We start from the raw sequence: 54,736 nt of genomic DNA on the forward strand, positions 1-54,736 counted from the left end.
CACGCCTCTGCAGTTCAGAAGGAAGATGCCTTTTATTGCAGGCTGTTTCCTTTCTAAAGATATGTACTGTCTTCTTCACACAATAAATTCTTGCTGACAGTCTCTGTTTACCATGCAGCCTTGGTTTCAGGCATTTATCAATGTTCAGCTCTCTTTAGACAGCATAATGCAAGTCCCTCAAAGGTGAAAATTGCATTTCTAGCATCTCAGAAAGATTTCCAGGCTCTGTATAGATGGAGAGGGGGCCTGGTTTGTGGGAGTGTTCTTCCAACAAGCTGTCCTTGCCATTATCCTGTGGCTTGTAGCTAACATAACGCTGACCAGCACCCAGAGCCACTCAAGCGCAGTGATTGTCTTTGCTTTCTGTTCCTGGTGAGGGCCATGAAAGCATGGCTGGGACTTCAGATAAAACCTGTGAGGCGAAATTTCCTCAAAGAGAGTGGGTGGAGGAGGAGCAGAGAGCCCTCTGTTTTGAAAACATCTCAGAAAAATCTTGGAAGGAGATCATACATCCCGTTTGTGTCTTCCTCTCCAAAGAGGAAGACTTTAATCTGCATAAATTAAAACATAAATTGGATAAATAGGCTCCTTATTTGTATTACTCCCTTTCCTGCGTGTTCCTTATTTACAGGCCTCATGATGCCCACTGACAGACAGAGAAGATGGATGTTCTTGTCTCAAGGCTTTGCTGAAGGTCATGGCAACCAGGGATTAATCGCCCGCAACACTGAGCCTCCCTGCACGTCACATGCCAGTTTTTGTGTGTCGTCTGCACCCGGTAAAGTGAATCATTGGAGCTCAGGGGCAGCTGAGGAGAAAGGTGAGCTGTTGCATTTCACAGCAAACAAGGTCTGGTGTTCCAAGAATGGGAGTAGGGATTGGGTGTGGGCTCTGGGACAACGCACCAGGGAAGAAACCAGACAAGTCACACCCCGTGTCCTCTCAGTGCCTTGTCTTTCTCATGCGTGTAGTGCATGCACATGGCTTTAAAAGTGATGCCAGATCGTCTGTAGCTTGGTTGTGTGATGGAGTTCTCGCTTCCATTTCATGGGTACAGGTTTTCCTCCTGTAGTTTCAGGCAAAACTCCTGTTTCTTGGTGTACTAGCAGCTGAAGGACACAGATAACTGCTGTTCCATCCCGCTAAGGTAAAAGTGTATGTTGACCAAGGGTTACTGCACAGAACTAAGGCTCTCAGCTCGTGGACCTTATTTCCTGTTTTGAAACCAATGTGGTCATGTCACAGGCAGGGTCAGAGAACCGCTGAGCACTGATGATTCCCACTGAAGCCCGAGAGCTGCAGGTTATGGCCATTTCCCAAACTACAAGCTCAGTCTCATGAAGCTTCTCTACAACAACCACTGGAAACCAGCGGTCATTAAAAGTTCAGCCCGAGTTTACTCATGACAAATATCAAAACAAGCACAAGGTGGACATTCAGATATGGAAATATGTTTAATTTAAAAAAGGGAAGAACTGAAAAGTGTGCAGAAGGTGAAATCTAGGTAAGCATCAATCAAAAGCTTTTCAACAGCAAGGTACGGCCAGTGTTTAAAGGGAGATACTGGAGATTAGATTCAGTTCACTCTGTACCAGGCTTCTGGGTGATCTTAAGCAAATAATGTGATTGTTCTTTTCCCACTTAGAAAATGCAGATAAAGCTCTTTCCCCACAGGAGTGTTGTGAGTGTAAGTACAAGACTGCAGATTTCCCAGAGCAGGGGAGTGTGAGAATATCCTTGAATCGAGATTGCTGCACGTGCAGGGCTGGCTGTGTCGCAGCCCTCAGTCTCACACAGTGTTTTCAATTCAAGCTACTTCCCATCTGGTTTTGAGGGCACAAACTTTATTACAGAGGGTCTGAATACACAAATCAGGGTTTTTTTTTTTTGTACTAGAGCATGCTAACAACTCAGTTTCCACAATAATAATGTCTCCTTTAATCTAGCAACATTCTGCTAATTTTTTTTTCCAATTATATTAGGGAAATAAGATTACAAAGCTTCTGTGAAGAGCTACTTATGCTGCTTGATAGTATCTTTAATTACATTCTGATCATTTCACCCTCAAACACCAAATTTTCCAATTAGAGAAATTTCAAGTAGTGTTTTCAGGAATATCTCGGAGCCCAAGTTTACCTGGTAACTAGGATGTTTCTGAAGATGTTTGACCCTGTGGATAGTCTGCTGCTCACAGAGCCATGGAAAACACCATCGGCAGAGATCAGGGGCACAAGTCTGGTGTCCTCTGCTGCTCCCAACTGATGTTCAGTGGGGCTGTGTGTTACCTGCTGACATACTCACTGTTATTAAAAGGACTTGCTGACTCGTGGTGCTGGCACTGAGAAGGTGACAGAAATAAGAGAGCCCTTGTTCAGCAGGAACCTCACACCAGAGGTGTGGTTGACAAGTCGGCATGCAGTTCATTACAGGATGCACAAAGGATGGTTTCTCTGTGACACTTCCGAGAAGAATATTTCATAGGGTATTGATACATCAGCAGACCTTAATCCATTTTCCTTCCTTATACCTGGATAATCATGCTTTGCATTTCTCTCTGACCATCTGAAATACCTTTTACATCTTTGCATAGAATATTTTAAGTATATAACTGCGTACTGCTAACTGTGCCCTAGCCTAAATTTATGTTCATACACTAAAATAGGAAAAAGAATTTGTTTAAAGCCAAACATTTTAGCACGAATTCCCTGTTACATGTGGCAGAGCTGCTCTACAGTTCACAGATTTACAGTTTTACAGTTGGAATTGCTACTCTGATGATTGAATGTTGAAAGTGGCCAGCCCATAAACTCAGCTGAGCCTCTGTTGCAATATCATGGTATGAAATCATTAGTGATGCAATTTAACCCTCTGTTAGGGCACCAGTAAAAAGAAGAACGAACTGAGAATGACTTTGTCAGTAACGTGGCTCTACAGGATGACTTTGCTAAAGGGAAGCTTGCCAAAGCTACCGGCTCGGATGCAGGAAGATGCTGAGGAGCAGCCAGAGCACGCTGGAGACATCTCCTTGGACGTGGGGAGACACGGAGGCCACCCACCCGCAGCCTTAGCAAATAAACCAGCCGCTTCTGCGTAGAGAAACCATCCGCGGTGCTGTCCCGTTGACACGGTGGGGCAGTGCCCACCGAACAGCTCGGTTCAGGTCCCCTACACCCCCGCAGCTTGCTCCGGCAGTGCCCTCTGCTGACAGCGTGGGATGGATCTCCAGAGGGCACCTTCCCCTCGAGCCTCCGGGATCTTAAACCCACCTCTCGAAATCGTTTCCCTTCAAAAAAAATGACACAGAAAAGAAAGACAGATCGAGCTGACGTTGGTTTATTAATGTACGAGTTTCACGTTGACTTTTAACGAGCAAACACAGAATGTCCCTTAACGAGGGTATGAGGAGAGAGGGGTTTGTTTGCTGGCCCTGTTCTCATCCAAGAATTACTGTGGATAAAAATGGCATTTTCAGAGCTGCTTCAGCATCTCGAGTCTCCAGTACAATTAATCTACTAAAGGGCTAAGCCATTCTCCTTCATGTCCTTGTCTGAAAATTAGTTTGGCAACTCTCTAAATCCTTTTTTGTTTTTTAGCTTATAAAGCATCAGAACCTCTGATTTACACAAGGGGAAGAAAGACCACACAATGTCAGGTGTATTCTGACAACTTCTGAGTACCCCAGTACTCAGTCCTGAGATATTTCTGTGGAGACAAAGGCTCTTACCTTTATGGGGCTCCTTTGAAATGCTGCAGGTCATTGTATGGTTTTGCTTACAAGCTTGGGGTTCGTGCTGTAGATATGGCCTGATTGTGCTTGGAAAAGCAGTTGCTCTTGGCTGCACCAATGTGTAACCGTAAGCAAGAGACAGTGACCAGCTGGGTTCTGTTGTCCCTTCCTCAACCTCGAGCACTTCCCAAGTTCTGTGGTGTCACTGGAGTTGATCTGAAACTGGGCTTCACATCCTCACTGAACCGGGGTCTGGGTTAGTGACCCAACAGTGATGTTGCTCTTTGATTTCCATCAGTTGCATCCTCCTCCCCTCCAAAACCAATAAGAAAATACCACTCTCCATTTTCTGACGCTCCAATCTTTGATCTCTCTGACCTGCTTGTGAATTAAAGCTGAATTCACACTCATTCCATTTTAGAATAGCCTCAAAGACTTTAAAAATACTGATGTGATCGTTCGTCTGCAGAAGAGCTGGCCCGAGTTTGCTCTTGGTAAAGGTTGCTTTAAGCAGCTCATCTGGATAGTAGTAAATACGTTTTCCGCTTTTGGTTATCCTAGCAACTTAAAGGTAATTGGCTCTGCTCTGAGTTGGTAACCCAAATATTTAAAAACAGGAATGGTTAAAGTTTAATCCACTGTCATCAGGATGATGTGGCAATAGAAGCTGTGCACCGGGATTCATTCTGCGTCTGGCGAACAAGGTGGAAGCCCCACGCCTGTGGTGTGGTGTCTTATGGAGTACGGGATGTGCAAAGCAGACCTTGTTAACAAGTGAAAGGAGGATTTTTTTTTTCCCCACCATGAACCCAAACTGCTCTGCTAACCACACTAACATTTGGAGTCGTTATTTGGTACTTGCGCTGGGCATCCCTCAACTGACCATCAACATAGCATCTGTGATCTTCAACTGCACTGTCATCTTCACCAGGATCGCAACGAAGGACCTGCACAAGCCTATCTCTATTCTCTTTTGCAATTTGGCCTTCTCTGACCTCTTCACCAGCTTTTCTGGCTTTTGGATTTCGATGCTATTCATCACCAATCCTGACATTACAATCTTTGGATCCAAGGATATGCTTGCACCTTACGCCTTGTATACTACGTCCATTTTATCCACCATCTATAACTTGGTAAGCATTGGAATTGAACGCTATCTGGCCGTGGCTGAAAGCATGAGGGCGAGATTCAGGGTTGCTAGAAACCACTCTATAGCTATAGTTTTAATTAACTGGGTCCTTGCTTTCTTTTTGGGCTGCTTGCCACTGATGGGGTGGAACTGCTTGAGCATGGAAAAAACCCTCTCTGTCCTCTACAGCCCATTTTGCGTTGACTACCTCATCTTCATCACCATTCCCAATGTTGTGGTGGCTTTTATTATACCTCTGTTCACCTACCTTAGCATCATTATCATCCTGAGGAAAAGAAAGCTGAGGATGAAAGCGTGTGGACAAGCTACCGGCGCCTACAAATCCGCTGAAATCCAGGTTGCCAGAACCAGTATCTTTATTTGGCTCCTGGCGTTGATCTCCTACGCTCCTTTCTTCGCAGGAGTTCTATTTGATGCAACTAACCACCAGTGCCACATCGACCTCTACCCGGGCGTCTACATCTTTCGAAACTGCACGGCTATGCTGATAACCATCAACTGTTTGGGGAACCCCATCATATACACCCTGAAAGGCAAAGCTCTGGGGGCGAAACTCAAGGCTCTGAAATGCCTCTCCACCGGCCGGCTGCGAGCCTGCACCATCGAGAACATCTGAGCGGGACCGCCCCGCAGCCGGGACCGCTCCGGGGATGCTTCAGCACCTAGTGAGAGGACAGCTCCGGGGCGCGGAAACCACCGCGGGGCGCGGAGAGAGGGACGGAGCGGGCGCGGAAAGGGGTTGGGGTGGGGGGGCAAAGGTGGGTGGCTGGAGCTTCTTCATGGCTTCTCTCGGCAGCTTACAGAGTCTTTGGTGGGTGGGCGCGGGTGCGGAGGGGGACAGCATCCCCTCCCGTGGACCTGCAGGCTGCACAGGGTTAAAAATAACCCTGTCAAGCCGTGTTGGCTTCGTGTTTGGGAACAGGCTGCTGCCACACTCACTTTACACCCGGGATCCGTGTCCTTTTTGTGCTGTTTGGATGGCTTTGAAGACACTTGTACCGGCTAGAGAACTGTCAGTGTGGGGGAAAGGTGACGTCGCTTCCTTGTCTGGTCAATCCAATCTTTGAGTAGTTGATTAATCTCTTTAGTAATGGGGTGCTCAGCACTGTTTGACTGCTGTCACTTTAATGGCAGTACGTAGCTGGACAACGTGGCTTCTGCAAGACCTTTCTGACTGCTGCTCATAAATGGAGGCACGCTCATGCCTGTGGCTTTTGAAATGTGAAGTGCTTTAGGAGCCAACCTCACCTGAATTCTTCAGTATCAGAACTGCTGTGAAGTTTCCTGTACAAAGCAAAACCAAATAAAAATGTCCGAGTATTGAATAGTTGGTCTGTTGGATCCTAGGGGAAACTAAGGCTGTCTCGTAGTGATAAGGGGATATTGTCTAGAGGAATCTTGATACTTAAATTTCTTCTCTTGCACAGTAACCAATCTAGAAACTTTGATGGAAAATATCCTGGTGACACTAGCTCATCTTTCTGGGTTTAAAGCATGTTCAAACGCTGCTCAGTGATATCACATCTATGTGATAATCCATACCCCTGGTAATGGTAATTAATCCATACCCTGACCAAAACCAGCCCTTCCAGTACAGGTTGGGGTTTTCAGGGGTTCATTTCCAGTGTGTTTGCTTTGTTGTCATTGTTTCAGCCTTTCAAAAAGCTTGGGAGAACCAAGAACAAAATCCCTCTGATCTGTTCCTGAGTGGGTACAAGAAAAAAGCATGTTTGGTGTAAGAAATGAGCTCACCCACTAATGTAATGAAAGGGCCTTTGCCATCTGATGAACAAAGCCGATAGCAGTTCATGTTTATGGCCATCAACCCCCTCTGCCACCCTCCTTCACACCCACGGGCTCCGGGAGTGTTTCTTCTATCTCAAGTAAACTTCTGGTGTTTAAGGGAACGGGTGGCACTGAGTGATACGTAACTGGAATGAGTTACTTAATTGGATAATGTAACTTGGGCAAGATGAGTCTGGCTCCATTTCTGCTTCCAAACACTTCTGTTTCCCAGCATCTCCCACCACCAGCCTCAGCAGCAACCTGACCCCTCTCTCCTCCCCAATGTACTTCAGTCGAAACTTCCTCACAGGAGGTCCAACCCAACCTTCCCCAAGGGCGGCTGGCAAGGGCCAGCCTGGGGGTGTGTGTGTGTGTGTGAGTGTGTGTGTGTCTGTGTGCTTTTATCTTTCAATACTCGCTGTGCTGTGATGTGACATGGTATGATATGATGTGATGTGATGTGACATGGTATGTATGGCGTGGTGCGATGTGCTATGGTGGGATATACAATGTGATATGTATGATCTGATCTCTGTTCACCTCCAGCCTGGCACTGAAGGCGGCAGGGAACAGCCAGAGTATTTAACACATCACTCTCTGTCGTCGTTTTACAATCAAGGTGGCAGCGGGAATGCGGCTGGAATCCTCTCAAGAGGACAGGCGTGTACATAAAACAGAACCACACACACCCCCATCCACCCCCCGTCCCAAACCCCGGCCCTGAGGCAGACGCGACTCCTCCCCCGCCCGCGCTCGGCGCTGGACTAGCGAGCCTGGGTGGAGGCGCTCGGCGCTCCGCTGGCCAGGAGTGACGCAGTTGACAGCGCCATGCGGGCACCGCAGTCGTGCGGGGTGTGCGGAGCCGCCGGGGCGGCCAAATACCGCTGTCCGCGCTGCGCTGCTGCATAGTGAGGGGCCGGGCCGGGGAGCGGGGGCTGTGGGGGGTCGGGGGTGGGGTTGGGGGTGGGGGTGGGGGCTGCAGGCGGGTGGGGGGCGGCGCGGCCTAGCCTGCCCGGTGAGGCGAGCGGCGGGGCCCGCCTACCTCCCGCCCTTACCGGCACCTCTCGCCCCACAGCTGCTCCGTGCCGTGCTGCAGGACTCACAGAGGTGAGCGCCCGGCGGGACGGGGAGGGGGCCAGCCGGGTCGTGCCGCCGCTAACGCCGTCTCCTCCCACAGAGCGATGCACGCCGGAGCCGAAGCGGGCGGCGGCCGAACAGGCCTTCCCCGGCGGGCCGAACCGCGCCGGGCAGCACGCAGGTAGGTGGGATGGACGGGCGGGCGGGGAGGGCGCGGGGACCCCCGGCCGCCTGCAGCGCTCTGTCCTCGCCCGCAGACAGCCCCTGGTCGGTGGATGACATCCTGACAGAAGATGATGAGCAGGACCGCGTCCCGCTGCAGAGACTGAAACTTTTAGGTAATCTCGGGATGTCAGGGCTCAGCCGGGTGGCTGGGTGGTGGCAGGGTGAGCAGAGGTGTTCACAGGGGGACCTTATTAATGTTTGTAAATATCTTCAGTATGGGATGCAGGGGGAATTGGCCAGCCCCTTTTCAGTGTCTGTGGGGACAGGACAAGGGGCAATGGCTGCAAGTTGGAACACAGGAATTTCCACACCAACATGGGGAAGAACTTTTCCCCAGTGAGGGTGAGGGAGCCCTGGGACAGGCTGCCCAGGGGGGTTGTGGAGTCTCCATCTCTGCAGATATTCAAGACTCGTCTGGACGCTGACCTGTGCAATGTGAGCTGGGGAGCTGCTTTGGCACGGGGGTTGGACCCAATGATCTCTCGAGGTCCCTTCCAACCCCTGTGATTCTATGAATCCTTCCTGGAGCATGGCAGCGTCTCCCAGTCATGCACTTCATTGCAAGGCCTCAAAGACTGGAGTGTCAGGGACCCAGCCTTTCACTACATCCTGCAGAAAGTTTCCCTGCAGGATAAGGGGGCTCTGAACTGCGTTTGGAACTGCTTGGGACTAGTTGTGTTTATCTTTTATTTTTCAAGGGGAATCGGAAGAACTGAGAGGTTTGCTGCTGAATCCACATCTCAGGCAGCTACTGCTGACTGTCGATCAAGCAGAAGATAAAAGCTCCCTCATGAAAAAGTACATGCAGGAGCCCTTATTTGTTGAGTTTGCAGACTGTTGTTTGAGAATCGTTGAACCTCCAGAGAAGGAGAACATTCTTCCAGAGTGAGCTACATTGGGAACTGTTTTCTTGCCTTGAAGTTCATTTCTTTCCTCTGACAGAAGAGATTTGGCAGCAGCCCGTGCTGCACTGGTGTGCTGTGCTGTGTATTTCCCCAAGGTTCAGTCACACTATGGATGTCAGTGCTCTAGTTTTCAACTTTAAGAGTTGGTAAGCAGTGACACAACCGATACTGGACAGATTATCATGTACTAGATATTAAACCTGATGTTCTGGGGACTTGTTTTCTGTTGGTACAAAAATCCTGTCAGCCATGGAAAACGTTGCTTCTCAGTAACAGTTAATATTAAATATATTTACATTTATTTTAATCCTCCAAGTAATCTGAAATGGTTTTTTGTTGACTAAACCTCATGGTGGATGGTCAGATGCCTTTACAAGGTATCGAAGGGTTTATTTAAAAGTGGCATACACAGAAGAGCTGAACAATTTCAAGACCCATGTGAGCAACAAAGGGCTGGCACAGAAACCTTTAGTCCCTTGGCAGAGGTGGTGGGACTGCCTGGGTCATGCTGGAAACGCAGGGCAGTTGTGGCAGCATCGTTGTTTTGGTCATGGAGATAAAAAGCAAGAGTCTGGTCTGGCTTTCCCTGAGACATCTGTCCTTAGTGTTGCAGTTGATGGCTTGCTTCTTGGGTCAGAAGTGTTAAGGTGTTACAGAACTCAGAGTAGTCATACTTCCCAGCGAGAATCCCGCGGGCATTGGAAGCGTGTGCCTTGTTTGCTCTCTCATTACCAGCCTCTTGCTTCTCCCAGGCAGTGCCAGAAGTGTTCTGTTCAAGCACATATTGCTTAGAGCACTTGATCTATTTTAATTGCGCTGAGTGTTCCCAGAGTGCTGATACATCCTGTATGACATGCGTGTGTGTGCGTGAGCGGAGAGGAATGCCCCCCACGTGTTCTCCATCTGAAGCAGTTCTGTTTTATTGTATTACACATACAATGCATCAATAGAGAAAGCTCTGAGGTAGCAGCAGATACAGATGTTGAGTAATTTGAAAGCAGCAGCAGCAGCTTGCGGACGGTCCTTCCCTGAAGGAAAAAGTACAGTATATGCTGAGAGCTAAAACCTATGTTGGGAGGAGTTTTTTTCTGTCCAATAAAATCTGGTTGAATCCAGAGAAGGAATATGTAGCTGAGTGGGGACTGACATCTGCGTAATGCAGGGGAGACTTCTTACAGTGGAACTTGATTGAGCCCTGGAAGAGAGAAAGGTGGAGAGGTTGGATGATGTTTTTGCTGGATTTTGAGCTAGTTTTGCTGTTCAAACTACGTCGTGCTTTAGTGTATAAGCAGCTTGTGAATATGAGTAAGGAGAGAGGCAAACCCCCAAAGGATTCCTGTTGCAAACAGGTTTAAGAGAAATTACTGCTATGAAGAGTACCAGAAATTAGCTTAACTTGTGAATATTTGAGTATTTAGTCAGTATTCAGTCAATCAGTACTACTTCTTACTCCTTGTAGTAACTGTGACCAGCACAGGCTGTGTTCTTGCACACACAATTTTACACCACCTCAAAAATTCTATCAACATAGAAAGCCACACCCCAGCACAGTGATGTGTAATGAGTGTGCTCCTGAGAGAAGCCAGTGTGGGCTGTGGCTTCGTTGTAGTAAATGGTATCTAAGACACGTAGTGTGTAACAGCAGAGCTCACGTTGGAATCCTCTGCTCTCTGGTTCTGAAGCAGAGCTGTGATCAGTTTGTTCCTCTTGCAAAGATTAACAAGAGTTTCAATGTGTCATTTAAAGTCTGAACTCATCCCTGTGTCTGCCTCAACCTACTGAGTCATCCGTGCTTACCTAAGCTTGTGCTAAGAGGAAGACTGTAGCTCAAGAGCAGCTTATAGTTGCTCCACTCAGAAGTGGAATTCAGGTTCCTGAACTTGTGGCAGTTCAACTGTGTGGCCGACCAAGTGTGGGAGGTTTGTTACCTGTGGGAGAGCTCGGATGGAGGTGATGCCACAGCCCAAGGAACAGCTCTCCACCTTGTAGCAGTGGCTCTCCTGAAGTACTCGGAGGCATGCCAGCAGGGACAGGTCTCTCCGCAGCCCCAGTATGGTCACAGGTGCAGCAGCCAGGACAAGGCTAAGGGGCCAGAACTGAACTATTGCCTGCAGAGGCCAAGTTGTTTCCAAAGAGCAAGGTGGTTTGGCCGAGATGACTGTAGGTCCAGGAACTGAGAAGAGCCCCTTTTCTCCACCCTCGTCCAATTCTGCTGCTGCCAACGCAGCCATTTTTGCCTGGTGAAGAGTAAAGAATATTCTTGAGCAAAAGTCTCAAACATCTTGAATAAAATAAAAACCTGCAAAACCAAGAGTCTAAAGAAGAGGGCATCTTAAAGGACAGGACAGCCTTTGGGACATCCTCCCATTTTATGGAGGTAAGGAACAAGTTTGTTCTGTGGTTGGTCTCTGTGCTGCCACTCTAGGAGCGGCTGTACCGGACTGGCATCCCAGCTCGAGACTAAGTTTTCTGGAGAACTGGCAGTATTGGTTTTGTACAGCTACGTGACAGAGGTACACTCCTCAAACACTAAAATGCCTCAGTCACTCAAAGAGTGCTCTCCTGTACCAGTACACTTACTTTCCATTTCCTCCAGCTGTGCTTTATAGTATCAGCAGCCCTGCGCATCCTCTGGAAGCGATTCCTTGCTAACCAGGAACGGATAGCTGAAGATTTAATTAAAAGAAATCTGAGTACAAAGAATCTCAGGACCTCTTGCACACAATGTAAGAGAGATGGCACTTAAGCTTTCCTCCATCTTCAATTAACATAACCATTCCTGCCAGTCAAAACATCCAGTGTAACTGGAAGTGTTGCTCCTTATGTTCAACCACACCCTTACCCAATTACCTGCTTGGATGACAGTTGCAGACCATCTCTGTTTTGCTATTTTCTTCTGTTTAAACCTTCTCCAGCAACACTGAATGCAAAATGCTTTCTCATTTAACACCTCTGCTCTTCTAGCTTCCAGCTGCTCCAGCTGCATTGGGGATACAAGCCTCCAGTTAGTAGTCCAGGATGGAGTTGTGTTCACAACTCTTCTGCAGCCTCTGGGTGTGTGTCAGACTCACACATTTCAGTGTCCTAAGACTGTGGATTAGCTTCTACCAGCAAGAGCATTTTAATAATGCTTATTAGGTGATGTGTGAAAGTTGAAGTAACTGAAGGGTAAAAAGAAGAGCTGTGGGGGCAAAAAGTGGATGCACCCAAAGTCCCAGAAGCAGCTAGTTTACAACTGGCTGCACTGGAGGGGGGTTCTTTACAGCTGAGTCCTCTAGTGTGCAAGCTTTGCAGAAGTGCCTTTGTCACCTTCATCTCCTTTGCAAAGTGGCTGCTGTCAGGACAGCCAGGTCTGTCAGGTGAAGTTAGGGAGGGCTGTTGTGTTTACCCAAACCGGGAGGATGGTGACAACATGTGTTGTAAATGCAGCTCCTTGCCTGTCAACAAGGATGCTTTGAAACCATGAGCTTCTGATAGTTGGGTTCTGAAGGATGGTTTAGTTTAATGATTTGAAGGAAAATGCCTGGTTCTAGTCTCACTGGCATTAGCAGAAGTATCACCTAACCACAATGATAATCTGTGCCAGAATCCCAGTTAGGCCAGTACACCCCAGTACTGTTAGCCAAGGAAATGGTGGTCTTACCACAGAATTAGCCAGAAATACTTTGGTTTTGCCACAGTACACTGAAGTATTTTCTACTCCATTCCCTGTTTGCTCAGCAATAGTTTGTCCTGTGACAACATTCTGAAGGATCTCACAGACAACAGAAAGGGATGCTTTGCTATCATCCACCACTGGAATCACACCTGGAAATGAAGCATTGAAGAGAAGGTATCATAACACTTGGAAATCAGGACCAAATAATTGTCTTTACACTGAGACTTCTTGGTCATTTAGGGGGTGTATGCCTATGGTGAGAGGGGAGGAGTTGATGGTTGAGACATTACTACATCTAGCTGTGTTGAAGGGAAAAATGTAACAACATAGATTTTCCCATGTGCTAGCAAGTGGAAAAAACAGCTTGGTGTGTCTTAACTAGGCTGTAGTTCGGGTGCTGTCTTATCACCTCTACTGCAGCCCATCCATAGGTAAGGGATGTTGATTTGGGTAGATCTAGGCAATGAAAAGGGGGTTCAACTCACATTGTTTAAAGCATCCTACATGGAAACATTAGAAAGCACCAGCAATGCAATTAAGAATGGATTTGAGTAGCTCAGTTCTAAGAAAATCTGATTAAAAACTGAAAGCTGTTGGGAACAGAGAGCAAAAAGCAAGAAATAGGACTTGTGGCCTTAATGTACTGAAAGATGCAGGAATAGAAACTGTATGGGCAATTCTACAGCTTTCACGGGGCATCGGAAGCAACTACAGGGACATGGACTAAGCAGTTTATTGCAGCAGTAAGAGGTTATTAAAACCATTTCTGGGAGACAGTACACAATTCTTTACATTATGAGACAAAGAGCCAGATAATTCTATTTGGAAATAGAGGTAGACTTAATTCAGACCTGTCCTTGAAAGAGATTGTGCTGTTCAAGGCAATGCTGCATGAGTTTCTGCATGCCCAATGACGGAACTTGATGGTCTTTGTATCTTTCCATCCTGGATACTGTTTGCTTTTCTGCTATAAATATTTCTAAGGAGATGAGAGCATTTTAAGGTACTTAAAACAAATACAAGCAATTCTTGCTCACAGGAAGACACCTGGTAACTATGATGGTGTTCATGGGGCTGGGCTGATAAGGGAACCAAAAGCTTATCCCCCTGTTTAGGAAATTGTTTTGCTTTGTTTGCAGCTTATTACCTGCTAAAGATAAAAAGGACCAGTAACCTATCACAATGGGGCATTTCAGCTAATGGGTTTATAATTGAGGGAGAAAGATAATGGCGTGTAAGTAATTCCCCAGCCTGTATTTCATCACTTCCATTTCTGCAAGGGTGAATAGATTTCTAGCTGTTCTGCTTATCTGCCACAGGCTGGTACTTACTGGTCCTGTTTCCCACATCTACTGGTTGCTGAACAGACCCACTGGGTGAAGATGGGCTCAGTCTGCGAGACAGTATTTCACTATTAAACCTAACCACTTGGTGAGCTCCTTCTTTCAGGGGTTTATACAAAAGATTGTTACCTTGTAGATCAGATTGTGTTTTTAAATCCATCCTCCCTCTTGCTTAGAAAAAAGAATCGCATACAGAAGTTTGCAAAAGGTAGAAGCAGCAGAATCCAGGTAAGCTAAAGGGTCAGTGTGTTCGGTGAGAAAACGAAGAGGGGGGAAAAAAAGGAAGGAGAAGGAATATAAGCAAAAAGGTAAGTGGTTTTCAACTCAAGAACCAAATCAAATTATATCAAGGGAAACCCCAAACACCATCCTCACTGAAAACGTTCTACCCAAGAGGAACACAGAAAAAGAGCATGAAGATGAAAGATTTGCACTTCTGCTGTAAGCATTAGGCAAGTTAGAAACTCAAGTTAGTGACAGATTAGAAACATATTTTGAGAACAGCAGTGTCCCTAGTGCTGAATACACTCATTGTATCTGATCCAGGTGGTACCACATTGGGGCAGTGATCAGGTCTCTTGACAGCACAGGGATTATCTGGACAGATGTACCTTTTTTCTCTGCAGTGCCATAGTTGCCTTTATCACACACTCTGCTTTTATTGGACCCACATGATTTTCTCAGTATTTCATAGCGCTCGGTGAAACTTTGGAAAGGGATCCTGGTGGGCAAACAGACAGTTAATCCTAGGCAAGTATGGTTTGCCATATGCAAATAACTTATCCTTTGAGGGGGAAAATTACAGAATGGCTTCAAAGACCCAGTGGACAGGATGAAAAACAGATGGCTATGTAGTCACCCATGTGCAGGCAAGTACAGACACGATGAGGGAACTCAAGAAACTGCTTATTGCCCAGTAACAGTGCCTTCTGCCTGTAGCAGGAGTTGTTTGTGATCACAGTGAGCTTCACCCTGTCAATGCTGAGCTGTCAAAAAGGTGCCTAGCTCAGGCCTCATTCGCTCTGTCATCTGAAGGCAGGCAAGAAAGCCCAGCAAGGTAACTGGCTGTGATGAGATGCTCAGCTTCAGGGCTACAAAGATAATTACAAATTGCTAATTGGTAACTGAATTGCAGCAAAGGTTACTGTGAAGCCACGTTCAATCAGAAAGCTTTAGTACATGAGAGTCCACATCAAAACATCTCCTCCCCAGCTTCTCAGGCCGGACAGGCACAGTGAGCCCTCAGGCCAGGGGTGTGTTACAGACACATCTCTTAGCATTTTGGTACAGTTTTACAACTCCTGTTGTCTGGATGGCAAGTTGTGCCAGCTCTCCTGGTTGTGCTGTTCCTGGGCTTTTGGACTCGCTGAATGAGCAGAGTTTCATTATCCAAAACACAGAACAGCAGTCAGGATTTGTGGTGGATATTTTTGTCTCCAAAACATGGAGAGGTGCTCAAATAATCATAAAAGGAAGCAGTGAGCAGTCCACTGATTCTTTTAAAGCTGAAACAGACACCAAAATATTTGTATTTCCTGCTTATAAACTCTTCTGAATAACTAAGATGCCACTAATTGCTACAGCAATGGATTATGGAAGACACTGCTCAAGAAACTCAGACTTACCTAATGGGGAAGCCTGCTGCACTGATGGTGATGGCTTCAACTATTCCACATGCCTGAAGCTGGCTGAGGACCTGAGGCATAAATTGAGGTGATTTAGGCAACCACTGTTATTCTTGTAGAAGCTGTGCTGTATCTAAAGACATGCTTGTCAGTTCATGCCATCTATTTTATCCTAGGCTAGACTCAACTCCAGGAGCATGCAATGTTTTGCTGTGGGCATTCACTGTGGAGATACCTGTGTGACCAGGACTGCTGAGCAGTCAGATCACCTTTCTCTCTTTTGAGGGCTGGGATGGTAGCACTCCAAATAACCCAGAGGCACTCTGGTAAGAGAGTTTCTCATACAGCAAGAAGTTATATCTGGAAGAGCTGCTGTGCTTACTATTAATTTCAGACAAGCATCATCAGGGATTCTGAAAGGATGTTTATCTTGGAAGCTCCAAAGGACAAAAAGCTATTCCCAAATGTGCTTTGAAATGAGCTTTGCAGGTGACTCAGGATCGTTAAGAGACCCGATGCAAAGCCCTGCACCATGTCTCTAGGAAGCTCCTCATTGACTCAGTAATGGCTTTTGAAAAGTTACCTCTTCTTTTTTAAAAGTCATGGCTTTGCAGTCAGCGTTAGGCTTGATGCAGCGGATGTAGTGTGGTGTGGTGCTATTCAAAATCTGCATCAGATGCTCAAGGGAACCCTGGAGAAAACAAGTACAGGTTTAAATAGGGACATGTTCTCCACAGGTAGCTTAGCTAATCAGTGGTCTTCTATAAAAACAATGAAGAAGTTTTTTGCAAGGGTGGCTCTACAGACTTGGCATTAGCAGAGCTCTTCTGTAAGGATGTGTTGAGCAAAATAATCCACTCTACGGGTGCTCTTGTAAAATTGCTGATGGCAGATTCAGAAAGTTTCCAAAATGATAGCAAGGCCATCAGCTGAACCCAACCCCTCCAGAGGAATGAGGAGGAAGAAGACTCTCATGGGCAGATGCACAAACATGAAAGGAAAAGGTAAACTCAGAGTGAGTTAAAACCCAGAGAATATCAGGAGTCTGAAGCTATTTCTGGCTTACAGCTGTTTCATTTTAATAATATTTACTGATCTTGGTCCAACTATACTGTTTTCTCATCTAATTATTAAGAACAGTAGAAAGCAGAGACTCGCAGAGGATGTACCTTGAACTTTGACACCACTGTAACAACAGCTGCTCTGTTCTGGGGTTTGATGTTATTTTGGCTCCTTTCTGTCACAGGAAATAATTTTTGAAGCAAAGGGTCCTTAGAATTCTGCAAAACATGGACCAGCTCGGGAGGAATGGGGTCCTGCAAACACAAACACAACTTGTTAGTACTTGGAACCTACTTTGGGACGAACTTGCCACCTCTGAAAATGGCTAGAAATTCCACGTGTATAGATGGAATGGTATTTCTGATGCCAATGTTGATTTAAGCAGGGCTGCAATTTCAAATCTGTCAGTCTGCAGCAGATACTAGTCAATTAGAAAGTCTTCCTTTTAATTGAACAAAGATGGCATTTTTATTGCATCACCGGTTTCACTCACTCCCTGTGGCACAACAAGGCCAAAACTTGAGTTTCCTGGTACTTTCAGAGCTTTCAGCAGTCAAATCCATGCTCTTGTTTCTCATAAACTTACATGAATTTTGGGGGGGAACGAAGCCCTATATTTATGGTTATATAAATGCCCTGATGCCAGTAACATTTCTGTGTTGTCCCAGGAATGAAAGAAGCTGTGATTCGGTGATGCGTGGTCCACTCTCCTCAACAGAAAGGTCTCCTGTCTCCGTTTGCTTGTGCCAGTGAGGCTTCACTAAATATTAGACCCTGGAACATTACCCAGTTTCACATGACCTGGAGGATTTATTTGGAGCAAAGTATGTATTTCCTGTACACATCACTGCCTATACATTAGTGGTGCTTTGATTTAAATCACTTTTGGTCTGAAAGAGTCGTGGGGTTTTGGTTTGGGGTTTTTTAACAGCTCTTTCTGCAAATACCCACCTTGTTTTTCTCCACCATCGCTGTGAGCTGATAGCAGACGTTGCCAGCATAATGTGAAATAATGAAATTAGGCTTCTTACTAAACCTGTCTCGACTCAAACATTGATTATTGGACAAGGCTTTCTCAATCCGAGTCTGAAACAGGTCAGTGTTGGAGGATCTGTTCAGACGGCACTCCTGTGTAACAAACAAGACAATACTGGTATCTCTTATCTGTCAGAAAGAGCTGTTTTCACAAGCTAAATCACTTTAAATGAAAACCATGCTTGTTTTGGAGTTGCTTTGAGTACTCAAGCTCTGAAATACTGGTTGGGGGGAGAAGCAGCAAAAAATGTAATTGAGGTTTCATGTTTGAATTGGAACATCCTGGATCAGAGGAAAAAAGACAACACAGAATAGGAAGAAGCAGCGGTGTGATTGTTCTGAAAAATAAGCTCTGCAGAAGCCTTACAGCTGATAAGTTTCCTACTAATTGAGTATTCATGTTTTCTTTGGAGGCACGAACAGAAGGCAGGTAACTAAGCCAAAAGCTTTAGGGGGTTAGGTCTGTACTTACCTCGTTCAGCAAAGAAAAAATGCTTAGAGGATTGCCCTCTATCAGATCCAGGCAGTTCTGGTTATCCTGGTAGTTTATGAAAGACCACTGGAGGCCTTCAGCTGCATACTCTTCCTGAAATAAGAGAAAAACGCGGTTGTTCTGCGGCAGAGGGCACCACAGCTCAAATAACTGTGTATGCCTGCCCACAGTTACTGTTTAACAACATAAACCCAGTCTCAGCCTGCTCATCTAGAGCTCAGCTCATGTTCAGCAGCAATCTTGAAGAGAAAAAAAACAACCAGATGAGGATGTTGTGCCCCAGATAGCTTTTGAGTATGTAGCACAGGTCATGCTGGAACAATTTGTTTAAGTATTTGGGAGCCTCACAGGTTTATCAGGGAGGCTGGGAGGCTGCTTTACAGAACAAACAGAGGTTACAGTCCCACTGAGCCTCTCCTGGCTGTGCTGGGGTTTGCCCTGAAGGGCAAGGAATGCGCCAGGCTCCTTTGTTAGATCAGGACACAGCCCTAAACCAACCTCTGTGTGCCAGACTTTGCTAGCAGGGCTCCATTTAACACCAAGTTTGATGAAAAAGGAAATAGAGATACTGTTTTCTTTCTAATTTGTACAATATTTGTGCTGAATTACAGAACAAACTATCAGGAGTGTTTAACGAGCACAGTCTCTGGCCAGTTGTTTTAAAAGTTTCCTGCCAAAAGCTTGCTCAGCACAGCCACTAATGGAGTTTAAGTGGGTTGGGACACAGCCAGATAAAGAGAGGTAAGAGGGCAGGCAGTAACTGGGAGGGGTACTATAAACAGAGGTCATGAATCAGTATCAAGGGAGGCAACTGTGCACTTGAACTTGGTTTCCATCTTTGCTGACCATTAACCCCTGGCACACTGATGAGGGCAGGCAGGCAAAAAAAAAAAAAAAGACTGGGCATATGAGAGAGAAATTATGGTCAGAGAGATACTTATCTCCTGAATAAATTGATAAAACTGTCGTGAGGCAGAAAGTGCCGTCGTGTTGGTGCCATAAAGAAAATACATTCCCAGATTCCAGTTAATGGCCAAGAGCACTGTGGAATTGTGTGTGTCATGTGGAGGAATTCAATGCAGACTTAAGTACATCTTGAGTAGTAGAGTAGCAGTCCAGGCCTGGCAGGAACTCTGTAGCTTTCAGAGCATTCAGATGAGAACAGGAATTAGCAGTGTGTGACCAGTTAGGCAGGTGACTGCAATGTATTTAGCATGGTGCACATGCCTTCTCTGCTGTGAAACAGCACAACTCATGTACTTGTGTACCTCCTCTTTCAAAAATAGAAGCTGGTGTGCAGTCTGGTCCTGTTTTTAAAGGTACCAGCATGACAGCTGGGCTTATGAAGCTGTGCCTGTGCCACAAGACCCTCACCAGGTACCATGTGCTGCTGATGGTCAGGATACCAGGCTCTGTTTGGCTCTCTGGCTTCGCACTAAGTTCAGGTCTAGAAGCTCCCCACTCATATAGCACCTTATACTTGGTGAGGAGAATTACCGTGGGTTTAAGCAGCAGCTTCCAAAAGAAACTCAATTTAGGCTATGCTTACCTCAAGAATTCAGTTTTAAGCATTCAGCTCTTTGAGGCATTTCAAACAGAGCCAATGGAGCTGTGTAACAGGGGACAGATTTCCAGTGCACTAGGAGAGAAAGCTGTCTGGTCCCACCAACTGCCCCATGCTCTCCTTTAAAAAAGCAACCTTTACTCACATCCCACTGATTTCTGTGGCATTGTTTGCTCAGCTGAAGGTTGCAGTAAGACTAGAGTCATGGAAATACAATTAGAGACAAAAGATGTTGTCTGACACTGATTTAGCACCTGATTGTAGAGGGCTATTACCTGTTGGGCCTTCAGGTAGTGTGCCACAAAGTGCTGCTGCAGTTTCTCATTGGCATAGTTAATACAAAGCTGTTCCAAGTTGTTTTCAGGGAAGGCTTCAAAACCATAAACATCCAACAAACCTAGCAGGAACATGGGAAGACAGTGCTCTTTGGTCTAGAAATAGCTCCAAGGACTTAGGGTTACTCAGTTACACCCTGATGAATAAACCATACCTATGAAGCTGGTCCACGCCGACGGCTCTGCATAGATGCTGTCATTTATGACCAAAACAAGCCATTCAAACAATCTGCAGACAAGGACAGCTGGATTAGTTGGGAAGTGCTTGCTTACAACCATCAGAGTAGTGTTCTTTTATTGCTGTTTTTACCAGTATTGCATGAAAGAAACAAAAAATGATGACATGCTGCTGGTGCCCTGAAACAGTCGCTCTCTGCAGATCTCTCTATTAGATACTGCAGCTTTATCAGTATCTACAACGGAATCCAGGGTGTGTTGGGAGGGTAAGGGAGGGTTACGCTGTGGTTGAGTCCAAGCAGAGAAAGCAAATCTCTCTAGCCTCCCTATTCCCTCACAAATGTTACATGATCAGCAGAGCAGCCTGGGCTACATGTCCTTACTTGGCATAGATCACTTTGGCGAGGCAGTCCCTCCTAGTCTCACATTCAGCTCTGGAGCATGGCTTCTTGAAGATCTGTTGTTGTTTTCCAGCAGTTATTGTTCGAATTCTTATTGCTTCCAGGAGCTCCTCAACAGGTATCTTCAGCAGATCTCCTGCAGTCTTCACAAAATCTGGTTCAGGAAAGAAACCACTGCAAGGTTATCTGGAGTGTGGGATGGATGCAGCCCCTTTAACATTACGGAAGGTCTAGAGATAGTATAGCTAAAAAATGACACTACCAACTTAAAAGTGGCTTTTGGATCTTTTTACCCAAACTTGGGAGAAAGTTTTGCAAGACCAGCCTCTTAATCTGGATGTACAGTACCCTGAGAATTGCAGGTACTCTGTTCCAAATGAAACAATATCCAAAGAGTCTGACATTTGTTGCTCTGAACTACCTGCTTTAAAGTACTCTCCATGTATGTCTTCGTTACTTTTACACCTTTTTTGAGCAGAGACCTCTAAATCCAGATAGAGAACCTCAAACAGCCATGGCCAGAAAAAAAACCATCGATTTTGGAGATATCAAGGAAATGTAATCCCTTCATTAGAAGAATGAGTATTTGCTAATGAAGCATTTAAGATCTTGCTAATCTGACTTGTATGCAAAACTATTTGAACATTACGTAGTGTGAATTCAGAGCCTGTAAAATAATAGTAGGAAACCTCACTGTTCAGGGCAGTGTCATAGCTCTGATGGAAAACTAGATGCATGAACCTCCTAAAGACACCCAGAACAACCTACGTTCTACGCTGCTACTTAATGGACTTGCTGGTACTAGGTGGAGTTTTAGTCTTTAGCATGAAAACATCAAAGCTTTAATTTTAAAGCCCTGCTTTCCACCCTGGGACACATTTCTGGAAGTCTGGTGACATCGGTGTAAGATTACAATCCAGAGTACCAGTTCTGCCAATAATCCTTCTGATATTACCGTCTAATGAGTTGCCTCGACCTGTAACAGAAGGATATTATCTCTCACACCAGGGGAGCATCAGGATTTTGTTTGTTCAGTACTTTGAAACCATGAATTAAGGACCAAAAATATGCTTAACTTTTGGTCTGTCCATGAGCTTTGCAGTCTCCTGTGAAGCAGAAGAGCGTAGTAACCCGTTCTATTAGGCAGCTGCACTACAGTAACAGGACTCTCTGGAGCACAGCATGCTCTTTGCCTCACCTTTGGCTTTGTCCTCTAGCTCACAAGGCTGAGATTCATCCAGTGGATTAGAGAAGCGGATGTTCCCAAGATGGAGAAGGCCAGACAGAACCTGAAATAGAATCAATTGTTGAGTTTTCAAAGTGAGAGCTGCCCCCAAGGCAGTGTCCTCAGCCTTCCCTTAGCCACAGAACAGGACAAGACAAAACATTTCTGCACATGAAAAAAAAGCAAGTAGATTCCAAGCCTCTGTGTTAATTCCTAATGTTGCAATTACTGAAGGAAAACTGAAGTTCCTGGGTGCAGGGTCTCAGGTAAGAACTAACATTTGGTTATGCAACCTCAAGCGTGGCCGCAGTCAGGAGTACCAAACAACCCACGCTCTGTACGCTGCTACAGATTTACATCTGCAGAAATCCCATACTAAAAACCACTCCAAACATCAGGAGGAGCCTCATGGTGACCACATGTTGTACCTGACCTTGAAAATATTGTTCTGCGTGGAGCGGTCAATGCCCAAGTGAAACATTGCATCTCTGGTCACCTCGAAGCAGTCCTCTGAAAAGCCAAACAGGTGCTGTTTAAAAGAAAGCCAGGCACACAAACACAGCAAGCAGAACCCTCTAGGCCACAACCAGTTTAGCTGGAATCCTCAAAAGAGATCAAGGAAGTCAGGTGCTCTTTTGGTAACTCCCCCAGTACTACGGGAACCGAGTTGTTGATGGAACGCTGGCTCTGCGGGGCTCTGAAGTTAGGCAGCAGGGTGCTGAAGCACATCCAAAGACAAGACGGTTTCTAAACACAGCCACGGAGATGCAAATTCACTCGGCCAGAAACCGCTGCCTTAAGCCAAGTGAAAACTCTGAACAGTGTGAACTGAAACTTAGAGAGTCACGTTAACACAGGTGGCTTTGCAAAGTATCTGCCGTTGGCTGGCCACGGTCATGAGCTTTAACAGGACAGACACATTTTTGCCTGCTTTCTTTTAATGTTACAGCCATTACTAATGGACAGTCTGTGAAACTAATCTTTACCATCTAAGTTTCGTTCAGAATTTGGCAGCCAGTGGTAGTCAGCCCCTTCTGGAAGGTTCCACTCCAGCCTCTCCTCTGCAGTGGCACCTTTTGTGATCTGGAGAGAGAAAACAAGGTCACTGCTGAATTCTGCCTTTAGTATCTACATCTCACAGACAATGGAGAAAAACACCCTGGGATCATGATTTAATTCGGAAGCACAGCAGACAGGGAAACTGTTAAATATTAGGAGTTGTAGCTGTGCTAAATCTGGTGATTTCATCCCCAGTGTTTGTCAGAAACATCTAGCAAAATTAACCCAAGGCAAACCTGATAAAAAATATGGAAGTTTCTTTCATTGGGGGCCTGATAGGCAACTCTGGTCTTCTCCAAGAGGAAAGTCTGAATGGAAGCGCTACTCAGATGGTGAAATCTAGAAGGGGGGAAAAAAAGGCAAAGATTTCAACAACAATTCTTCACAGAATCCAGTAGCTGTTGTGATGATACCAACTGGCTGCAAATGCTTTGCAGCTCACTTTTGGTTTTGTTATTAATGTAATACTTGATTCAGAGTTTGTAACTGCATTGGTGTTTCCCCACTGTTCTCTTCAGAGATCAGGGTGAGGGCTTGCTGGGGAAAAAAAAAAAAGATCTAATAATAATGTAAGCTGCTAGCAAGCCAAAATACCTTCTAAAGACAGATAAAATATTCTGTGGCAGACTTCAGGAACAGATTGGTAAAGACTCAAAGGAAGAGGACAATAGAGAAGGTTTTTAGCCAGTAATTATTACCTGTCTAACTGAAGCTGGATGTATTTTCCAAAGCGGCTGCTGTTGTTATTCCGCAGGGTACACGCGTTTCCTGTGAAATTGCCAGTGAGAGAGACAGTGTAATCAGAGTGGTTCCATTTTTCCAGGTAGGACACAAGGCATTAAGGGTGATTTGTATACAGCTCTGTGTTTGGAGAGTTTGGCTTTTAAGGAGAGAGCCGAGAGCCAGCTCTGGCTTGTGCCTTCACAAAGAACATGCCCACGGTGGCCACTACTTCTTTTTGCTCATTAGTTTTCCTATTCATTTACCAAATGCTTCCATGACAGGGTTGGAATCCAACACTCTCTTCTCTATCCTTTCCACAGTTTCACTGCCTTTTGGAGAGATAACTGAAGCAGCCACGGATGCATAGAATTTCATAAGGCAGCGAGATGTCCAGGTCTGCAAGAGAGAAGCTTGACAATAGACCTTTGTTTTTACCCCATTATTAGTTATGTCAGTTAGTGAAATAGGGCTTGCTTCTGCAAACACAGTATGCAGCTGGCGACGATGCTAAGGGGAGTAATTGTGTCAGGTTTATAGCTCCAGCTCAGCAGAAAGCTTTTTGTGCATATGCTTACACGCTGCAGACACAGGTTTAAATGCTGCTGGAGTGTGAGCGCTTTGCTGAGCGGCAGCCTTACCAAGATGTGCCCATCTGGAGGCTCAGCTAATATCTTAAGGGGAATTGAATAGAAACAGACTTTGAGTCATTAATACTCAGCAAATCATTTTGTTCTCAGGCTTTAAAATATCCTTGATATCTTGCTGAATAGGGATGGACCATTACAGAAGGGCCTGGGATAGGATCTGAACTCTCCCGCTTCGCCTGAGCCTCTGCACAGGTTTGCTGAGACCCAGCCTAGCTCCCTGACAGCCTAGGCTGAGCCCTGAGCTCGGGTGCAATTCCTGTTGAATGATTCAAATCCAGCCCTCCCAGAAATTACAGCTGTCACCTAAAGAGCAGCTATATTTAGTAGAGTCTGTCTGACTGCAGCAGTCACTTAATGCCTCACGCACGTTTCCAGAGCTGTGTGAGAGCAGACGGGGTACGTGCTCTGTCAGAATGGGTTTTTCTTCATCTTTGCTTGTTTTTACCCAAATACAATGTGCTATGAATCACTAGGGAATCTCAAAGCTTGAGAACAACATCAGGAAAAAAATCTCCTTACCTTCCCTGCACCACTTTCTCCACTGACAATTATAGACTGGTTTACGGGGTCTATCTGGCTTTGGACATTTCTGTAGGTTTGTTCAGCCACTGCAAAGATGTGAGGTTTTAAATCCTGGCAGTAAAGAGAATAATCATATTTAAAAGAACCATAATTACAAAGTGCAGCAGCAAAGGACAGAAAAGGTCTCCTCACATTTACCTGAAAGCAGCGTTGCTCTTCTAACAGACCTCACATTTCACTAGAAACGGGGTTCATCCTTTAGGATTATTTTGTTTATATAATTGTTGAAGAACTCAACATCTGGGCTCTGCAGAAGGACAGTTATTTCGAACACAAGGATTACCTGAGGACGAAGTGCAATGTGGTACTCTCTCATGAGCTCGGGTGAATAGAGGCAGGAGAAAGGCTGAAAGGGATTTAGAGCCACCAGGCTGCAGCCAGCATTCGTATAAAACAAGTTGACTGTGTATCTTGCTTGAAGACATTTCAGAACTGAAAGACACCTTCCATTAGCATCTTTTGAATGGTGTACTTGACCACTCCTGTTTGCAACAGAAATCTTCAGATACACCTTTAGGTTTAATGGGCATGAGGAGATCAAGAGTGATATAGGCCTAATGCACATAATAATGTCTTCAGGAGTTGCCCTTGATTTTAAACATCTTAAGGGATCTGCTAACTAGTCTGTTCAATAAATCCTCTGCTTTCATGAGGTTTCACGTAGTCCTAGAAGGCAAATCTGTCCACTTGCAGAACAACCAGCCAAGCATTCCCCCTCTGCACTGGGAACAGGCCTCAGTTTCTCTTGACAGGATCATTTTAAAAAGGCGAGTGAGGAATTTACGTTTCAAACCCAATTTCACAGATATATTTTGAATCAAAGTCCCAGCCCTGTTTTCTGATAACGTTCATGTAACACCAAACTGCAATCCCAAGTCCTTCAGTAGCGTGAAGTCTCAACCACACCCAGTGACCTGAACCAACAATAGGAATGTAAGCTCTGCATGCAGAGCCTGATAAGAGATCGGCGTGGCTATGATGAAAGCATTTTTATACTAAAGTATAAAAGTAGTAGTAAAAGTATTTCTTTGAAAAATGAACCGAGCCAAACATGACTCTCTAAGGCTTTGGATAGGCTTTGAATCGTTAACTACTGTGTTCATTATAGTAGTAATGTGATGAGAAGCCACCAGGGCAAGCAACTCCTCAGGAGATACTCCATTGTCTGGCTGCTTACCTGTTGTAGTTGTCACTGGATTAACTTTAGTGAGGTCATCAAAAAGATGCAGTTTCTCTTCATCACTGAGAAACGCTCTAACTTCTTCTTCAAATGATTCACTGAGGTCATCCTGTTCAATCTTCTTTTTGGCCATTTTCCTGCAGAGGACGTCAAATCAGCACCAAAGGCCAAGTATAGCTGGACTTTTACCTCATCCACTAGAGTTTATAGCTCTCCTGCTGCTTCCATGTAACTTACTACAATTGAGCTACCTTTCCTCCCAGTTGCCCTCCTCCAACACCAATGCTTCCCATGGGGTGCTCTGTTTTTAGAAGGGCGTTATCTAGCAGATGAGAGGTAGCAGGGTGGCAACACTGTAAACTGAATTCATCACTGGTCATTCTAGTTGCAAACAAAGGTGCTTGGAAAGGTGTCCTTAGACTCGCACTACCTGGTGCTTCTGTGGGGCGTTCAGTGCAGACATACAATGTTCTTAACTGGTGTATTTCTAAGCCCACAAACATCGTGAATTCGGTGCAAACCCAGCCTTGTGCAGAGGGAAGCTGGAAGGACTGGCTGCAGAGCCCAAGGCAGAGTTGAAAGATGCTCTGGTCCTACTCTAATGCAGTTTTCCTAGCAGAGATTTTCATTTTCAGAGCAGAGATTGAGGGTCTCAGGAGTGAAGTTGCAGAGTGCATGTGCTTCGCAGCCAGGGAAAAGAAATGGTGGTGTTATAAGTGCTGGCTTGCATTAGGCAAAGATTTGTCCCCTTTGAATCACCTGAAGTATTTAAATCTTAGCCTCTGGGCTCCCATGTCCTTGACAGTGTTAGTTGGAAGGATACCTTTGTTACACAGACGTAATGGAAAACTTAGCCAGAAGAGAGATTTCAGGTCCTGTTTGTCATTTCCAGGGGAAGAAAAGAGAGGCTGGAAGGGAAAATGAAGAAGGGAAAAGATGCCAATCCTGATTTTTGCATGCTAGATATTCCTTTTCTGTTCCCCTTCTCCGTAACAGAAACTGTTCCAAAGTAACCCCGCTCGTTTGTATGTACTGATGGAAATCCCCGATCCTTTACAAGTTAACCAAGGCAGAGAACAGCGTCACCTTGTTTATACAGTGAAAGAGCTGGATTTAGCGAGCAGCATTCCCACTACATAGGCTAAGCTCATTGATAAAGGGGAAAATACACTGCAAAAGCCTATTAACCTGTTTCTAAAGAAAATTAAAGCTACAATAAGGTACTCATTTAGCAGTGTTATTATCTTTTGCACACAGCTCAAGTAGTTCATTTTCAGCAACACAAAATTTTACACAGCAAGGGGGGAGAATGAAAGCTTAGCAATGTAGTGAAGCAATGCTATCACAGTGATTTCTGTTACTCTCCTCTGAATGAACATTAAGCAGCTTGCTGCTTTCTTGGAGAACAGACACAATCACACCATCCTCCACAGACAAGAGGAATCTCTGCCCATCTCCCATTCTTCCCACGCCCTCCCATGTGTTCGCTGCATTACGCTGGCACCGGGCAAGTTAAGTCTGTTGTGCAGCTGATATTGCAAGATCAGAGAAAGGGCTGGGGGTTTTTGTGTCCCTACTCAACTTCCCCTCATTTGAGAAGAGATGATGATCGCTAAGCCAAATGAAAAACAACCTTTGATACCTGTACTGCATGGCTCGTGTCCATTCAATTTACTGACAAAATCCCCTTAGGGGTGTGCTTGCTACATCAGCACCTACCCCATTAAAGCCAGGGGCATAACAAAACTCGTGTTAGTAACACAGCTCCAAACCACACAGTTAGTAGGTCCAGTCAATTCCTGAAGCAGGGGTGAATATACATTCGTAGTTGCCTAATCCTGACTGCATGGAAACAAGCCAGGAATTCTTTCCGGGCACTAAAATTTAGCATGCACACACAATTCCTGGTTTTCCTTTTACCTGCTTTGGCATCTTTTCTAGCCCTATGGATGGGATCACTGGAGAGAGCCTTTACTCCAGAGTATCTTGTTTAAATCAAAGCAAAGAACACTTAAAAAAAATGTTCTCCAGAGGGTTCCACAAGCAGAGCCCGAAAGCTTCAGTGAGAAGTACTGATCCTGGTGGGACCTGAGTAACACTGGAGCCACAAAGCCAACCCTCACCATCAAAGCAAGTCATAGCTTCTGTTTGCTCCTGCAAACAAAGCATATTTGGAGGGAATAAGGTATCTTTCCTTCAACTGGGAATAAAATGCTTTGTCACAGTGAATTAATAAAGTTTCTTGGCGAGAAATTACAACATTTTGTTACAGCCCTCCTATTAGGAGGAATGAGAAAGATTTGTGGGTCTGATGGCATCAGAGATGCTTTCGGAGGAGGAGTGAGTGACTCAGGGCAGTGGTGTAAGGCAGCAGAAAGGAGGTGCGGGCTTGCTGTGCTGGGCTCTGCCTGCTGGGAGCCAACCCAAGGTGAGTCAACCTCGTCCTCTGAATTTCTCTGATAAAGACCGAGATTCCAGTCATACAGACGGAAAGAAGTCTGTCTTCTTCCAGCAGCTGACACCACCATCGCTTCACACCACTTCTATCCTGCTCCTTGTTTAATTTTAGCCCAAAACGCCATCCCGAGACCGCTCGCCCCACGGCGCGCAGCCGAGCGCTGGCTGTAACGGCTCTGCAGCCGGGCTCTTCCCTCAGAGGCGGTGCCCGGGGCTGGCAGGGCGGCTCTTTGTGCCGTTAAACCCGTTCCCAAAGGACGCGGGCCGTCACGGCCAAGGTCGCCCAGCAGCCCCGCACGCCGCTCCCGCGGGCCTGTGCCCGCCTCGGGACCGCGCCGCCGGGCCGCGGCGAGACCGCGCGTTCCCGGGAAGGACCCCGGGGATCCCCCAGCCGCTCCGGGGTAGGACCCGCCCCGGGGGTTTGAGGCGGGCGGGCTCCGGGCAGCGCCCGGCTCTGGCTCCGCTGGTCGCAGCGGCGATCCCCGCGCTGACCCCGGGCGGCGGGCAGGGCACGGCACGGCACGGCAAAGCAAAGCAGGACGCACTCACCGCGGACAGGCAGCGCGGACCGAGGCGGCGGGCAGCACGGCCGGCGGAGGAGGAGGAGGCGGAGCCGGGGCGGGGACTGCCGGCGGCGGCAATGGCTGGTGGTGAATCGGGCGGCGCGGAAGAGCAGGCTGCTTCCCGCTGGCGAAAGTGCGGGCGGGGAGCGCGGCCGGCGTTTACCTGCGGGCGGGACGAGGAGGAAGCACGGCGGAGACGGGCAGGGGCTTGGCGACGGCCGCCCCGGGGAGGGCTGAGAGAGAGCTGCGGGGAAGGGGACCGGCACCCCGAGAGCAACCCGGGGCTTGTGTTCTCACCCGTCGGCACCTCAGCAGGGCGCGGGGCTCGCCCAGCCGGCACCCGGAGCCGGTGAGGACTCCCGCCTGTGCGCGGGGCCGCGGCTCCCGGGCTGTGCCGTGCGCTCAGCCGGCGGGGCTGCCGCTACCCGCGCCGCCGTCACACACCCCAGAGCAAGCCCGGCTTTCCGGACGTTTAACCGGGAGTCTCTCCACACAGGTCCCCGCCGGGGAGCATCACCGTGGGATCGGGACTTTTGAAAGGGCGCTCTGGGTGCAGGCAGAGACTTGGCTCCTGGTTTTACTGCACCGCGCCGCTGCAGAAGCGACAAGAAGCTTCATTAGGGTCACTGCTGGATGTATCCGTTTCGTTTACGCCATAGGGAATACGACTAAGTACGTTCTACAGAGCAGGATGTACAGTGCCGTTGTTCACTATGTGAATATTTAACAGAGCGTTTCATATTTAGAGAGCGTCACTTGGAGAATCTGTTGGAAGAGCAACGTTTGTAAAGCTGGAGCTCGCTTGGGGCTTGCCAGTGCCTCTGCTCGGTATTACAGAGCCAGGCCAAGCATCAGCGCCCGTACTGCTGGCACTGTTCTGCGTTCTTCACAGTGAAGAGTAACTCAAAACCTCTGGTTTTCTGAAATCAACTTCTCTTTTGATGAACCGGTACATCAGCATCATTTCTGATGCGGTTCTAAGCCCTGTTTCATAAAACTAACTCGGGTTCACGTGTTTTCAGAGGAAGACAGAAGGATGTCACACAACCACCTGAAAGAAGCCTTTATCAGCAACCTAAATGGAACTAGTTTGCTGGAAATTTCCCTAGGCTTGTCTGTAGCTCCGCTCCTCCTGCTCTGCAGAGGGCTCCTCTTGATTTTGTATTACCTGCATTATGGGAAACCTTTAAGTTCAAGGACATACAGCTTGCTGCTAGACTTCCTTGTGCTAGTATCTCCTCTCCTGTTCTGCTGTACAGTCTTGTCTCCCATCCTCTCTTTCATGCCAACCATCATCGCAGCCTTCTGTGCCGGAGTATTTTCTAAAATACAGAGCCAAAGAAAACATGAGACCAGAGTGCCTTTTAGGCAAATTATAAAAGAATTCCAGGAGACGTACTTGGATCCAGAATACATTCCAGCAATAACTGTGTTTCGCGTTTATGTCAACATGTTGACATCAATCAGCATTTTGGCAGTGGATTTCCCGCAGTATCCGCGGCGATACGCCAAAGCCGAGACCTACGGAACAGGAGTTATGGATTTGGGGGTTGGAGCTTTTATTTTCGGTAATGCTCTCGTTTGTCCTGAAGTCAGGCAAAAATCTTGTGTGACTCAACCAAAATTTTCCAATCTAACCAGGCAGTTTTTTTCCACTTGGCCTCTGGTTCTTCTTGGTGTTGGGCGACTGCTTAGTGTTAAATCTGTAGAGTACCACGAGCACACTTCAGAGTATGGAGTGCACTGGAATTTTTTCTTTACCTTGGCAATCGTGAGGCTTGCAGCATCTCTAATCTTAGCCATATTTCCAAAAAATAATTCTTGGATTGTTGCTGTAAGTCTGGCTGCACTTTATCAGCTTATTCTTAACACTACTTCTCTGAAGATGTTTATCTTGCAGGGGAGCAACGGCAGAGATACTCGGGTTGGCTTTTTAAATGCCAACAGGGAAGGGCTGCTCTCTCTTTTTGGATACCTCGCGATATATATGGCGAGTGTCCAAGTGGGACTCTGCCTGCTGAAGGTCAGAAACTCAGTCAGAGGCTGGATCGAAGCAGCGTGTTTCTTGCTGCTGACAGTTCTCGTGCTCTTCTTGTGTCTCCATGTGGCACAGGCATACGCGGACCCCGTGTCCCGCCGGATGGCAAACCTGTCCTACTGCATATGGGTGATCGCACACTGCCTGACTTTGTTTATCTGTTTTGTAGTGACTGATCTCACGTTGGTGTTCACAAAGCTCCTCGTGAAGGGCTCCAGCGTGCCCTGCTGCTGGAACGTTGTAAAGCCCCCCGGTACCAGTAAGAAGCATGAAACACAGGCCGTGCCTATCGCAAGGGAAGGCAAGCTGCTACACACTTGCCTGATCAGTGCTATTAATAAGAACCAATTACTCTTTTTCTTGCTAGCAAATGTTATGACTGGGGCCGTGAATATACTGATAGATACCATCCACTGCAAGGCTGCATTTACATTATGTATACTACACTTGTATATGTTTTTTAACTGTTTAATTATGTATATATTGCATGCAAAAAATATAGTATTAAAGTTTTGGTGATTCCACTCAGTTTTAAGTGGACTAGTTGAACTTTGCTTGCTGTAGCTGAGTGATGGTACCTTAATGAATGATAGTACTGTTACAACGTATAACTTGGTATAGCTTTTAGTGACTTAGGCTCAGTTTGGGTTTTTTTTAATGGTTTGTTTTACTGAAGTATACAATCAATGCCGTTACCTGCTGAGTTGTTACACATTTTCCTGAAAACTTAAGTCTTTGAGATTGTTTGCTGAATGCTCCTACTGCTCCTTTAAACACTCATGCAGAGGAGTAAGAGTTAGTGACCCGTGTTCATACCCAACTGCTGGAAAAATTAGGTTACAAAGTAGAGAGTAGAAGCCTGATAACAAGTAAGAAAATGAGTAATTATGTAGCAAGACAGTTAGCTGTGTCAAGATTTACCTAGTTAAGTTCCTTGCATAAATAATACATAAGAATAATTATTTATATAAAAGGTATAGAATAAGGGGATACTTTAAAGTGTTTTGGCCCCAGTCCTGCAGAGATTTATGCATACACTTGACTGTAATTGTATGTGGAATGTTAGTGGCACACTGAAATTAACTTAGCCTTTGAATTAAAGCTAAATTTTATTTTCATCCTCGCTGATGAATATAAATGAAGACCCCAGATAAAGTGTGATGCTCTGAGGGATAAAACTCAACTGCAGATGAATTCACAAAAGGGGTGGTGGAATTTGTGGTGCACATAGTAAGAGCAGCGCAGCTTTTTGTAAGAAAACTAATTCAGCCCCAACCTGCATACCAACATGTTGTGACAGCTCATCTTTAGGAACGCTGTAAAATACAGTCTTCAGCTCTATGTTGAAAGTACACAAGGCCCACCTACTTGTCTATAAAGTTATTTTAAACAGCAGCTCACTCAGGACTGCCTTTTGACAGATGAGATGTCTTCAAGTGGGAACGTTCTGTATTCATTTTTATTAGCACACAAACAGTGTGCAAATGGAACAAGGCATGCTGCAGTGGGTCAGGGTACTGGCAGGGCACCGACCAGAGATGTGCTCGGGTTCTCTACCACAGCCTTTGTTCACTTTCCTAACTCATGACGGTTCTTCCTGACCTCATTAAGCTGTTGAGAAATGCAGTTAAAGGCTTTTGTGAGGACTTCAGTAATGGGAGATGCAAATACTTAAGCAGAATATGATGATAGATGCCTAATATCAGTGCAGTTACAGCAGTGCACATGGGCCTTATTTCAAATTTCTCCTTGTCTATCAAACGCGACGAAACACAAAACCTATGGAGATGAAGCCCCTAAATCAGATCCCTTAAGGCAGACATGCTGGGGAACATTCTTAAATTTACAAGGTTCTCTCAGCCACTGGCCAAGAGCAAGGTGAAATGTGAGGATTACAGGCTGTGGCCGTGCTGATTTAACGCTTGTTTACTTCACAGATGTAGCTGTAGAGTCTTCAGAATGAAGAGAGAGCAGCCTGTATTATCCCAGGGACAACTGCAATTAATTGGCAACTACGTCTCATAAACAGTTGTCACTGTTTATAGCAGAGTTTTCTGGGAACTGGTGTAAGTATTAATTTTAAAACATTTCCTAGGGGAAAAAGGCCTCCATTGTGAACCAAGTGGCACTACTCATTTATGCAAAATTACTCATGGATATTAATTTTTGAAATGTTTGAAGCACAAGCCCTGCAATGAGTTCTGCCTGTGAGCACAAGTCTATCAATGTGATTCAAAATGAAGGCATTAATTGGGTGTGACAAAGCAGAGCTGTGTCTGGACAAGCAGCAGACTATTTAGATGCCAACTCCATTTTGTGAAGGGAGAATTACGTGGGAGGCCTGCTGTGTCTGTGCAGAGCGCTGTTACCAACTCCAGGGCTGGAGCTGCGATTTACAACCACAGAGCCGGCAAAGCGGAGGGGATTGTGGTGCACAAGCAACAAGGAGAGAGAGAACAACCCGCTTCTCTCAATAACAGCCCAACACTGCATCACGAGGCCGCCTCCCGCTTTTAAAGCCCTACGAAGTTGTTCACCACTGAATTAATGAGAGACAATTAATTCTCATCGCTTATTGTCGATAACAAATGTGGCGAGCTCTGCCCTGAAGCAACCAGCACAGTTATTAATGCTGAATGTTTAGACTATGAATAGATAGAGATAATTAAGCGTGCCTCTGAAAGAACCAAGAAATGCAAACAAAGTGTTCTTTGATCACAGAGGCTGTGTGAGCAAACGGCACAGTAAATGAGTTTGAAAAGATGCGAGAGAAGTTGACGCTGTGATACTGCTGAGGACACTTTGTCCACACGCACCTCGATGGCTGTCAGCTCAGTGGCTGGCAGGCGCAGCAGCACCGCATTTCGTTTCACTTTGGGCTGCGTTGAGGAGAGTAAGCTTGTACAGATCAAAGACACACTTAAAAAAAAACAAACAGGAAACTATGGTTTAGCTGTTATGTAACTAGTAGAAGTTAAAGTGATTTCAGTTAGTCAGACCAAAATGGTTCAACTATAGCATGCCACCGACTTTACTATCAATAACAGCAAAGCAGAGGACTGGGAAGATATCAGTTGTTTTGTCTTTGCTGCCATAATTCCACCAAGTGATTTCTGTAGTGCTGCAGGCTAGAAAGAGAACATGGTGGGAGATAGAGCTGGGTACATTTAACCTTAACCTTGGTATTTGTTAAACAATAGCAGCTCCTTACAAAATTTTGTTATTTTTAAGGATCAACTTACTAGCATGCCTTCCTTTCCAACCAAAGTGTCTCTTTTGAAGTCAAATGTTGCAGTAAAGATTTCAGGCAGTATCCTATTTCAAAGCCACCGTGTCCTAAAGAACAGGTATTTCTTCCAGGCAAACAATGGGCCATGCAAATGAACTGCACGGAGGGGATGCGTGTCTTTTCACTGTTTTGCAGGTAACAAGCAAGCTCCATGTTCTAGCAACTCGTGGATAAAAATGACATGAAATGTAACAGTGCTTTTCAGGCATAGTTTATCAATACTGAGAATACAGTTTAGGGCGCTGCCGTTTTGTTGATGTCATCCAACCACGCTCTGGGCGTGGAGGGGCAGAAGTGACACAGGAGCCCACAGGCTGAATGGACCTTGTGGAGACAACGTTGGCTCATCAGAGTCCAGAGTGCTCATGACACTCTTTAACACGAGAAACTCTTCCCTCCTCACAAAATGCCAGCTTGCTTTTTTTGCTGAAGTAGAAACCCATGAAAACACACAAACTGCAAACTGTGCAGCGATGTGACTCTGCATAACGTTTCCGTTAGAGATCTTGCATAATGAGTTCAAGTAAATTAACTCCTCCACTAAAGATGTTTTGTTTTTTTTTTAATGCAGAAACAAGGAAAAAAAAATATAATCTTACTCCCTAATTGCCTCCCCTGCATTTTCTTGTGAGGATTTCTGTATCTATATACGCAAAGAACAAGAATGAACAGATCAACTGTATCATTTAATAGTTCAAGAAAGGCCATGGGGTGGTTTTGGCTGCCTAAATTAAGCAGCCACAGGATTTCTAGTTGGCTGCACTAGGGCGCTGCAGAAGCCGACAGCCTCAAGCCAGAGACCGTAAGTCCAATTAAAGCCTGCCTACCTGGCGTGTAACCAGGGCAGGGAAATCTGAGGCGGCACTTTGATGTTCGGGCTGCGTCCGAGGAGCGGGCGTTCCCTTCCTTCACCCACCCCTCATCTCCATCGCCCGCTCCTCACCTGGGGCCGGCTCCTTATAACCCACCCCCACACAGCCTGCCGGCGCTTTTCCAGGGCGGGAGTCTGGGCAGCCTCTCGCTGTGTCCCGCCAGCTCCTCGCTGCCGCGCCCCGGGGCGGGACGGCAGCTGCATGGGAGGGGAAAGGCCCGAGGAGCCCCCGCGCACGGCTCTTCCCCGCCCGCGGGGCCAGGCCTCTGGCGCGCACCCTCCCTCGGGTTCCCGGGGCCACGGCGGGCGCCTCCCTACCTCAGCCCCCCGACCCCGCGGACTCGAGGTCGAACGCGCGGCTCGCGTCGTTCGTAACAGGGGCCCGTCAAGCAACAGCTCGGGCGCCCGGGCCCGCGGGGCGGCAGGTAACGGGTGACCTGGCGCCTCCTGCGGCCGGCCCCGGGGGCGGCGAGGCGGGGCCGCGGCCCCGGGGGGAAGCGGCGGGACCGCGGTCTCTCGCGAGAGGAGGGCGGGGCGGCCCGGGGCCGGGGCCACCGCCTGTGGGGAGGGCCCGGGGAGGGGGAGAGGAAGAAGGCGGCTCTGTGACGGAGCCCGGGGTGTCCGCCCGCCTGTCAGTGCGCCCGGGCCGCCGACTCGCGAAGGAGCCGGTAAAGGCCTGAGGGGGGGAACGAGGCGGTCGGTGGGCCGCAGGGCAACGGTCCCAGTGGGGCTAAGGGGAGGCGGGAAGGGAGGGAGGGAGGAGGCCGAGGAGCTGGTCTGCCGGCTGCCTCTGCGCTCGGGGCTGCCCCTCCGCTCGGGGCTGCCTCCTGGCCTCCCCGCTAAGGGCCGGGTGAGGACAGGGAGGAAGAGGGTGGGCATGCATGCAGCGTCGCCGGGACTGCAGCCCGCCTGGGGAAGGCAGCGGCGGGTCCGCAGCCGGCACCGATCCCGGGCTGGCGCTGGGGAGCGGGATGAGCGGCGGGCCCGCACCCGCAGCTGCGGGGTGCGGCCCGCCAGCAGCTCTCCCGGGGGTCGGAGGCAACCCCGCTTCGCAGGTGGAGGCATCCCTTCGCCCCGCCGCTGCTCCTCTTCCCCCCCATCCCCGGCCGCCGTGGGACGGGACGGGGGCGGCGGAGAACCATCTGCGAAGCCTGCTCCGCGCTGGGCGGGTCCCTGGCGGGGCCGGTGGCTGGCGGGCGGAGGGTGGTGGTGGGGGGGAGGGCTGGGGAGCGGTCCGCAGCGCGGCGGGCTCCATCCCCCGCCGGCCTTTCTCCCCCGGCTGTGCCCGGCGGAGGGCCGGGTGCGCTCCTCCTCGCCGTACCCTCCCTTCCATGTTATGTCGCATTTCCCAGCCTGCCCACCTCTCCCGTGCCCGGCCCCGTAGCCTTTTTGAGCCCCTTCCAAGGCTGAAGCGGCGGGCAAGGCTGCGCGGCCGGGCGTGGGCTGGGCGGCGGGGCCGGAGCTCGGCGTGGTGAATCAGGCGACGGGTTAACGCAGGCTTGTTCCCGGCCTGGTGAAAGTGTGCCGGGGAAACGCGGCTGGTATTTACCTCCCCGGGGTTTGGCTGCTCGCAGGCTGGAGCTGGGAGGAAGCGGCAGCAGCGATGGCGCGGCTCGTTGCAGTGTGCAGAGACGGGGAGGAGGAGTTCCCCTTCGAGAAGAGACAGATTCCCCTCTACATCGATGACACCCTTACGGTGAGTGCCTACGACCCGCGGGGCACCGGTGTCCCTGGTCAGCCCGACTGCAACGTGTGCGGCCGGCGTGTTGCAATTCCCAGGCGAGGCCTTTTCTCTAGGCAGGCCTCCGAGGCTCCTCCTTTGCTCCTGCAGCCTGAATCTCTGTGACTCTGAAACACTTCGGGTCACCAGCGCTTAATGTGGCAACTTTTGGGTATTTTCTTTATCTGATTCCCAGCTCAAAAAACACGCCGACCACATAGTAAGAAAGTTATTGCTGTATCAGGGCCCGTGCACAACTTTTTCCAAGTGACAAGGGTGTCTCCATGCCCAAGCCCCAATGTGGAGCAAAGCCATTTTACAGTTAACGAGGAAGGGAGCCATGTTAGTGTTAAACCCCAGGTTCACAACTCAGTGACTATTACACCCTTAAATAGGCAAGCGAAGACTAAAGGTGGTTTTGAAAGCTTTGGCTTAAAGTAAGGCCTATTGAGTCAGTAATAATGCACTGCCACGTCTGCAGCAACAAATGTGAGAGAGTATCAATGTTAGTCTGTTGTTCTGGATAGAAAAATGTGTGTGTTTTGTCACTTCCAGAAGATTCAGTGGAAAAATTAACTGAATGCAGCTTGGAGACTCTCTAGTCTCTTTTCCTCATGTTTTGAGGAAGGCTTAGAAATTGCATCATAGATAAACACAGAGAAAACAGGGGGTGGGGGGTAGAATCTCTACAAAGTCAGTTGTCGTCTTAATCTTAAGGTGGGAACATGCTGGGTTGAAAATAAGATTGCACTTAGATAGTGTAATTAGGCATCTTAATTATTCATATTTGAATTCTGTTGCTGTTAGTGGTGTGACAGTAAATGCTGTTACTTTAAATGGTGCCAAACGTGTGTGCTTGAAATTCCTAATCTCGTGTTTTAGCATAGGAGGACGCCTGACTTGGATCAGCTAACTCGATCAGCTTCCTAATGTAATTTCTTCCATCTTCCAGAACAAAATAATTGAGTATCTTCAGACGGTCTCTTTATCTTTAACAGTGCAATGGAGGGTTGTCTATCTCAATGCCATCTGGTTTTGTTACATTTGAAGAGGCTTTGGATTTTAGTTTTGATCAGTTTCAGTGATGCCATATTATTAATTTACCAAGAATTATTGTTAATTTTTGGCTTTATGTAGTTTTATCATCTCGGGTGTACTGTGCTTACGAGTTACGCAGAGTTTCCCCTTAAGTTGTCCAAAGGAATATCTAACCTCAAGTGGTTGATTACCTGCAAAACCTAGCATTGTGTAAGCAAAGTGTAAGTTTGGGAGTTTATTTAATGCCTTGGAAGTTACTCTGCCTCTCTGTTCACCATGTAGCTTTAAAAATCTAAGCGGGAAATCGAAGTTCTTGTTGTTTTTTCTTCCTCTCCATGGGCTCCTTAGTAAAAATGACCCATTAGATTGTGTCAAGTAGAAGAGTTGTCATGCTCTTGTTATCTTCCTTGTGCTTAATAGGTTGAGAGAGATTGAAAATTCATCCGTACCAGGTGTCAAGTAGAGATGACTTCAACTGACCACGGGGTTTAGTTCCAGAATTTGAACACCAGGCCTAAACTTCGTGTCATTGTGCTGTGTTGTTGCTATTGTTCTACTTCTGAGACCAGAGGCAAGACGTGCTCACGATTGAAGAGGTCCCCTTAGCTGTAAATGGGTTTATATCTGTATGGATGAAAGGGGTTTATGCAAGTGCAAGTCATCCTCACCATGAGGAAATCTTACCACAGGTCCATTTTTTCCCCCTGTTCCGTTACGGTTACAAAACACTCGGATTTCTGGGTGGCTTCTGGAGGCTTTTATTAAATAAATCTCTAGGAGCAAGTGAAGGAACTCTTGGCTTTCCTGTCTTGGTCTTCTATAATTTATGGTTTAAATTCTTAATGAGTGCTGTTGTGAGAGATGCAGTTGTCTTTGGAACATAACTTTATATCTGCAGCCTTGTCTTTAAAAGTAGCGGTGGCTTTTGATAGTAACTGGTTTCTGTTAAAAACCTCAAATTTTAAAAACAATGAGACTATATCCTTTCTATTAGTCAGCTGGAAGACTTCATCTAGGCCTTAAGTCTGGAAATATTAAGTGGGTGATTGTGAATTGGTGAATGAGTGGCCTATAATGCCCTTAAACTTGTGATGTTGCTCTGTAGTAGCATAGAAAGCTGTTGAGGTGCAGCCTGATCCTGCTCCTCAAAACGGGCTGTTTGCTAGCACGCTTTTCTGTTTCTTATGGCTCAGTTGGAAATTAAAGGAAGTTTAAATGGGGAACCCTTTTCATTTCTGAAGCAGCTTGTATGGTTTCTAGAAGGCATTCCATTTGATGTGGTATTATGGGAATTTTTTTCCTTACAGTTTAGGGTGTGATGGAGGCTGATGTTCAGCCACTTAATAAAATCTCATCAAGACACATGAGCTAATTTAGCCTTTGATAATTTCACTCTGTTTTACAAAACACCTAAGGGTGTTGTCTGATTGATAGTGGGAGATGAAGGTGAGGGGAAGAAGATACAGAGATTTATCTCGTCTGTTATTAGCAGACAGAGCTTTTACTTTTGCATGCAGCCTCTTCCCCACAGAAAGAAACATCAGATTGGCCATGTGGGAAAGCTGTAATTCTGCAGCAGAAACTCGTGCTGATGCTTAGTGTGTATGGGTCAGGAGCAAGGGCAACTGGATAAGAAATGCATGGGACGTTATGAGTAGCACTGACTGAGGCACTGTTTTGCACAGAGATAAGGCAGCTGCGCTTATGTTCCAGCTCCAGCACCTGTGAGATCAAAATATTGCCTTGTTTTCTGGCCTTAAAGAATAGATGTTTATTTTGGAACAGTGTTGAGTGCCTGCAGAAGCAAATGTAGGAGCTCTCTGGAGGCAGTGCCTGCAGTTATGAAGACATCAAGGAATTCTGGCTTTGTGAGAAAATTGAGGAGAGGTGGAGGGAGGAAAAAACATTGAATCAGACAGTTAGTTACAGTTAGTTAGTTGATGTGGTGGTATTGGACTGGTAGTTGGGCTTCATGATCTCCGAGGTCTTTCTCCAAACTTAAATACTCTATGAATCTCACATGGTGTTGATTGGTGTTAGCGATTAACCAAAGTTGTTGTTTTGTCTTTCAGATTTTCAAGTGAACTTTCAATATTCATGTTGATAAAGACTCTGTTTCTCAGTTTGGACAAAGATCAACCAAGCCAGCCTTTATGTCTTTTTCTATTTGGCTTCATTTTTTTTTCTCCATGGTTGTAAACTTGGATTTTAGACTGAAAATTGTGTTACTGAATTTTTTGTCCCACTTCACCCCAAGAAATTGCCCTCTTAGTTGCTCAGTAATTTGAAAAGAAAGATTATTAATTATTTAGGAGTAATCACATTGATCTGTAAGCTTAACATTTTACTTTGAGCCTCTTGAGACCTGCAGCTGCAATCATACAAAACAAAGTGTGACTTGGAGTACCTTGTTGGGTTAATATGGTTTTAAATTAGCCTTTGAAGGAATGGAGTCAGTGATTAAACTGTTGTGACTGTTTCTCATAGCTTTATAAATTGAGTTAGGCTGTTTTGGAGCAATTTGGATCTCAGTGTGTTAACTACAACTTTTTTTTAAACTGAAGTAGTGTCTCAAGTCATGTAATATAAACACTGATGTTCCATGGGGCAACTTTTGTTTTCTCTTCAGCAGCTGATTAAGAGTTGGCATTTATAAACTGACTCTAGAACATTATATTAGTGAAACATTTAGTTACTCTGCTGAAATATTCACTATCTTCAACAGTTACTTTTATCCTTTCTGGAGCTACTGGTAGTCACCTGAAAATGAACGTTTAACGTAATTTCTGTCTTATATCCCCAAAGAAAGTAAAATAAACTGATGTTCTGTTTGACCCTCTTTCTGAAAGGGTTTCCCCCCCTCTCTTCCATAGATGGTGATGGAATTTCCTGACAATGTACTGAACCTTGATGGACATCAGAACAACGGTGCACAGCTAAAACAGTTCATTCAGGTAAATACATCCTTCTGGGTTTGCTTTAAGGTGCCCACATCTAAGGCTTTCCTTAGATTCATGATTTCACTTCTCTGGGAGGTTGCTGCTTTTGGAATGACTTAAAAGATGCCTCAGTAAACGTATGCAATGATTTAGTGATACGAAAGTACACGGGGTGCATTTGTTTTCTGAATTTCTCAGTGTTTATACACTGTTGTCAGGCAGCAATTGCTGCCTATGGAGGTAGAATTGAAAACTTGGAAAAACAATGTGTCTTCTGGTCACCTCCAATTTATATGGAATGGAAACTGATTTCTAAATATATTTTGTGTTTTTTCTTCTACGTACTTTTGAACTGCTTTTTCAAGTGGAAGTGTGCATTGCTTAAGATCAAGTTCTTATGATTAGTCCCATACCAAGATAAAACTAACGTGCCAGTTTATAGATTACATGTAGTTGAATAGTGAAAGACAGTTTTGTAGCATCCCTGAAGCTTTCAAAATAGAACCTTACCTGCTAACACTCAAGCAAATAAGTGTAGCACTCTAACACCTGTAGCAACTAAAAAATTGTGCCACTTGATGCCCTAAGGAACAGATTGGTGCACTGATACATAGCTTGGACTTCTTCACTTGTGGTTTCATAGCAGCAACAGTTCAGACATACACTGCATATAAAGCATAGCTGTCTTGTGAAAATAGCTCTTTGCTGCTGTTGCCATGACTAGTACTATTAATTACAAGAAAGAGGCCTATTGCAGAGTGATATCACTTGTCAGATTATTTAATGTGTCTACCTTTTAAGAGCACAAACTTTAAATGTTATGTGATGGTAGCTTTACTTTTCATAACATGAGTTACATAAAATGGGCCAAAAATGTTTTCTCTTCAGTTGAGGCATTGACATGTTCCATGGGGCTGAGTAGTTTTGCTATGTTGTATGGCCCAAAAGTTAGGACAAGTTATTTCTGCGTTAGGAGTATTTAAGTGGTGTGATATGATAAATACTACAGTGGGAAAACATTCCCTTTATAGATACAAAACATAACTTTATAAACATAGTTGTATAATCAGGGGAAAAAATGATGCTCACAGTTAATGTACTGACAGGACTCTGCTTCTACAGGAGATGCTGGAAAGTGGCAGCAGCGCTGATGGTGGAAGTGTAGATGTGATGGTTGGTGTGTGAGGGGGCTTTCTTTTCTGCATAGCTATGCTACTGGCAGTTCAGGTTGATGAAGTCCAAGCAAGTGATTTGCAGTTAAAAGAAAAAATAGAAGGGTATGTGCATTTTGTGTGTATGTGTGCTGCCTGGATGTGTTTGACAGAGGAACCAGGGGAAGCTCATAAAATTCTTTATTGGTGTAAAAAATATTAGAAGGTGTTCTCTTTAATGTTCTATTATTAGCACACATTGAATGTTCAGTACTGAAGTGAAATGTTTCACCCTGAGTAGCAATGTGTGCTTTTTTAATTTCAGGTTTTAGAATTGTAACTGGAAATGGAATTTGGGCTTCCAGGAAAAATACTGCTAAATTGACTTGGTCTGAACAGATTGAGTTTGTTATAAATGAGATTTCCATACATTCCAATAAGCATCCAGGAGTTTCCTTTCTGTGTGCCAAAGATAAAATGAGTGTGAGTGGAAGATGAAAACTCAGAGTTGTATGTGAGACCCTTTAGTGAACATCTGTGCTGAGGTGGAGGGAAAAGGGCTGCCTGATAAGGACAGGGAGGTCTTTTGTTGGGAAGCAGCGTTTGCGGACTTCAGTGGTAGGGTAGGAGGAAACAAGAGGATAAAAATACTAAACTACTAGTTTCCTTCCAGGAGGTAGACTGTAAGACTCAGAGCAGAATTCCTCCAATGATACTAGCAAGTGCAGTACTGTTTGTACGGTAAGTGTTTCGAGTCATCCACAGTAGGACAGTGACCTGAAACTGAGCACTGCTTGCGGTATCCACGAGTGTGTTTTGATAAGGGCATGCTGTTGAAGGTGAAGAAATCTTGAACAGTTTAAGATGTGTTCTTACTTATTTCACTTCTTGTTCTTTTTTAGAGACATAGCATGCTTAAACAGCAGGATCTCAATATTGCCATGATGGTGACGTCGCGTGAAGTTCTGAGTGCGCTTTCTCAGCTGGTCCCGTGTGTTGGCTGTCGTCGTAGTGTGGAACGTCTGTTTTCTCAGCTTGTAGAGTCTGGAAATCCAGCACTTGAGCCCCTCACAGTAGGGCCAAAGGGGGTTCTCTCTGTAACTCGAAGTTGTATGACTGATGCGAAGAAGCTTTATACACTCTTTTACGTGCATGGGTGAGTTACACCCACAGCTAGCTTGGATCTGCTCAGATAATAGTGATAATGATAATGTGGGGAGAAGGGAAGCTACTTCCCCTGCATTTGGCTGTGCAGGTTTGTTGTTGGGGCTTCTGAATTGTCATGAGTTTGAACTTACATGCTTGATTTTCACAAATCTAGTTATTTCCTAAACTGCAAAAAAACAAACCCAAATGACCTAATCTTTCACAGCATCAGTGGCAATGCCATGATTACAATTGAAAGATACTAGTATTAAAATGTTTACTCATTAATCTGAAAAAAAAAACCCCAAACCCAGCCCTTTTTCTACTCTTGAGTAGAAAGGTAACACTGAGAAAGTGAAACCTTCTGGGTTTGGCCAGCACAATAAATAGCCAATTGTTGTGCCATTTGTTTCTCAGCTGTCAGCAGACCAGTGACTGCTGACCACAGTGTGCCATTGCTTTCCAGTTGGCTTCAGCTCTTTCTACTTCTCGCTCCAGTTAGCAGGCCAGTGAGAAGTAGGAAAGGTTAGTGCAGAGCTGGGGCAACGGAGATTTGGAGGGTGAGGTAGTGTAACTTGATAAAGTGGTCTTAGTGGTTCCCTGCACTTTTGAAATGGGCGTCATTGCTTGAGGTCTTTATTTATGAGGTTAGGCATTAGCTGTTTAGATGTGGGTTCTCTTTATTTCATTTCCTAGGATTTGTCTGGAAAATCTATACTGTATTTTCCCTGTATGCTGTAGGTAAGAATGGGGAACAGGAAGAAAAGACTTGATGTTCACTTGCATACTTGTTTGATACATGAGCTGAGTCAGTCCCTTTAAAATTTCTCTGGATAACCATGTTTTCAGAATACTAAGTTACAGTTTCTTCCATAGGTCCAAACTGAATGATATGATTGATGCAATTCCCAAAAGTAAAAAGAACAAAAGATGTCAGTTACACTCCCTGGACACACACAAACCAAAACCTTTGGGGTAAGTTTGAATCGTGCACGTTGAACACAATTTAAGATATTTTAAGGAACCGAACTATTGATACTCATTTGTTTTCAAGCAGAGAGATCAATTTGTATGGTGTTACCTGTTTGCCAAAGTAGTAATTTCCAAGCTATTTGGATTATAGTAGACCTAAATCATGGTGGGGTAGAGGAGCAGAGGCACTCAGTTCTGGACTCTGTGTGTTGTAGGGCATAAACCTTTATCCCTGTCTTTTCATAGGAAGGTAATTAGCCAATTTTTTTGTGCAGTAAGAATGATGGTCTTAGCAAGAGGCTGCTCAATACTTTCTCTGCTGCCCTTGCTCATGCTTCCTTGACAGGACAAGCCTAGTGCTATAAGGTTTATTTTTTCCCCTGCTGAGGGACAGGGGACTCCTTCCTCAGCGTGAGAGTTGTCCTCTGTCAGACCTCTCTAAGGAACTGGTGATGCTTCCCTGCAAAGTTTAAGGCTACTATATGAAACTGTGTTTTACAAAATTTGCTTGATAGTTGTACCTTATCCATTTTAGGGACTTTTACTCAGTGGTAGGGGGGTGCGTGTTGTTCGATTGCTTTGTTTTTCTTAAAATACCTATGTTTCATCTCAAACCCAGTTGCCAAAATCCAACCTGGCCATTACAGACCAGCACTGTGTGATGTGCTTTTTGTTTCTTGTCTGACATAACTGGGAAGATAGTCTGCTCAGGGCATGGATGGCTCCTGTGTTGTGATGTAAACAGTGCTCTGGAAGGGGAAATTGGGTTTTGTGCTCTACACAAAAATCTGCAGTTTTTCTCACACTGAGGTGAAAGGATATATGCTAAACATACACGTTGTTTTGCTTGAGATTCTTAAAAAATACCTTGCACAACTCCTAATAAAGGGCTTTCTTGTGGTTGGGCTGTAGGGCTAAAACTACAGCTCAGTAAAATGTATTTTCTCAATGTGACAGCATGTGACACTGGTGAAAAAGATGCATATATGCCTCTGTCTTGGAGTGGAAATGCTTTATTCCACCTGGTTTACCAGAAAAACACCCTTTGTAAATCTATTGTGGGTTTTTTCTGACTTGTTTGTTTGTGGGGTGTTTTAATTTTATCTTGTATGATGACCAGTTGGACTACAGTGCTTAGTTGGAGTGTCCAGGACCTTTTTTTAGTCAATTGTGTTCTGCTTCTAGTTAAACATACAACCCGTGAAAGCTTGAACATGGTTTCCAGTCACAGGACATGTATTTTTCTATGCAGACTTGAGTCTCTTTGGATTTAGACAAATCCCCTGACATGCTAGGCATGTGGAATTTGACACTTAATTTCTCTTGTGCTGCTTGAGGATAGTGGTAGCTAATTATTATCTCCTCCAATATTTTGGTTACAGGCCTTTCATATAATTAGTTTAAAGCTTATGTTTATACAAGCAAAAGTTCATAGGGGTATTTTTTTAATAAAGCAAATCCAAAGCATTATGAAATTGGGCTTTACCTTGTTTTAGTAAGATTAATGTTTTCTGTGTAAGAACATAGATCATGGAACCTGCACTCAGTGCTTCAGCCAGGCAGAACAATTCTGAAACTGAATGGATTGGAAAATGCTGCCTTCAATGCAGCATTTCATGATGGAATAGATCCCTTTATTATTTTGAATGCTGGCAGGTCAGTAGGGAGTATGCAGAAGACTGGTATTTTAATAAGATGCAGGTAAAGCTTTCAGCTTTGCCTGATAACGTGGCATGTGGACAGTTGGTGTAGCTTGCCAGAGAAACACGGCTTGCGTTCTGCTTGTGCAGTCGATGCCTGTTTGTTAGGCTGCAGAAGTGATTGGAGTGTATCAGTACTGATATTTTCCCAAAATCTGCTGCCTTGAGTGGCAGCAAAGCTGCTAACAGCCTAGGCATGGAGGTGTCACATGGAGTTCTCTTACAGAACAAATTTTATTTATCAACTTAGAGCTTCTGTTTGACTTCATTACAAGAAACTTCTTCAGATGAGTTGCAGCTGTTAGGCATTATATACAGATGTGAAAGGCTTTGAATTGTGTGTTTAATTATACAAGTTATGTAACTAGTCAATACTTGAGCATTACTTGATGTCCTCAGCCTCAGTGTGCCTGGTTTATAGCTACTCAGTTCCACTTGGCACTAAGGAGCATTTTAACCTCAAATGCAAGCCATGTGATCTGAAAAAACAGATAATAGCATATAGAAATATTCTTGAGGAGCTGATTATTAAATAGAAGGGCTTCTTCCTCTGTTTTCCTGCTCTGTTGTATCCATACATGTGCTTAAACAGAAATGACTCTTTTGATTAAAATGTCAAGTGCGGACAAGGCTGTAAGTAAACAAGTGAAGTGTGTTTTTTGCTCTAGAAGTGTACTTTTAGCATATCCAAATATGTTTTGTGAAGTTTGGTTCTTAAAATTTTGGGAACTTAATGTAGGGTGGATTATGGTTGGTGATGTGTGGAAGTTTGTTGGATTTATTTTGTTTTGCTTTTTTTCTTTGGACTTTTGTCTTGGTGTTCTTAGCAAGTGGTCATATGAAAATTAATCTGCCAGAAGCATTAAAACTTGCCTATGTTTATACTTAAGGTAATATTCTGAAAAATTACTGCTGGCTTTCAGCTGTAACCTTAAAAAGTTGTTAGGAATCAGGGTGTATAAACACAGACAGCAACACTTCTACCTCATGTCTGACCCTGACTTTACTGGATGCTAAGGCTTAGCCTATAAAGCATTCAAAGCTAATTAAGGAACAACACAAGCATTTTGTAGCACTAAGTAACTAGCTCATAATATATATATAAATCTCATGGGTTTAAAAAATTGTTTTTCAATACTATGTGGCAGTGAAGGGCGCAGTAGCACACTCAGTACAGAGAAATTAAGTGCAGTTAAGAGAAATAGTGAAGACAGCAGGAAGGAGGAGAGCAAGTTTAACATCACTTTCCGCTGTGGACCTTTCCAGGGAGCAGTAGGTAAACTAAACAATGCTTTATGTTGCTGCTTTTCTAACCCCCTAACAGGATAATGTACAGTCTTTTCTTACGGTGGTTTTTTTGCAGGGGTTGTTGGATGGATGTGTGGGAGCTCATGTCCCAGGAATGCAGAGATGAAGTAGTTTTAATTGACTCTACTTGTCTTTTAGAAACATTAGAAACCTATCTACGAAAACACAGGTATGTGAAAAGAACAAAGACACACTGTAACTTAGAGGAATATCAAAATATATGTAGAGTTCACCTAATGTTGACAAGATTGGTCAAAAGCCCTTCTAAAGCTTAAGAGCTTCATTCTTTGCCTGTGTTAAAGCTAGTTGCCTTTTTTGTTACAATTTACAACTTGAATATATTAGAACTGGGTATGTTCTTTCACAAGTAGCCTACTCTGGGGCTGTGCCTTCTTTGGGCTTTCAGAGAGTATGTGCAGTCTTCAAAATGATGTGAACTAAACTAATAAAAGCAGATTTTTCAGCTTGGTGCTACCTGTAAATCACTGTCTTAAAACAGCTGTTTGTGTCCTAGTAGTACTAGTACTAATAGGAGTCTCTTGCAGGGAGGGGGAGTGGGGGGGAAGAGGCCACTAGCTTATTGCTGTGTGTGCATGGTAGCTATCATGCTGATTAAAAAGTTTTAATTTCCAGTAGTCTCAAGGTTCTGATAGAAACTGTGGGGGCACAGATGGGTGTGGGGGTGGTGGTGTGGAAATAACACTCTGGAAACAAAATAGCTTTAATCTCCTGTGACATTAAATATGGTGTTGGCAGAGTTCCTGATACTAACCTGCAATAATATGACTGTTTTCTTTCCTTTCATCACAGAAACTAGCCAGTTATCGTAGTTCTATCAAACATCAAAATATGTTTGTCTTAGTGTTGTCAAGTGATTGGGCAAACTAGGAAAGGGAAAAACACCATCCAGAGATGGCATGAAGAGCCAGCTTCTCAAGCTGAGAGCTGAAATGTGAGCAGCTTGTCTGGCTTGCATTTTTAAAATAATACAGCAAGAGGTTTTGTACTTCTTGAAGGTTTTACTTCCTCATATAAAATAGCGAGCTTAATTTGGTTGTATTTTAGTTGTAACAGACTTTAAACTCTTCTCATATTAGTTTGTTGAGCTATCACATGCTTAAGTTGAATACATCGTGTTATAAATAAACCATGTTTGGCTATCTGTGCAGTAATCTAATAATTCAAAGTATTTTTAAAGGTGCTTGTAGTGGAAACAGGGCTCTTAGACAGTAGGTAACAGAGGAAACTACTTTTTTTTTTCTTCCTTATTGCTTATCACTCACTTGAGTACACTTTAAATAATTCCTATAAAGTAACTTGGAGTGTGTTACTTGAGGAATTTTGTCCTGGCTTGTACTAATGATTCAATTTGTTCAGTATTGGATATCTGATCTTCAAACAAATATGGAATTGGACATCCATATGGGAACTTCTTCATATTAACAATTAGCCTGATTTATGCCTTGGAGCATGAAAGTTGATACCCAGGCTTGCGATATATGGTAGGCAGCATAATACATACAATTAAACTTGCATGGCTTACAGCCCAAGCCTCACTGTTTTACCTTTTGAAGTAACATAAACCTTGTGTGACCTAGTTTAAACATAGCATGCACCATTAGATAGCTCAGTATAATATAGCTTGGGCTAAGCGGCTCGAAATTCCTGCTTGAATAAGAATTCACTTCTGTTCCGTTCTATTTTAACACAGGTTTTGCACTGACTGCAAAAACAAAGTACTCCGGGCATACAATATTCTTATTGGTGAGCTAGACTGCAGCAAAGAGAAGGGCTACTGCGCTGCGCTTTACGAGGGTTTGCGCTGCTGTCCCCATGAACGTCATATCCATGTCTGCTGTGAAACAGATTTCATCGCGCACCTCTTGGGTCGAGCTGAACCAGAGTTCGCAGGAGGGTATGAGTATGTAATTTGCTAGAGTGGGCTATCTAGCGCTTTGCTTCTTTATTTTATTATTGAATGTATTTTGCAAAAGTGATTTTTTTTTTTTTGCCTCCTTGCTGCATAATAATAAACTCTTGAAGGGGAATATTCACGTTGAAGTAGATTTTCAAGACAGCGCTTTGAAGTAGCAGAGATTTTATATGTGCTTTTGACCTTAAAGTGCATTTAACTCTGAAGGCAAGACTGAAATAAATTGCCAAATGTCTTCTAGTTCATTTGTTCACTCACTAGGGCTGCCTGCTTTTCCATTGAGGTGTTCAAAACATGCGAAATAGAAAGAGAACCTTGGGTGACAGTTTTACCAAATGCCAAGTGTTCAGTTTCGGTTTGTCACCATTCATGTGTCATAGTAAGTTCTGAGCCTGGTTTAGCAGTGTAAAATTTTCCAATGAAAAATACAGTTCTGCACCCAGTATCCTTACAACTCAATCATAACTGTTTGATTAGGAAAGTAAATCTTCATATAACGATTTTTTTCCTTAATAGATGATAGATACAGATTAATACTAGAAGTATTTTTACTCAGTACGGTAAGTAATACATAAAAGTTTAAGTGTGTTCATCCAGCTTCAGTTAACTGACATATAAATGTGCAGGAAACTGAACTATTTGCTATATGAACTAAATACAAATTCTAGGAAACAAGAGAATGGCTGTGTCTCTTTGGCATTAAAACTCTGCTCATCCCTCCTAGTAGGAGCAAGCAGAGACCGATGGGGCAACAGCTCCAGAAGTCCCAGGTTGGAAGGCATAGTGCTGCTTAAATGCCGTGCACAGAGCAGCGTGTCAGGAATGTGGTGGTGGTTTTGACCTGGTCCTTTCTATTTTGCATCTGCATGCAGCACAGCAGAACTCGATTAAAAAAAGCTGCTCATGCAAACATATCTTCAGTTGTACGTAAAGAAAATACGTCATTGAATTGCTTTGATCTCTTGGTAGACTTCCAGCTACTTTAACCGTACTGTACTTTGGTTCAACTCTTCCTATAGACGAAGAGAAAGGCATGCTAAGACAATAGACATAGCCCAAGAAGAAGTTTTGACCTGCCTGGGTATTCATCTCTATGAAAGATTACACCGAATCTGGCAAAAGTTGCGGGCTGAGGAACAAACGTGGCAGATGCTTTTTTACCTCGGTGTTGATGCTTTGCGCAAAAGCTTTGAGGTAAAAATCCGGTTCTATCTAACTTGTGTTTGAATTGCTCTAGTAAGTGTGCTGCTTCACTGAAGTTACTTCTCTGCTTTCTGCTAACATTGGGCTGGAAGGAGCTTCAAGGGTGTTGTGTTCAATCCCACGTTCACTGCGGGCGACAGTTGTGTAGTATCAGTGCAGAGCACAACTGAGTTGTGAGTTCCCAATGATGTGAAGTCTACAGGAACATAAAAGGTTGAGGCTTGCTTTTACTTTGAGCTGTGTGTTCCAGTACGCTGGATCTTCTGTGGTTTTAATTCACAGAGAAAATATTTCTACCTGATAGCGTTTATGCTCCAGCTACAAGAGTTTTACTTGTCATATTAGTAAAAGTGGAGGCTTTGCTTTCGACTTACAAACACAACTGTTAGCTCTGGTATTCAGCGCGTTTCAGATGCGCTCTGTAGGCCTGTGGGGTCCTGAACTTCAGACAGAACTCCATGTGGTTCCTTCAGCGTATGCCAGCAGCATGCTTCCTCTTTGGCATGACACAGACCTCCTTTGTGTCATTTATCATCCGTTCATAATAACTGTTCTCTAAAAACTTCTAAACCATCAGCAGAGGAAGAGCAAAATCCATTTGGGAAAGACCACAGCGGGACCCTAATAGAGTTAGATCTTGCAGCTTTTTACAAGTAATGCTTTTTGAAGACTTAGAGTGCTGTGGGAGTGGTGTTGGGCTGGGTGTGCTGCAGCAGTTCGGTCAGGTTGTGTCTTGATCTTTAATCTAGTAAAGTAGGGTGCTGAACGTTCATTTACATTGTAAAACTCAGGTAATTATACTGGCATGCAAGCCCGGCTTTGAATTTGAAATACAGGGCTGTTATCTTTATATTAAGTCCTTTTCTAAGAGGAGTGGGAAAGATGATGTCTCATCTTGGCCTAAGGAGTTCCCAGAGGGATCTGGAAAAAAATCCACAAAACCAAAGTCTATGAATTTACTTTAGGTCTAATATGGCTTTTCTGAGTATCTGTCATGTAAACACAGATCCAAAACCACATTTGAATCTGCAGCTTTTTACTGAAATCTCTGAATTTGGGCTGTAAGTTAAACGCAGTGCTCCTCCTGTACGTGCATCTCCAGCCAGCTGAATTCAGTTCTTCTGTAGTCAGTAGCTGTGTTGCTGTGACTTTCTTATAAAAAGTACCTACCAGCTATTTTTCCTTCTTTTTTAATGAATGAAAAGCTTGAATTGTGTGAACATTTATAAGTAGATCTAACCTCTTATAAACAGATGGCTGTGGAAAAAGTGCAGGGTATCAGTCGATTGGAACAGCTCTGTGAAGAATTTTCAGAAGAAGAAAGAGTGCGAGAGCTGAAGCAAGAGAAGAAGCGCCAGAAACGGAAGAACAGACGGAAAAACAAGTGTGTGTGTGAGATCCCCACTCCTTTGCAGGCAACAGAAGAGAAGGAAATAAATCAAGCAAAGGTAAACACGGATAGCTGTGGCTTTTTGTGGTGTTCAGTAACTACATTTCTGGTTTGGGGCTGCATTCATCACCTCACTCTTCCATGTTAGAACTCGTAAGAGGCTTGTTTTGTATTTTGGGTTTGGGAACTAGCTCTTCTTTCTTAAAGATCCCTCAGAACATGGGAATTTGGTAGTGGTAATCAGTTACTGTTACGATTGTGGGTGAGGGGAAAGCTTTAATTGACTAAGCTGGGGTTTGTTTAGTGATCTTGTCCTTCTGAAGCATCACAAACAATGCTGTGGCTGTCACCAGCCCTGTTTTTTCTTGTGAAAAGAGTATCTTTGTGAAGATTCCAGCTGAGCTACTTTCAGTAATTATGAGTGGTTTTGTTTGTTTTAAAGGAAAACTCAAACTTCACGGAAAGTAGTTGCAAAGCCTGTGGTAGTGCTGAAGAAGCTAATAATTGTGTAGAAGTAATTGTTACGAATGAAAGCACTTCTTGCACCTGTCCTAGTAGTGGTACCCTATTAGGTTCGCCTAAAATCAAGAAAGGTATGTTAAACATCATTACTCTTAATTCTTTCAAGCATGTAACATTTTGGGGGTAAACAATGCTCAGCTGTATTGGAAAACAACTTTATGAAGAGAGTTTGTTCTTGTTACAGGGGTAGCTAAAGAATATGCAACAGCTAGTAAAGATTGCTGTAACTTTTCACTTGGTCTCAGGTTTATCTCCACACTGTAACAGCAGTGATTGCGGCTATTCCTCTAGCATGGAGGGCAGTGAAACAGGATCTCGAGAGGGATCAGACGTGGCCTGCACTGAAGGCATTTGCAACCACGATGAGAATGGTATGTTTGGTAACAGCACACTGCTGGCTTAGCATATGTGGAACTCAGTGTGTCTGAGAAGAGAATTCCCTGTCTCTTGCAGGAGACGATTCGTGTGTCCATCGCTGTGATGACAAAGAGGAGGATGGAGATAGCTGTGTGGAATGTTGGGCTAATTCGGAAGAGAATAGCACAAAAGGCAAAAACAAAAAGAAGAAAAAGAAAAGTAAAACTTTGAAGTGTGAGAATGAACATGTAAGGAACATAGCTATCCCAGGCGGCTTATTTAAATGCATACACTTTAAAACAGTTACAAAAGTGTTTCAAATTTCAATTGTGGATAATGCTGTGAATGGGGTAACACGGATCTTCTGTTACCTCTCCATCCAAATTGTGAAATAGAGGTCCTTCCTTGAATAGGTTGTGGTGGAAGGAGTCTCTGCTCTCCTATGTTCCTAAGCATGGGCACTTTTGCGCACTCTCAGTGAATTAATGTGCCGTTCCCCCTCTTCCCCAGGCATGTGTGGGTTTTTTTAAAAACACATCTCTGCTCTCTTTGAACCTTTTCCTTTCCTCTTTCCCTCTGCTTTCATCTGAAACTCAACTGTTACAGGTTTGACGTTGCTAGCAGTTCATTACAGGCTATTTTCAATTTTAGATTCAGAAACTTGGGAGCTGTATGGCAGATCCAGGTAACAGAGAGACCTCAGGAAATATCATGCACACAGAGTTTCATCGCGACAAGACCAAAGACACACACGCTGAAAGCTGCCGCAGCTCAGAAAAAAACGGGCAGCAGTTGCCTTGGTTTGAGCATATGAAAAATGTGTCACAGTTTGCAGAATCTACAGAAATGTCACTTGTTCCGGATACTGGAAAAGGTGCCAAGAGCTTAGTGGAACTCCTTGTAAGTAACCACTTCGAATTTGAGGTTGTGGCATCCTGCCTTAAATCCTGGGGATTGAGGATGGGGTTTAGTGCGTAAATCCTGTGGAAAAACTGTTCGGAGAGAGGATGTAACTGAACCCAAGATTCACAGCTTACACTGGCAGGGTTTACTTAGTTTCTTTTTGTGTGTTCTCTGTGAAGTATACAACTGGATGCTTTGCAGAGGAGGAGAAACTGCCTGACGCAGGAATGCAAGTAGCAGGACTTGAATTATAAATACTCATTATCCCATACAATGAAGTGAGCATTCCTGCTGCCTTCATGCCTCAAATATTACTTCCCACTACAGGCTCCTTGGGCAGCCATCTTCTCCCTTCCCCTTCCCCTTTTTGATTTTATTTTAAACCCTTGATAAAAGCCACTGTCTTTCGGTAGAAACGTGCTAAGACCCTGAAGCCTGTTCTGATGGATTTTGGGACTCTGCAGCCTGCCTCTTGCCCAAAAACTAGCAGAGCCTTGAGTGCACGAACCATAGAATCACAGGGGTTGGAAGGGACCTTGAGAGATCATTGGGTCCAACCCCTCTGCCAAAGCAGCTCCCCAGCTCATATTGCCCAGGTCGGTGTCCAGGTGGGTCTTGAGTATCTCCAGAGATGGAGACTCCACCACCTCCCTGGGCAGCCTGTCCCAGGGATCTCTCACCCTCACTGGGTAAAAGTTCTTCTGCATGTTGGTGCGGAACTTCCTGTGCTCTTAATTTGCAGCCATTGCCCCTTGTCCTGTCCCCACAGACCACTGAAAAGGGGCTGGCCAATTCCCCCTGCATCCCATGCTTAAAATATTTATAAACATTAATTAGGTTCCCCCCCTTAGTCTTCTCAAGACTGAACAGTCCCAATTGGGTGGCTGGAGTGGCCAGCTGAGACTTGCGCTGTCGTGACGTGAAGGCTGCGTCTTCTGTCAGAGCAACTGTAGCCAGTGCGTCTGATTGCGAGACAGGTGGTGCTGCATGGGGAGGGCAATGCTGGAGTTCTCAAATGCCTCTTTTCATTTGTAGGATGAGTCTGAATGCACTTCTGACGAGGAAATCTTTATCTCACAAGATGAAATACAGTCCTTTATGGCAAACAACAAGTCTTTTTACAGCAATAGAGAACAATACCGACAGCACCTGAAGGAGAAATTTAATAAATACTGCCGCTTAAATGATCACAAGGGGCCCATTTGTAACGGTTGGTTGACAACGGCAGGAGTGAACTAAATACAATAAAATAGCTCTG

At 45.1% G+C, this 54,736-nt stretch overlaps 5 protein-coding genes across 6 annotated transcripts in view; 4 read left to right on the forward strand and 1 right to left on the reverse strand.

The window, feature by feature from the left end:
- Window positions 1-4,527: 4,527 nt before the first annotated feature.
- On the forward strand, window positions 4,528-5,493 carry LOC311199096 (lysophosphatidic acid receptor 1-B-like; the record flags this gene model as incomplete). The annotated part of the gene is made up of 1 exon (XM_084273137.1): window positions 4,528-5,493. Exon 1 carries the CDS (start codon window positions 4,531-4,533, stop codon window positions 5,491-5,493), a length of 963 nt encoding a protein of 320 aa, XP_084129263.1. The 5' UTR covers window positions 4,528-4,530.
- A 1,983-nt stretch (window positions 5,494-7,476) lies between these two features.
- Window positions 7,477-9,860, forward strand: ZNHIT3 (zinc finger HIT-type containing 3). Its single transcript, XM_084273242.1, has 5 exons — window positions 7,477-7,570; window positions 7,738-7,769; window positions 7,840-7,920; window positions 7,997-8,077; window positions 8,663-9,860. The coding sequence occupies exons 1-5, from the start codon at window positions 7,491-7,493 to the stop codon at window positions 8,851-8,853; spliced, it is 465 nt and encodes a 154-aa protein (XP_084129368.1). The 5' UTR covers window positions 7,477-7,490; the 3' UTR covers window positions 8,854-9,860.
- Window positions 9,861-9,929: 69 nt separating this feature from the next.
- On the reverse strand, window positions 9,930-26,111 carry MYO19 (myosin XIX; the record flags this gene model as incomplete). Its single annotated transcript, XM_084273239.1, has 23 exons — window positions 9,930-10,064; window positions 10,798-11,106; window positions 11,450-11,535; window positions 11,720-11,849; window positions 12,513-12,676; window positions 14,482-14,591; window positions 15,496-15,566; window positions 16,079-16,186; window positions 16,665-16,811; window positions 17,509-17,685; window positions 18,065-18,178; window positions 19,925-20,046; window positions 20,140-20,213; window positions 20,545-20,716; window positions 21,761-21,851; window positions 22,221-22,297; window positions 22,774-22,870; window positions 23,083-23,185; window positions 23,545-23,614; window positions 23,833-23,965; window positions 24,736-24,849; window positions 25,082-25,230; window positions 25,976-26,111. 23 exons carry the CDS (start codon window positions 26,109-26,111, stop codon window positions 9,936-9,938), a joined length of 2,883 nt encoding a protein of 960 aa, XP_084129365.1. The 3' UTR covers window positions 9,930-9,935.
- A 3,923-nt stretch (window positions 26,112-30,034) lies between these two features.
- Window positions 30,035-31,584, forward strand: PIGW (phosphatidylinositol glycan anchor biosynthesis class W; the record flags this gene model as incomplete). The annotated part of the gene is made up of 1 exon (XM_084273177.1): window positions 30,035-31,584. The coding sequence occupies one exon, from the start codon at window positions 30,035-30,037 to the stop codon at window positions 31,553-31,555; it is 1,521 nt and encodes a 506-aa protein (XP_084129303.1). The 3' UTR covers window positions 31,556-31,584.
- A 9,199-nt stretch (window positions 31,585-40,783) lies between these two features.
- GGNBP2 (gametogenetin binding protein 2) overlaps window positions 40,784-54,736 on the forward strand; it is a 14,397-nt gene continuing 444 nt past the window's right edge. Inside the window, exons 1-12 of one of the 2 annotated variants that reach the window (XM_084273190.1) lie at window positions 40,784-40,908; window positions 42,947-43,200; window positions 44,067-44,165; window positions 47,226-47,339; window positions 48,882-49,091; window positions 50,123-50,297; window positions 51,560-51,754; window positions 52,139-52,289; window positions 52,464-52,589; window positions 52,672-52,823; window positions 53,227-53,475; window positions 54,514-54,736. The exon at window positions 54,514-54,736 is cut by the window's right edge and continues 444 nt beyond it. In XM_084273190.1, the coding sequence (XP_084129316.1) occupies window positions 40,828-40,908; window positions 42,947-43,200; window positions 44,067-44,165; window positions 47,226-47,339; window positions 48,882-49,091; window positions 50,123-50,297; window positions 51,560-51,754; window positions 52,139-52,289; window positions 52,464-52,589; window positions 52,672-52,823; window positions 53,227-53,475; window positions 54,514-54,717 (2,010 nt within the window). In that variant the 5' untranslated portion in view covers window positions 40,784-40,827 and the 3' untranslated portion in view covers window positions 54,718-54,736. The remainder of the gene's footprint in view (window positions 40,909-42,946; window positions 43,201-44,066; window positions 44,166-47,225; window positions 47,340-48,881; window positions 49,092-50,122; window positions 50,298-51,559; window positions 51,755-52,138; window positions 52,290-52,463; window positions 52,590-52,671; window positions 52,824-53,226; window positions 53,476-54,513) is intronic. The other variant, XM_084273191.1, reaches the window with a different exon arrangement.

The sequence above is a fragment of the Gallinula chloropus genome, assembly GCF_964237585.1.
Source record: "Gallinula chloropus genome assembly, chromosome: 19".
Classification (NCBI taxonomy): Eukaryota; Metazoa; Chordata; class Aves; order Gruiformes; family Rallidae; genus Gallinula; species Gallinula chloropus.

Coding starts and splice junctions, on each gene's coding strand:
- ZNHIT3 (XM_084273242.1), top strand. CDS start 7,491: ATGCGGGCACCGCAGTCGTGCGGGGTGTGCGGAGCCGCCGGGGCGGCC. Junction 7,770..7,839: donor GTGCTGCAGGACTCACAGAG/GTGAGCGCCCGG, acceptor CTCCTCCCACAG/AGCGATGCACGCCGGAGCCG. Junction 8,078..8,662: donor GCAGAGACTGAAACTTTTAG/GTAATCTCGGGA, acceptor TTATTTTTCAAG/GGGAATCGGAAGAACTGAGA.